At 33.1% G+C, this 72,089-nt stretch overlaps 5 protein-coding genes and 1 pseudogene across 20 annotated transcripts in view; all 6 read left to right on the forward strand.

Annotated features, from left to right (window-relative positions):
* The first annotated feature begins 1,036 nt into the window (after positions 1 to 1,036).
* Positions 1,037 to 4,155, forward strand: LOC108326868 (50S ribosomal protein L5, chloroplastic). The gene is made up of 3 exons (XM_017560460.2): positions 1,037 to 1,552; positions 2,178 to 2,378; positions 3,648 to 4,155. The coding sequence occupies exons 1-3, from the start codon at positions 1,289 to 1,291 to the stop codon at positions 3,990 to 3,992; spliced, it is 810 nt and encodes a 269-aa protein (XP_017415949.1). The 5' UTR covers positions 1,037 to 1,288; the 3' UTR covers positions 3,993 to 4,155.
* A 4,184-nt stretch (positions 4,156 to 8,339) lies between these two features.
* On the forward strand, positions 8,340 to 22,428 carry LOC108329170 (CAAX prenyl protease 1 homolog). The gene is made up of 14 exons (XM_017563251.2): positions 8,340 to 8,515; positions 9,804 to 9,951; positions 10,091 to 10,175; positions 10,251 to 10,346; positions 10,672 to 10,737; positions 10,869 to 10,967; positions 11,168 to 11,281; positions 11,715 to 11,825; positions 12,615 to 12,677; positions 13,260 to 13,352; positions 16,211 to 16,324; positions 21,125 to 21,196; positions 21,413 to 21,478; positions 22,034 to 22,428. Exons 1-14 carry the CDS (start codon positions 8,485 to 8,487, stop codon positions 22,148 to 22,150), a joined length of 1,275 nt encoding a protein of 424 aa, XP_017418740.1. The 5' UTR covers positions 8,340 to 8,484; the 3' UTR covers positions 22,151 to 22,428.
* Positions 22,429 to 24,767: 2,339 nt separating this feature from the next.
* LOC108328339 (uncharacterized) lies at positions 24,768 to 30,189 on the forward strand (annotated as a pseudogene).
* Positions 30,190 to 36,697: 6,508 nt separating this feature from the next.
* Positions 36,698 to 40,510, forward strand: LOC108329678 (probable serine/threonine-protein kinase At1g01540). Its single transcript, XM_017564011.2, has 7 exons — positions 36,698 to 37,643; positions 38,905 to 39,009; positions 39,116 to 39,238; positions 39,326 to 39,496; positions 39,613 to 39,742; positions 39,835 to 40,044; positions 40,152 to 40,510. The coding sequence occupies exons 1-7, from the start codon at positions 37,048 to 37,050 to the stop codon at positions 40,293 to 40,295; spliced, it is 1,479 nt and encodes a 492-aa protein (XP_017419500.1). The 5' UTR covers positions 36,698 to 37,047; the 3' UTR covers positions 40,296 to 40,510.
* Positions 40,511 to 51,495: 10,985 nt separating this feature from the next.
* LOC108329474 (protein BPS1, chloroplastic) lies at positions 51,496 to 54,872 on the forward strand. 9 transcript variants are annotated; one of them, XR_001832234.2, is made up of 4 exons: positions 51,496 to 51,650; positions 52,557 to 53,667; positions 54,035 to 54,082; positions 54,326 to 54,872. XR_001832234.2 is itself a non-coding variant. In XM_017563688.2 (3 exons), the coding sequence occupies exon 2, from the start codon at positions 52,569 to 52,571 to the stop codon at positions 53,625 to 53,627; it is 1,059 nt and encodes a 352-aa protein (XP_017419177.1). In that variant the 5' UTR covers positions 51,496 to 51,650; positions 52,557 to 52,568; the 3' UTR covers positions 53,628 to 53,667; positions 54,326 to 54,872. The 9 variants fall into 9 exon arrangements, 7 of the variants coding, with proteins under 7 accessions (XP_017419177.1, XP_052728373.1, XP_052728372.1 ...); XR_008246792.1 differs by having other exon boundaries at positions 52,557 to 54,082; XM_017563688.2 differs by lacking the exon at positions 54,035 to 54,082.
* A 14,700-nt stretch (positions 54,873 to 69,572) lies between these two features.
* Positions 69,573 to 72,089, forward strand: part of LOC108329362 (protein BPS1, chloroplastic) — a 3,518-nt gene continuing 1,001 nt past the window's right edge. For 6 of the 8 annotated variants that reach the window (XR_008246794.1, XR_008246795.1, XR_008246793.1 and 3 more), the window contains exons 1-2: positions 69,573 to 69,731; positions 70,733 to 71,823. Coding sequence is in view for 3 of the 8 variants with exons in the window: in XM_052872415.1 (XP_052728375.1) it covers positions 70,745 to 71,794 (1,050 nt within the window). In the remaining 5 variants the exon portion in view is untranslated. The other 2 variants (XM_052872414.1, XM_017563535.2) reach the window with 2 other exon arrangements.

Genomic DNA, 72,089 nt, shown 5'->3' on the forward strand with positions numbered 1-72,089 from the left:
ATTGACACAAATTTTTTCTATGTTTGGATTCAATTGACACTTTTACACCACGTGAGGACGACAATGAAACTTTTTTAAAAATGAGGATGAATTTGACACAATTCAACCAAACTGGGGACAAAGGAAGCAATTAAATCTCAAATATAACATGTCTACCCTCCAAATCAAATAAACTAGTTTCCCTTACCTAGTTGACGCTCTGATGGTTCTAAGAACTCTAAAATTCCTCCTATTGCTTCAATATCTCTATTTTTTCTTTATAGCCGAAATCAATCGGCTAGAAATAAAAATCTCGCCTCAAGGATCCCTTAAGTAGTCTCTAATCTTTCATTAGATGAGTAGGGAGTTAGAATTTCTAAAGAAAAAGACAAAAAAATTTAGAGAAGGGAGTTTTAGATAGATAAAACTTTAGATAATAAAACTTCTTATTAGAAAATTGTGTTTATACTTTTGATATTTTTGAAATAAAATAATGGAGTATCATTTTTGAAACATTAATCTCGGTCCAATCTTAGCCCATTACTCTTAATCAGTACTTACCTTAATCTCTGTTTAGAAAACCAGTTTTCAAATAAGGCCGTCGAGTATCATTGATGTCCATTTGGTTTGAACTATCGTACCCCTAGTGTCTTGTCTTTGGGTCATCTCATGACTCTCTATCTTATAGGATCGTTCGGTCCATATGGTATAACTAAATATAAGTCATAAATATCCACAAATAAATATTTTGTGTTTAGATAAGTAATTTTATGATTTAAAGAAAATTTAAAATACATTGCTAAATTATTTTTTGATAAGGGCAATACACATGGCCTAAATAAAAAGATAAAAGCCATATATTTTAAAAAAATATTTCAAGTTCTCTGATTTTTGTTATAGATAAACAAATCTCATAAATTATTATAATTTCAATTTATTTTAAACTATCCTATTAAAAAAATGATAGTTTTATTTTCTAAGAAATCAATTCTAGGTAGGAAAAAAAAAATAGATAACCAATACAATATACTGTTTCTGAAAAATGGTAAAACGGACATTCACGGTTTGTTTAGTTTTCGACTCCTTATCCATTCTTGGTTTCTTGCATTTTTTTCCCCCACACCTTACACTCATAAAAAACACAAATTCCTTGCATAGGCGTTGGTTGGCCAAGATTTTCTCTCATCCCACGTTGTTGATCTTCGTAAATAGGATTCAACACAAGGGGCATTTTTCAACACTGCCCTCTAAACCCCTTCCACGCTATCCATCCATAATCAGCTTAGAGTGTGAGCACTGAATAACCACCATGGCCACGGCTCCTTCGCTTCTACACTCATCCGGGTCCTCATTTTTCGCTCAATTTCGTGCATTTCCATTATCTTCTTCCACTTCAGTGTTCCCTCATGTAAAAAGGCATGGGAATGTGGTGGTGCCTGTGAGGGCCTCTGATTCTGGGGTTGTGTTGGTGGAGAAATCTGACGCAGAGAAGACCAATAGGCTCAAAACAGCATACACTGAGAAAATAGTTCCCTTGCTCGTAGAAGAGTTTTCTTACACCAACAAGCACCAGGTTTTGCAAAGTTTTTGTTACCCTTGGTTAATGGGCGTATTGTTAAGATTGTTTGACAGTAAAAGTGTGAATCTTTTTTGGTTTGGGTAGATGGGATTCTGCGGGTTTGGTATCTTGTGGTGGGACAAATGTGATGGGCGTGTATTAAGCTGCTTTGGATTTATGGGGGGCTACTTTGAAGTTTTTCTTTTTTTTCACGATTTAGGGTTGATAGGGTTTGCAACTTTGGTCTCACACAGTGGGGAAATTAAAGTTAGGCATGTTATGTTGTTTTAGGTTCATGTGATTTCATGGTGAAATTTCAGTTTTCTTTGGGGGTTGATTAGGGGTAAGGGGGACTAATGGTGTGTTTGGTGTGGAAAGAAGACTAGGGAGGAGAGAAATTTTGAATTTTAGAGAAAATGGTAGGGAAGAAAGAATTGAACTTTTGTTTAGAAAAGGTGTTCATTTTCTCCTTAACCAAATGTAAGAGAATTTATCTTTATCTGCCGTTTTTTCTTTATACTATTTTCTCTCCCGAGTATACCATAAGTTTCAATGTAATATAGTGTGAAAGATGAAAAGGGGGCATGATCATTTGGTTTTCCTTCAATTTTTGCAATGTTGGGTTTTATCTTCATTTCAGGTGCCTAAAATTGAGAAGATTGTGGTTAACTGTGGTATTGGAGACGCTGCACAAAATTCCAAGGGTTTGGACGCGGCAATAAGTGATCTAGCAATGATCACTGGGCAGAGACCTGTGAAGACTCGGGCTAGGGCTTCTCTTGCCACATTTAAGATCAGGGAAGGTCAACCGCTTGGGATTGCTGTAACACTAAGAGGAAACGTGAGCATGCTGTAGCATTCGTTTTATATTGTCTTATGAATACAGTTGATTGACATGTGGTGCTTTAATGAATTTGTTGACTCGTTTTACCACGACTCTAGATGTTTTCCTAGTGTAGATTTCATTTAGATCAACTTTCGTATCATGATTTTATTGGCTTCTGATACTGAGCTATTACAGTGCTGATACAATTAAATGTCATGGTATAAGGAACCTTGACTGGTGCTGATATACGGCTGGAAATTTATTCTGAAATGTGTTCTACAACTTTTTTATTTGTCCATTATCTGCTGCTAAGGATCTTGTGTAAGCTTTTTAACATCCCTTGATATCAGTTCTGAACATTGGTAATGGATGCATGACCAACAATAGAACCTGAGAAATTAAAATAATCTTTGGCAAATGTGCGGATTCCATACTGATAAATGTGATGCTGTTTAACTTGTCCTTATCTGCCGCTAGGGATTGTATATGCCTTTTGACTTCCCTTAGCAGAAGTAGGAATATAGTAAAGTTTGGAAATTGGAATATGTGAATTATATAATTATGAAAGAATTTAATTTATTTGCTATATTCGTTTGGTGTGGGAAGTTAGTAGCAGTTCTGAACAGTGGTAATCAATTGGTGGCCAACGTAAGAACTTGAGAAGTTAAATAATCCATGGAAAAAGTGTGGATTCATACTCGACACTAAAAGGTAAACCAGAACATTGTAGCTATTTAGGTTAGGAATATATGCTTTCGTTTTGCAAATTGGCAATGTTCTTTGTCGACATAATATGCTCCCGATCAATTAGAGATTATCTTGTAACAGAAAATGTTTACCTAGAGAACATTATTCTCCACCTATAAGAACAGAAGGTATCATTACTCTCAGATATCTTGAACTTGTTTCTTTAGAATCCGTAAGTTAAAGTAAAATTGGCCTTTTATTTGTTTTGGATGTTTGTGTTTATGATGGTTAAAAAAGTTGTTTAATTTCGGATAGCTACACTAATAGTTATTGTTTAGTTTTCATTGTCACTTCACTTCAAGAAAAAGTGTTCTGATCCAGAATTGGCTGAATGAACTATCTACTGTTTGAAAACATATTTTACAACCCAAAATTCACATCTTAGATTCAAAACATGCAATGGTTTCTAATGTCATGCAATATATGCAAATTTGTTATGTGTTTAACTTACATTACATTTCTCCATTGAATACCAAATCCTAGTTCTGATATCAGTCCTCCTGTGTTTTTACATAACTGAAATTTGATTTTTGACAGATTATGTACTCATTCCTAGACCGAGTCATCAACTTGGGACTTCCCAGAACAAGAGATTTCCAAGGTGTGAACTCCAACAGCTTTGATGGGCATGGAAATTACAGCATTGGCGTAAAGGACCAGGGTGTGTTCCCAGAGATCAGAGCTGATGTTGTTGGCAAGCCTAGGGGAATGGACATCTGCATCAACACAACGGCTAACACTGATAAAGAAGCTCAAAGATTATTGGCTCTTATGGGTATGCCCTTCAGAGAGGGAAGTGGTTCTGTCGGGGCGGCCGGACGGAAAAAGAAGCTTAAGTCTCATCATTTTGATTCAAAAAGGGGAGGAAGAGGAAGGAAGTGACATAGTTTTGATGCAAAATCATAGGACTAAAGTGAGGTTGGGAACCAGAAGAGACTGTGTTGTATTCCTTGTTTCATTCAGATGTAATGTTAATAAGTTACTGATTCTTTTTGTATGAAGGATTTTCATGCTTTAAACTAATGTCTCTGAAAGCTTGTGATCATGCAGATTCTTCTTTCTAATGCTTATCCATTTGTTTACTGATTATTTAGCAATGGTCCTAAACTTGTCCATAGAGACAAGAATACTTCTCTGAATTTTCTATTAATTATTAAGTTAAAAACTTTACTGTGTAAACACTGTAAGATTTTTATATTGTTAATATAACTAACTTAACTTAATAGAATTTGCTATTAGTTGGAAAGAGAACAGTGAAATTCACAAATGGATTGAAAATGGTAATCTCACTTATTGATTAATTTTAAACGCACAGTTGTCTTTAAAAGTATAAACTTCATGCAATATTAATTAAAACAAAGATATAAAATATTGAATTTAATAATTATTTTAAGCCTGGTCAGACACATTGATTGAACATTAGAGATTAACGAGTGTTTATGGAATCAAAACATTGGTCTAACATTTTGATTGAACTTATTTCACAAAATCAATGATATAACTTGGAAGAACTGTTTGGACCAGAAATGTAGAATTAGTATGACCCAACAAAAATTTAGTTTTGAATTGAATTGTGATATATATATATATATATATATATATATATATATATATATATATATATATATATATATATATATATATATATATATATATATATATATATATATATATATATATATATATATATATATATATATATATATATATATATAGGTTTTGAGGTACAACTTTTTTTCTTTAAATTCCTTGAAGTATATAAAATTTATAAGTTATAATTTATCTGAATTTTTCTATTATAAAATTTCTTGCGATTATTTTTAAACAAAAATTAGTATGAAATATTTACCTAATTAACATTAGTTTAATTGAGTCTTTAGTCTACAAAATTTTAGAATAAATCTGTTTAAGTTTTTTCAAATTCAAAAAAAATCATTTTAATCCCATCATTTTAAAACTAATTTGTCTATACTTGTTTTTATTCTTAATTTTATTCTTTTATAAATTCTAATTAATTGGCAATAAATTATTAAAGAATAACTTATACTTAAAAAGAATTGTCATATAAAAGTTTTATCTTTAGAAAAATATAAATAAAAAATTATATTTATCACATGAGAGCGGAAAAAAGGCAAGGAGGGAGAAATCGACGCCACGGCCGGCAACGGTCCCGGTGACGATTGGTGTCGCCGACGACGCCTTAGACTAAGCGGAAGGTCCGGCACGGCGGCTGGTCCGATGGAGGCTAGGCTCTGTCGGAGAAGACGAACGAAGTTCTCAAGCACAAGCAACATGGCAGAGAGTGAAGAGGCAAGCTGGCATAAGACGTAGCTTGTCGTTTGCCACATCTACTAAAAGTTAACACCGTCCAATTTTAAGGACTAATAGTAAGAGTTTTAAAACTATGAGGACTAAAAACCATCAAAGTTTCGAGTAGGGACTAAACCCAAAATCGTGTGATACTTAAGGGACGAAAAACATATTTAACCCTTTATTTAGAGCTGTCAAAATGGGTCACAACCCGCGAGCCAACCCGGCCCACCACGGGTTTGAGCCGGGTTGGGTTAGAAAAAATTGTATTTTTTTTATGCGGGTTAGATTTCAACCCGGCTCGTTTAAACCCGGCTCATGTGGGTTGAACCCGTGATGGGTCGGGTTGGCCCACCAACCCACCTACATAATTTTATTTTATTAAAATTTAATTTTAATTTTATTTTATTAAAATTTAATTTTAATTTTATAAAAAATATTTATTATTTTTTTTTGCTTGAAAAATTTATTTAAGTTCCTTATTTTCAAAATTAATTAAACACTCATGTTGGAAGTGAAATTTGTTTAGATTTGTATTATAGAAAGTTTGTAATTTTTTTTATTTAAAAAAAAATTGTAATTAAGTGAGCCAGTGACCCAACCCGTTTACCCACCAACCCGTGGTGGGTCGAGCCGGGTTCGAATTTTTCTGTCTCGCTAATAAATGAGCCGGATTGGGTTGGCTCACTAAGTGACCAACCCGTGGTGGGCCGGATCGGGTCGGGCCGGGTGACCCGTTTTGATAGCTCTACCTTTATTAATAATAAGTTTATACTATAATATAAAATAAATTATAATGTAATAATTTTGTCTTAAAAACTTATATTTATCTTTTTTATCTTAATTTATAATATAAATATTTTTATTATTAAATATTTTACATATTTTTGGTATGCATAAAATTGATATAAGGTTTTAAATAATTATATTTGTAATAGAATAAATCAAAATATGAAGTTCATTTTAAATGTTTGAACTAGATATTTGAAATAACAAAATCATATTTTTTTAATATTATAAAATTTGTTTTATATTCTTTGAATTCACTTTTAACTATTTTTTTTAAGTTGAAAATGTTGAGTTTTTGACTTTAATAAGATCAAATTAAAAATTAAAAACTAACAAACTAATTATTTTAAAATATATTGTTATTACTTGAATATATATATATATATATATTGATTAAACGAGTCTAACAACATATTAGTCAAATATAGAAAAAAACATTATGAGTCTAGCCACATACAATAAAAAAGTTTGTTAATGCATTAATTAGATGAGTGCAACAAAAAACATTAGATGAAGATTTCATACATTGATTAGACGACTCTCTAAGCGTACACTATTTAAATGAGTATAAAAAATATTAAACAAGTTCATTGATGCACTGATTAGACAAGTTTAACCATACACATTAGATGAATTTATCTATATAATTACTAGAAAAGTATAACAAAAAATATTAGATGAATTATTCCATACATTGATTAGAATGACCTTGGAATACCATTAGACAAGTTTGTTCATACACTAATTAAACAAGTCTAGCAACAAATATTAAACGAGTTTGTCCATACATTGATAATACAAGTTAATTTCTCCATACACAAATTATACGAATATATTAATACACATTAAATGAGTTTGACAAGTCTTGCAATACACATGACAAGTCTAAATATACATTTATTAGTCGAGTCTGACAATACAGACTATATGAGTACGTTTGTATAATTAAATAAGTCTAACAATACATATTAGGTGAGTTTATTGATGTATTGATTAGACAAATTTAGCAATACACATCAAACGAGTTTTTCCATATACTGATTAAAATAATATAGCAAAAAAATTACACAAGATTATCCATGCAATAATTAAATAAGTATAACAAAAATTATTAGACAAGTATGAGAATACATTGATTAAATGAGTTTGAAAATGCATATTAGAGGAGTCATTCATATATCAACACATAAATTAGACAAATCTATTAATACACATTAGATAAAATTGTTCATTTATTACTTAAATGAATATTGTAATACATATGAGATGAGTCTATTCATATATTGATTAGATGACTATAGCAAAAAACATTTCAAAGGTTTAACAACATACATTAGATGAATATGTTCATTACTAATTAGATAAGTATAACAAAAAATATCAGATAAGTCATTCTATATTAATTAAACGAGTCTAAGAATATACATTAGATGAGTATGTACATACATTGACGATGAGTCTTGTAACACACATTAGATGAGTTTGTTCATACACTAATTACTCCAATATAATACTATACGTAACATGAGTATTAATGTGTTCATACACATAATAGATGAATATATTAATACACATTAGACGACTCTACCCATCATATAATTAGGCGAGTCTTGCAATATAAATTATACAAGTTTGTTTATATACTAATTAAACAAGTTTAACAATACACATCAGACCAATGTGTCTATATATTGATTAGACGAGTCTAACAACATATATCGAATGAGTTTATCAATACATTGATTAGGTGAGTTTAATAATTCACATTACATCCATATATAAATATACTAATTTATATTTTTAACGAGTCAACCCTATATATTTTTCCATATCTTTTATACTTTTAGATGGTCTACTATATTTTTACACATGTTTTATCTTTTATATTTTTACAAAATTTATTATTTATATTTTTATAAACATATCTTTTTAAACCTATAATTTATTTTTAAAGTTAATTGTATTCAAAATTTAATTACAAACCTAAAAATAATAATAATTAATTTTCTCAATGTCTATTTTCTTTTAATAAACACACTAACGTATTAATTAAAAAAAAAACAAATTTATTCTTAACTTTATACGCTAAAAACATAATTAAGTGGATAACATAACACCCAAATTTTTTAGACGTGTCCCAAACATTTGGACCTAAGGGGTTTTTGATCCCAAATCCGATGTTCGAAGCAACTCTCTATAAAACCCAATGATCTCTCTCTTCTTCTGATACATCGTTCTTCATTTGTTGTTGTGTTCATCAGCTTTTGTGTTAGCCATGGCGTTTCCCTATATGGAAGCCGTTGTCGGTGAGCTCTTTCTTCTCTTTCTGTTGCCCCCTTCTGCATTTCCCCCCTTCCCCACCTCTCCCCCGCCCCCCCTCTCTTATTTTCCACACTCAAAAACTATTTCTTTCAGCTACTGGTTTTGTTGTAAATAAAGTTTCTTTCTTTTCCATGGTAATTTGATTTGGGTTTCTCATGAATTTGCCATTTTTTAAGTAAATTGTGCATTTTGACCCTTTTATTGGATTGAGATAATGCGTTAATTGAATGTGCTGTAATTATTCACTTGAGGATTTTGAGTCCCAGTCCCCTCTTTTACTTGTACTAGCATTTTCCTTTTCTATGTGTTTTTGTTATTTTCTGTATGTAGTTTTCTTTGAAATCGGAAAACCCTTGGGTCTTTGACCATTAACCAGTGTTGGGGAGATAAGAATAATGTCGATAGACATTGTGCTTCCTTTTCTATTTAGTTAATTATAACTTGAGATGAAGAAACAAAGGACAAAGTAGGGTTTTAAAGGATGTTGGGTGGTCAAGGATGTGTTATGGAAAGCCCTGATGGACTTGCACACCCGAGACTTCACTGATTAGTCATACTTGGATATTTAACTGCAATTATTTGGTTTTAGGTGGTGTAGATAGCTTCAAAAAAACTTTAGGATTAAAAAGTATGATTATTTTATGCCTATATAGTATGTTTTTGGGGGCATTAAAGCTAGGTTGGCTAGTTGTTTGATCTTGCATTGATTCTTCGCTGGGATGTTTATTAAAACATAGCTGACTTGCCTTAATGAAATCGGGTGTTTGGTAGTGTGAACAACTCCATAAATATGTCAAATTGGGTGGATGTAATGGAACATGTTTGGCAGTGCTTTATGACGCTACACAACTCCTTTCGTGTGAAAACATTTTGTTTGTTCTAACCGAGTGAACAAATATAAATAGGGAGAAGAAGCAGACACGAAACATAATGTGGATCGATCTATATATACGAAACTGTAGGATTATACTTGGGTAAAAGCGAAACTAGTAAAATGAATATTACAAGGAGTAACTGCTCAAATCTGACACCTAAATCTTGATGCATCGTATTACTCACTAGCTTCACTGGACCCTACAACCAATTGTCTAGTCCCTTCATTTACACCACCATTCTCCATGAATTTGGCTTTTTTCTAGCATTTGATTTGGTCCAGTTTTGACTATCCTATACTGTTTTCATGTACTGTTTTGGCTGTAATCCACTGCTTAACCTTGAAAAATTGAAAATAAAGATGTAAATGTTCCTGGTTTTCTTCTGATCTATTTTCAGGATTTATGATATTAATGTATATATTTGAAACTTACTTGGATATGCGGCAACATAAGGCCCTCAAACTTCCAACTCTTCCAAAGACTTTAGAAGGGGTTATCAGCCAAGAGAAATTTGAAAAATCAAGAGCCTATAGTCTTGATAAAAGGTTTGTTCTTTTGTTCGTGTGAATTTCTTTCATTAGATAATGAGATCTTACACTCGCACAAGGGTATCTCTGGTATTCTTTTTTGTAATTGTGTACTATTAACATTCTTACAGATGATTTTTATATTTACTTTGTCCAGCCACTTTCATTTTATTCACGAGTTTGTGACAATAGTGACAGACTCTACAATTTTGTACTTTGGGGTATTGCCCTGGTTTTGGAAGGTGAGAATTTGTTATGGTGCTTATGAAGTATAGCTTCCTCTCTGCCATTGTAAAGTTTATGTCTATTGCTTGCAGAAATCAGGAGAATATGTGACAACAGTTGGTCTCAATGCAGAGAATGAAATACTGCATACTCTTGCCTTTTTAGCTGGTTTGATGATTTGGTCACAGGTATGCTTTTGACGCTTTTTTACTGCTAGGGAATAAAGTAATTTTTGGGTTTATTGTGCATAATTGAGACCATCAGTTTTACTCCATATTTCAACTTCACCAAGATAAACTTGGATATTTAGTTTTTTGTTTTTCTCTCTTTTTGATATTATGTGCTGAAACATTATTTTTTGGAATAAGGTTTTCTTTTTTATTCCTTTTTTAGTTTTGGTAGATCATGGATGCTAGCTTTTTTATGCTTCCGATGTGTGTACATTTGAATTATTATCAATCTTTTCATCTACATTTTAATAAAATCTATTATGCACTTTTACGTTTTCTGCAGATAACCGATTTGCCCTTTTCTCTGTACTCAACTTTTGTGATTGAGGCCCGTCATGGTTTTAATAAGGTTTATATTCTTTCTTCAAATTCAATCATCTATGTATTATTTTATTGAGATTTTTCACACTTGAGTATGCAAGTTTCTTTTGCAAAATTTATATATGCTTCTATCCTTACATTTTTATGATCTTTATACAGCAAACACCGTGGTTATTCTTTAGGGACATGATTAAAGGAATTTTCCTTGCTGTGATAATTGGTCCACCTATTGTGTCTGCAATCATTGTAATAATACAGGTAAAATCTTCTGCTATTCAAAATCATTGCTTGAAAACTTAAGCTTGATATTTTGAATTTTCTAGTTGTTCCTAATTTCGAGATATTTTTGGGTGTGGTATTTACTAAATTATGTTTTATGCTCTTCCTGTCATTTTGTTTGCCGTGATGGATGATGAATTCATTGTTTTCTATTTGAACATTCATTTTAATTTTTGCAGAAAGGAGGTCCATACTTAGCCATCTATCTTTGGGCGTTTACATTTGGGCTTTCTATTGTGATGATGACTCTTTATCCAGTACTGATAGCTCCACTCTTCAATAAGTTCACTCCTGTAAGATTTTGTCATCTTACTATATTTTAGAAAAAGTATATGTGTACCATGTTTTTTTATTTTAATTTTGGCATAGTTATATTGAAGTCTTCAAAGGTTAGTGCTAATTACACTTAGACTCTGGATTGGGGGGATGACGTGAAGTTTTGGGAGAGGTTAAGTTGATGGATGTGGATGCTGGCAGTGGTGGTGAGGGGATGGGGTGATTTAGAGCGTGGCTTTGATAAGAAACAGTCTGCTTGACCTTGGGAGAAGCAAGCTAGAGGAAGGGCACAGTAATCTTTTGTATAACTGCTAGGTTAAAGCTGTAAATATAATTAACACATTAATGGAGTTGGGTTGGTTGGCATTGTAGTTCGTGCAAATCTTTTCTGTATTTTTCTAATCACACTTTATATCTTTATTTTTGTGCTCATGATATTCTTGTAACTAGCTTCCAGATGGTCAACTCAGGGAGAAAATCGAGAAACTTGCTTCCACCCTCAACTTTCCGTTAAGGAAACTGTTTGTTGTTGATGGGTCCACAAGATCAAGTCACAGCAATGTAAGGAAATATTGAACTCCTGTAAAATTAAAACCAATACGATTACCCTTGTAATGATGCATATTTACTCAAATCTCAAATATATTGATTAACGTTAATTTATATTTTCCATTACACCTGCCTTTTGAGGTCCAGTAAGTCTTATTTCTTATTGTCTGCATGCATGCAGAGGATTCAAATTTTTTGTAGTTTGTCAATCATCCTGATTTTTTTTATCAACTGCTAGCCCTTTTAAATTTTCTTATGTTTGTTTGTCGTGTAGTTGTCTTCATCTTTTTATTAATCCCTTGGGATGATTATAATGTAGCCGTAACATGCGCTCACAGTCACATTTTTAATACACAATAAACTATTACGATAAACTTTTTTCTGTTGCCATATACTGAAAAGGGTCCTGAATAATGGCTTCCATATGATTGGCCTTTTTGAACCTTACTTATGGACTCAGGATCTTTTTCAATATTGAATGCTCAAATTTTGTCATACCTCTGTTGATGGAGTTATAGGATTGTATTTGATGTCAGTCTATTGTAGAGTGGTTTCCTTGGCTTGTTGTGATTTTCAATAGAGTTGCTTAAAACCTCATGATGATGGCTTATAGGGGATACCATTTATTTTTGTATCTTATAATATTTTGAGTTGGATATGTGATCACACTTTCTAATTTGCTTAACCTTTCTTTAATTTCTTACGACATAAAAAACGAAAGTATAGAATATAATCTTTCACAGTTTTCTATCTTTAGTTTGTAAATTTTCTTGACGTAATTTATCTAAATATATATTGCAGGCCTATATGTATGGATTCTTCAAGAACAAAAGGATTGTGCTTTATGACACATTAATTCAACAGGTTAGGAATTACTAACTGCAGAAAGTTATTTTATCTTTCAGGTTGTTTTATAGCTCGAGTTGTATTGCAGCCTTTTAGAAGAGCTTTCTTTGTATTTTAATGTAATTGTTATTATTAATTACATATTTACGTGTTTGTATGTCTTGTATGTTATATTTTTTAAAATGTTTATGAATCACACAATTCACGATACGAAACATAAGCTCTTCATGATTCAACTACCATGATTATATGTACTGCTTCAGTTTAAAGTTTAAACTGTTGGAGTGTATGTACTATGTAGCAATCTGAGTATAACAAAGGGGAATTTTTTTAATATTGATGTGGTGTTTTCAAGGTAGTGGTTGTGATTCCAACAATATGTGATTGTCTCTGTATTACAGGCTCACATGAGAATTTGATGATAAACTTTTGTTGGCATTTTCTGCATAAATGACCGCTCCTTTGCAATCTTCTGATTTTACTTTCAACTTTTAGTGGCATTGGTATATTTGAGTAGTTTATAGTGAGTGTCCATATTAAGTTCTCTATTTAAGAATTGTGGTTGACTGATCCTTACATTATCAAAATGGTGTTACACAGTGCAAAAATGATGAGGAAATTGTTGCTGTTATAGCCCATGAGTTGGGACACTGGAAGCTCAACCATACTGTGTACACGTTTGTTGCAATGCAGGTTTGTGTAATTAGCATTACTGAACTGAAAGTGAATTCTAGTTTGCCTCTGTTTTTTCTTTTCTTTTTAATAAAAAAGAATGCTATTGCATCACTATAGAGGTTGTAATTCTAACCAGGTTAGCACTACAACCTGTACCAATTATATGCAGCATTTTTAATACAATTAAAAGATAAAAGAAATACAAAAGTGAGGGGGGGAGCAGGCCAAAACCCACTAAGAAAATCTGTAATGTGGGAAACCACATCTATCTCTACAAAAATCAGAGATAATACAAGGAGGCACTCCGTCCCACCAAGTAAAAATTAAAGTTCTAAGACCATAAGCACCTAAACTATCTGCACACCTATTTCTCTCCTTATAAATGTGTGAAAATCTAAAGTGTATACCCTTAATAAACTTTATAACATTATTTCATCTATTCCTTAATTTCCGAGGAACTGAAGAAGTATCAGACAAAGCTGAATAGCCTAGATAACACCCGGGAGTTCAGCTTCAAAAGCTGAATTTGCTTGTATAAATTTCACAAAACAACCAATGTTCTCAGCTCTTGAATTCCTAAAAATTCCCCCACATGCTGCATGGTCATCATAACTAGTGTAAGCTCTATCTGTATTACATTTGATTTACCTTTCATCTAGAGGAGATCAATCCAGTTGAATAATATTATCTTCTTTCCTTGATCTGCAAGTAATATCAAAAGCCTTAAGAATTTTAAGCTCAACAATGTTAGAGTTCATATCACCTGCTACTGGTCCAGAAAGATTTACAGCCGTGAAAATTCTATATTAATATGTTGATACTGTATTTGAAGCCCCTCAAATTCAATCTTGTTTCTGCTATTCCAAATTCCTGCTACTATATGAGTAACAGCAGATAGCATCTCTGTTGCCACCAAATTACTCCAATTCCTATTGGAATGTATGTGTGTCTTAATTGTTGAAGTGTCCAGCTGCTGATCTGTGATGCTTTGAAGCCAAGTCCATAATGTAACTGCAGAGGGACAAGCTAAAAAGGGATGTTTTGCAGTTTCAAAATCATTATAACAAGAAGGACAAAAAGACATCACATTTACCCTACATTTCCTAAGTAGCTCATTCGTAGGCAATAACAATCTCCATAGATTATTTCCCCCCAAGAAACCTGTGGTTTAGAATTATGACTATGTCAAAAGAAAGCATCTTTAATGGCTAAATCACCACTTAAATATCCTGGGAATTAGCTATGGAAATCACAATCTGCTTAATTTGTTGTACAATATCATGTGGCAAAATATCACGAACTCTCTGTTCCTTTTCAAAAATAAAATAAAAAACCTTTGAATTAAGCCTATTATGTATGCTCCTATCAATGTTCGAAGAATTAAATAAGCCAAGTATCAGTCCAGAATTTGATATTTTGTCCATGTCCAAGTTTCCAAGCAGTGTGATCTTTACCGAGTATATACATGCTTAATACTAACCCATATAGAAGATGGGATAGTTTTAACAATAGAACCATTTTTCAAAAGCCTCTAGCAGCAAGCATATGTGATCAATCCATTTCGTGTTGTGATATAATCCGAACATAACCATGTATATTTCATTTACAGCCCTAACAGATCTCAGCCCCAAACCACCTTCATGATATTCAGAGCACAACTTCCCAAGCAACTGTGGCTACCTTGACCTTTAAAATATCACTAGCCCAAATAAAATTCCTAACCAAAACTACAGAAAAGCATACTATGAACAACTGATTTAAAAAGAAGGACTCTCCCCATGTATGACAGCAATGAGCCTTTCCATTTCGCAACTTTAGCTTTAACTCTTTCAATCATAGGCATCAAATGAACCTTCTTAGGTTTCCCTTTGAACGTAGATACACCAAGATAGACAAAAGGCTAAGAACCTTGTTGAATCCCTATCCGATCTTTGATTCTATTAATTCTCTGTCTTGAAAATTGCTACTGAAATAGAATTTAGACTTGGCACTATTAGCCCACTGCCTTACTATATTGTTCAAGCACATGCATTATGTTAGATAGATTCCTCATAGTGCATCTACAGAAAATCATTATAGTAAGATTTTGATCCCATAAATTTTTTAACAGATTTCCTTCTTGTGCCAGTTTAGTAATATTTCTTCCTAATGCCTCTTCTGCAAGGAAAAACAGGAGAGGTGATAAAGGATCTCCTTTTCGCTCACCTTTAGAGCATGCCTCTGTTTTAATTACATATGATGATGGAATACTTGCGTGGTTTTCTTTGTGAAACCATCAATCACAACATCACTTATAACTTGCCGTTGCATTTGGTGTTGTAATTAGAAATAATGTATTTGGCAATGAAATATTCTGCAGTAAACTTGTAAATTCAATTAAATCCTCCTCTTTTGTAGAATACCTTTAGAAAGTCAAAGGCATGATTTGATTAGATTATCTTAAAATTAAAATTTATTGAAGGGTAAAGTGCACTTTCCTTCCCAAAGAGTTCTTAGATTAAGCTCTCTCATATCTTAAAGACTTCAATTACACTTCCTTCCAGTTTGAGATGAAATATGATCCAGTTTGGTTCAATTTAAAGAAAATGGGCCTGTTGGGGATATTTTTCTTTCTGCATAAAGAGAAAAAATGTCGTGATAGGCTCATTCACATTAGATTACATTGAAATTTAATGCATTAATCTCTCGTGGGAGGGGATACTATTTTTTAAAATAGAAGGAATGGAAGTGTAAATTAGTATTTTTGTGTTCTGTCTCTATCAAATGCTTTGCTTGCATGTGTTTTTCACCATGTCAAATAGAATTAAATATTTAGTGGAAAAGGTGTTGCAATATTTGTCCGAGTTTATGTTTAGTGCTTTGATATGTTCTTGTAGATTCTTACACTTCTGCAATTTGGAGGATATACTCTGGTGCGAAATTCAACTGATCTGTTTCGAAGTTTTGGGTTCGATACAGAGCCAGTCCTCATTGGGCTTATCTTATTCCAGGTACATTTCAAAATTGTTGTCTTTCCTCCCAATATTGTTTGCTTGATGATTGGATGAGAGATATCTCAACAGAAAAGAGAGAAGATTTGATAGGTTCTTTTAATCAAGAACCTATGAATAGCACTAGAAACACAACACAGAACAGGTACTCGGAATTATACAGCCTCCTTTTATTGAAAAGAATCAACAAGAATGGTGTTACAACGTAACCCGAGAGCTTAACCTCTCTCCAAAGAACTACAAGAGTTCTCGCAAAACAATAATACTCCAAAAACTGTCCTCTCACCAACCAAGCCACCCCTTTTATACTGACTTTCCTAACTGCCTTGGCAGTTAGGCTGGGTAACGTTTCTCCTTCTACTATATACAATTAGTTCCCTAACATTACTCCCCTTCCCCCAACAGCCTTGTCCCCAAGGTTGAATACCGGAAACTGCTCTTTTTTAGTCGCCCCGTCTTCCCACGGTGGCCACCCTCTTGTCCCCTTCTTGCCAATCTAACAACACCTGAGGTATTTCTTCTTACTCCAGCTGCCTTGTCCTTCTGTCAAAAATCCTTACCGGCCAAAACATGGGTCGGTAGGCTTGTAATTCAGCTGGAAGTTCCTCTTAACCCTCTTCTCACCCACAGCCTTCTTTAGTTGGGGAACGTGAAATATTGGGTGTATTCTTGCTGCCTCGGGTAATTGTAAACGAAAAGCTACTTTCCCCACCTGCTGTACCCGTGCAGGGAGCTTCAGTCAATTGGCCCAACACATCACCGCCTGTCCCCTGCTCCATTACGCACATTTCCCAAAACTGAAACCATGACTCAGCGTCCATTATTTTTGTAAATGCGTCTGTGTCACCCAGCTGTCCTGCCAAGGCTGGGTCACTGCAGATTTTCTTCTTCTCTCCATCCACCACATACAGCATAGACATTTCTTTCCAGTTAATAACCACCTCACCCAGTTTTGCCAACCATGCAATACCCAATATTAAATCCACTCCACCGAGATCAAACACATGCATGTCCTCCTCTACCTTCACATTACCCAACTTCAATCCCACCTTTTCACATCGCCCCCGAGTCCACTTCTTACACCCGTCACCCAAACTCACCGCGTATGTGGTCGTTTCTGTTACCGGAAGCCTCAGTTCCTCCACCACCTTCCGGCTAATGAAATTGTGGCTGGCCCCACTATCGATCAGGACTACCACTCTTCTCTCCCCTATCAACCCGGTCAACTTCAGGGTCTTGGAAGGCGTCAGCCCCTCCGCCGAACATGCCGACAGCTCCAGGGTTTTTGCTTCCAGGTTAAAGTTTTCCTCCCATTCCTCCTCCTCGTCTTCCGCTAGTAACAGGACCCTTAAGCTCTTCTCCGCACATCAATGACCCGGAGCGAATGGTCCACCGCATCGGAAACACCTTCCTTCTTCCCGCCTCTTCAGAAACTCTGGATAAGGTAAGTTTCTGACCATTCTTCCCCTGTTATCGCCTCCCGATGTGGTAACATCCATCTTTCCCTCCTCATCCTTCATTCTAATGGTAAGGCCGTTCGACCAAGTACTCAGAGGTTGTTTGGACTGTAAGACCGTTCGGCCTTTGAATCTAATTGTAAGACCGTTCGGCCAATGACTAGGAGACCGTTTTGAGTGTAAAACCGTTCGGCATTTTACTGTAGCTATAAGACCGTTCAGTTCCTCCCGTCCTCTTCCATTCTGGTCCGTCAGTCCTCTCCCGTGCGGATCCGGCAATCCTCTCCCGTTGGCTTCCCGACGAACTCTCCCGTTCGGTTCTGTTAGTCCCCTCACGTTCGGTTCCGGTCTTCTCACGTTCGGATCCAACAGTCCTCTTCTACCGTTCGGCTCAATTCCCACTATCTTTATACCGTTCGGCTCAATTCCCACTATCTTTATACCGTTCGGCTCTCTTCCCACTATATTTATACCGTTCGGCTCTTTATCTATCGAACCATGCAGCTCCATCGCTTTTGGCTGAATAGGGCCACCAGCCGAGAGAGTGGACAACTCCGTCTACTTCAGGTCTAATTCTATCTCGGACCGCTCGGCAACCTCATCTGGGATATTGCGCTTGACCTCAGACCACTCGACAACCCTCGATTGGCCTGTGTTATAGCGATCGGCCTCGCACTGTGTCCACTGACCGCTCGTTCGTCTCCAAGACGACTGGTCTTCTATGTCCTCGGACCGCTTGGCAAATCTCGATCGGCTTGAGTTATAGCGATCGGCCTCGGACTGTGTCCACTGACCGCTCGTTCGTCCCTATGTCGACTGGTCTTCTATTTCGTCTGACTGCTCGGCAGCTCTTGATCTGCCTGTGTTATAGCGATCGGCCTCGGACTGTTCGGCTAATCCCGCTCGGTCTGGTCTACAGTACTTGGCCTCGTACCGCTCGGTAACCGCTTCTCGCATTCGTCCCCTAGATGACTCGTCTTCTATTCCGCTCCCTTTTCTTACCTTTTCGCCTCCCTGCACATACTCTTCCCCTGTCGCTACCTGTTTCGATGCCGCCAAACGCTCAACAATGGTTCCAAACCTTATCACCAGGGCCTCCTTCAAGCCATCCCAGGAACGGTTCTTGGCTTTCTCCTTCTAGGCTCTGAACCAGTAGCCCGCGCTGCCCTCCATGCTTAAGTCCGTGAACTGCACTTTCTCTTCCTCCGCTACTCCTTGAAGCTCGAAAACCCTCTCCGCCCTATTGATCCAGTTTAACGGGTCCAACCCTTCGAAAGCGGTTAATTCACCCCTTTTCCGCCATTGATTTTGCACCTCCTGGTGATCGCCACAGTGATTGTGGGTTTGGGTCCCACCGTAATCGCCACCCACTCTCCCTCCAATATCCTCCTCGCACCGTCGCTGGTTCCCTTTGACGTAAGCCTGACTTCCACCTGATTGTTCGTCGTTGTTGTGAGCCCGCGCCCCCATCATCCTCATTATTTCTTGCAAATCTTGGCGTATTGCAGCATAATTTTGGCGTATTGCAGCATAATTTTGGCGTATTGCTGCATAATCTGGTCGTAGCTCCCCTATCTGCGCCTTCATTCTATCAACCGCAATTTCCTTCACCCGCACACGATTCCGGTGGCGTCTCAATCCGGCAGTTTCTCGATTACTTCTTGATCCTTCACCCCCACTCCGATCCGGCAGGTCGGACCAAATGATAGGTTCTTTTAATCAAGAACCTATGAATAGCACTAGAAACACAACACAGAACAGGTACTCGGAATTATACAGCCTCCTTTTATTGAAAAGAATCAACAAGAATGGTGTTACAACGTAACCCGAGAGCTTAACCTCTCTCCAAAGAACTACAAGAGTTCTCGCAAAACAATAATACTCCAAAAACTGTCCTCTCACCAACCAAGCCACCCCTTTTATACTGACTTTCCTAACTGCCTTGGCAGTTAGGCTGGGTAACGTTTCTCCTTCTACTATATACAATTAGTTCCCTAACAAGATTAATGCTCAGACAGAGAGAATAATAGAATTCTAGAGGGAAACAGAATTTTGTTGTATATTTGCTGCCTTTCCAATCATTAGTGTACCTCTATATAACAGCATACATGCTACGCGAAAAAGTAAAAATGGCAAAAGGAATGAAGTTAGTTATGATCCTAAATCCTTCTAGAACCATAATACTGCCAAATCATCAATTAGTCACGTAGTCGTTGAGGTGTGTGGGTTTCCTTCTGATTCTTTTGGGTAATTCTCCTCTGTCCACGTTTTCTTGATCCTGTGTTGGGCCTTGAGGTTCTTCATCAGTAATGGGCCTAACATTGGATGTACATTTTTCTGCAGCATACTTACAATCTATAGTTTGCGCCAATGACTGGATAATATTTGTTTCTTTTAAGATAACCTGTGTGGTACATATTCAATTAACAGTATATACAAAATGTTTAAAGATTCAAAATTGTTAATGCTAAATCGAATATGTATTTGAGATGATGCCTTCTGTTCGTTAGCCTTCCTTCTATAGCAATTAGGAATCCAGTCACAATGTGGTGGGTGGCCTAAATATAACAATTATGTTTGATCTTTGGCTTGCTTACCACCATCTCATGGTAATATAAAAGTTGTGCTTTTCTTTGTATCAAGGAGAACTGAAATTGATTATTAGTTTATTTGCTTCGGATGCTGTCAAGAAAGCCTTTAAATTTGAAGATCAAACGATGGCAAATGAATCACAATTTTGTTTAAAATATATTTTTTCATGACTTGTATAATTTTAGGCCATGCCCCGAAATCCTGGTCAATCCCTACTGTGGGTGTTACCTGTATTGAATGTTCAATTATTTTAATTTAGAGTTTTTTACCATTGCATTGGCCATTCAATCATCTCAAAATCCATGTAAGGAGCATAATCTGTTATATGATGCAAATCTACATAGCCAGAGGTTATGCTAGCATGGGAGGTATCCAAGATTGTGCTTTGCGAACCATGTTTAGTTACTTAAACTCATCTAGCTTTGCCTTCTCAGACATCCCCTTCTACTGGTAAAAAATAAGAGGCCTGTTTGAATTATTTACATTACAGCTATTGGGTATCCTTAAAACACTAGTGCAATGAAGCCACTGGGGGTGTTGTTAAGATAGTTTGCGGAAGTCCTAAGTTTGTGTCTTCACGTCTTTAAAATAAAAGAGAGAGACATAGGCTGAATTTCTAATGTGTAAATCACATAAGGTTATGCATTTATAAATAAGAAAATACAAAGAGATGGGATTATTCTTTGTATAGCCTCATGAAAGATTTTATTCTCAAAGCACTTAACATCCTTTGACCTGGGTTTGTTTGCAGCATACTGTAATCCCACTTCAGCAATTGGTCAGCTTTGGTCTGAACCTTGTCAGCCGATCATTTGAATTTCAGGTTACTTTCCTTTTTGGTTTTCTTTCTTCTCCCTTTTTGTTGTGGTGCATATGCATTAGTGGAAAATATATGCTGTTTAGAAATTATTCTATCTGAAAAATTGCCATTTCCACCTACCCTTTTTGACTCCAACTGAGACCGAGCATAGTCTTGATCTCCTATGTTTTGTGTTGTCTGTCTCCTTTTGACTTTGTTTATGTGTAACATCCTATGCAGGCTGATGCCTTTGCTAAAAAGCTTGGATATGCATCTGAACTACGATCTGGGCTTGTGAAACTACAGGTGACATTTTATTATATGTCCTTGCATACTATTATTTTCCTAGTTTGAAATGGACTTTTCTTGAATAAATTTTCGAACAACTACTTGTACTTAAATTGAATTTAACTTTTCCTTTAACTTAAAATCAACTTATGCAAAGACCCTGTTTAGACGGTAAAGCATTTATAAAAGTAGGAAATAAGTAAAAATGATTGAGCATCTTTCATAAACTAAATTAACTTATGCATGGATGAATTTGTAAAATTTTTCTCATTAGCTTCTTCAAACACTAATATCAACTTGTGCATAAGCTAATGTTAATTTCTGAAAAAAGTTATTTATTTTTTCCTCTGTATTGTTTCTCTCTCACAAGCTTTAATGGAGAAATTTATTTGAACATGGCCAAAAGTTGACAAGCATAAGTTAATATTAGCTTACGAAAGAATTTTCTTTTTTGTTTTTTATTGTGGATGTATTTTCAATTTTCACTACTGTTATTCATGTTTATTATGTGTAAAAAGTAGTTTTGTTGCTGATGATGGAACTAAAGTCCTTTTTTTGTGGCTGCATTTTCAGGAGGAGAATCTGTCAGCTATGAATACAGATCCTTGGTTCTCTGCTTATCACTATTCTCATCCTCCCCTTGTTGAAAGATTGGCTGCGCTGGACGAACCAGACAAGAAGGAAGACTGAAAACAGCAACTTATAGATGAAGAAGAGCAGCATAATTTGGTTGTACTGTAACCTGCGATGATTGGGTACTATAGCTGTAATATCTTAAACGTACATGTTTGTGTAGCTTAGGTTTCACTTTCAATGATCATGTTTTGGTCCTGGATGAACACCAAATGGCTTTAGATACGATAGCAAGAGCGAAGGGAAATAGGAAAATGTTTTGGTCCATTTCATAACTGTTACTTTGTTTTGTCCATCTTTTTTTTTTAATTCTACATTTAAAATGTTGACCTTTTCGTGATGGTAGAGTATAGTACCTTCTTTCTTCTTTCTCTTAATAGATGTTTAATTTCTTAATAGAAAAACTTTTCTGCTAAATTCTTCCTAGAACTGTGATAAGTCTGTTTTCTATTTTCAAAATTCAAATTTTCTTTTATTTCTTCACTTTTGTTAATCTGGTGAAAGATTGTTTTAGTTTTTTTCCTTTAAACACGGTTGAAGATTGTCATGAACTTGATGAATTGTAAGTTTTCACACAACGACTTGTTTATATTTTTATCTTTCAATGTTTTTATCACGTCTGTGTTTTTTTTTCATACAGTGCAAAAATAAATTAACAAAACTTTTTTAGAATTATTTGGACAGTGAACCTAAATTTTAAATTAAAAGGATTAAAACGAAATTCGTTCTAATCAACTATGAATTATATTTAATTATTTTAAAAATTACTCTTATCGCAAGTAGGCTTGAAGAGAACAACTATTATTCTTTTTTTTTAACTTTCGAATCATTTATGCCTTATTTTTAGATTCCATGCATTTATTCGAACTGTATGGATGTCTGTCTTGTAAAACTATGTTGAAGTTTTTAAGATTTTTGTATTTTAATTTTTCTTACTTGTCCAAATGTTCACATCATAAAATCTTTATATGTTTAAACAACATTAATAAAAAAGGATTTGATTGATATATATTAATAAATTTAAGAACAAAATTGAAATTTAAAAAAAAATAGAAATCAAGTTGACATTGTTTTCAAAATGAAGACCATCAAATAATTAAACTTTTAGAGAAATTATTTATACTTTTTAACTCAGTAGTCTAATTCACCTTTATAAATCTATAAAAATTAAATCATAGATAACACCTTTATTATAATTTTATCAATTATTAGATGAAGTTTTGAGATGATCAATCAAATCATAAACACACAGTCTATGATTGGGAAATTATAACAATAATTACAAATGTGAATCATTTACACGTAAACAAATCTCAAAGTTAATTATGATTTGTATTATTAATTAATTTATCAAAGTGGTTTCTCAAATAATTATGATACTATGATGTGACAATTCTTTGTTTTCTTGGCCTTGAATTGTGAGAGTACTTTTTCCATTGGGAAAAGTGTAGAACTGTGAAAGTGTGGACCATAACAAAAGAACTCAACTTCCTCCTTTATTCCCTAATCCTTAAGAATTCAACTTATCTACTTCCCTTTTAATTCCATAACTTCAACCATGTACTTTAAGGTTTCATGTTTCACAAATTCAACCACAAACACCTACCCCACTATTGTTCTTTTTATTTTCTTCCAAAACCATTATCTTTTCCACCAATCCAATTCATTACACTTTAACCACTCATTCAAGTCAATTATGTCAATAAGCTTTAATATTTTATTTTATTTTTTGCTTTTAAAATTGAAAATCATTACTTTAGATTAATACTATTATATGATACTAATTAGTGTTTAATATGTTGAACAAAATACTTAATGCTCATTTTAAGGGACATATATTAGTGCTATGATATAATGTCAATGTGTGATATCTAAAATCTAATTTAATATTCATGAAGTGAATATAATTCGTCCATTTTAAATGAATATTATGAATTAGAAACAGTGATTTGAAATTTTAAATGAAAGAAAATCTAAGAAAAAAATTTGTACTCTTTTGAATATACTCTTTACCATTGATTATTTCAATAAAATTTAATTTAAGTATTTTAACTTAAATTTAAACACACTTAAAAAAAAGTAAAAGTAGTACTTTGTATGGAATAAATGAAAGTGATAAATTAAATGGAGGTGGAAGAAGTAATGAGAAAATTGTTAATTGAGTTGATAAGAGTGAGAAGGCATCTTCATAAAGAAATTGGCTTTTCACAATCGCATGCTGCATTATGCGTTATACATTATACCTATAAAACTTGTAGGTAATAATTGATATTTGTAAGTAATTTTGATTTATTTATGGAAAAAAATTGTATGTGAATCTCTAATAGATAGTGGTTACTTATGTATTATTAAAATATGTAGATAATTTTTCTACCCTTAAATTTATAATATAATTTAAAATAAAATTTGTTATTATTATAATGGTTTGTAAAAGAAGTATGGATGGAGTAGAAGATAAGTTAAAAAATTTACAACACTACAAAAATAAAATAATGTATCATAAAGATTTATTTTCGGAGTTTTGATAAAGTAATTTCCAACGATTTTTTCTAAAACCACATTTATGTTTTGATTTTTTTAAAAATATATTTATGGGGATTTTAGTAGAAACCGCAGTTAATTTTTTCTTTTTTTCTAGGTTACATTTCTGGCGATTTTATACCAAAACCGCCTATAATTGTAAAAAAAAAGTTCCAAATTCAAACTTCCCTCTGTTTCTTCTTCACCATTTTCCATCTCTCTCCACTTGGCGTTCACCGTTCAGGATTTTCTTCTCCACTCTAGTTCTCGACTTCTGGATTTGCGCTTCTCCACTCCAGTGTGCGACGTGCCCTTCCGTCATCGTTGGTCCCTCACCGGTAAATTCTTTTCTTCTGCAATCCCTAATTCTTTCGCCTCTCGTTTGAATTCTGTTTTCCATTCCCTACTCTTCCGAAAAATTAGGGAACCTAGGTTATTGGAATTTTACGAGATTAGTTTTACAATTGTGGTTGATTAAGGTTTTTGAGACGATGGCTGAACTTGGCGTGCTTTAGAGACAATGGGTTGGGGCAATGGCTTCTCTTGTAATGATTCTTAGCACAAATCATCGACTTCAATGGCTGGAACTTGGCGTGCTTTTGGTTCCACCTACACCCTTCCTGAGGACAAGAATATCTCTTTGGCTTCACACTCATCAAAAGCTCGCTTTCCCCTTCCAACTTCCCCTTATTCTTAATTGGGTTGCTCAATGTAGCATTGGTCTTGTACTCATCCCCAGGAGCCCTCATGTCATCCTCAAATTCGCATCACGCTTGAACCCTTTGCCAAAAACTTGGCAATAGTGCGTGTACTTAGCCAACAAATCCGCAGCATCCAATTCAATTATATCACTATTCTTCGGTGAAATCCCTCTATGATTATACCTTTCTTCGTTAAGTTCATGTTATTCCCTTGGAGCTCCACCTCTTACAGTAATCATGTTGAATTATCAAGTCATTATCCTTATATGAATTTGTTGGCACACTGACTAGAAATAAAGGCCAATTTAGAATATATAAGTGAGTGCAAACTTCACTTTACAAGCCAATTTTGTGAGGTTGAGTTAGACTTAAAGTCTACTTCTTAACATGGTATCAAAGTCAGGTGAGAGTCTATCCTAGCGATATCTGTTGTTTGTTGGACATATTGTTCCACTCGTTATCGGGCTGCTATTGGACCACTCATTAATATCTAGTCTCACATTCGAGATGTATATACCTCGGTGTGAGGGGTGTGTGTTGAAAGTTTCACATCAACTAAAGATAAGACCAATTTAGAGTATATAAGTGGACTCACCTTATAAGTCGATTTTGTGGGATTGAGTTAGGCTTAAAGTCATTTCTTAACATAATTGAAATGATTGGATCATGGTGGACAAAAGTCATAAACGACAAGATTCCTTCTATCACATAATCAAACCAATTGAATAGTGGAATATAAAGATCTCAGCATCCTCATTTTAATAAAGTTGAATTGTCTAAATAGTGGTTATGAAAATGGATTATTAGCTCGCTTGTTGTACTTCCTTCTCCATTATCCTTAGAAGTGTGGAACTTTGTTTTTGAATAATTTAGAATTAGTTGGTATTGCTTTTGAAGATGACAGTCTGATTGCTGCTTGGCAGGGACTCAATGGATACCAAATTTGAAACAATTGAGGCTAGAATAACATCTATGCTTCCCCAACTCCAATCTGAGTGTGGCATTGTACAGAGAATAGTGTACAAAAATAAGAACCAGCACCAACACTCTTCCTATTTCCAGCGTCTTTTGAAGGTTCATTGCATGTTATGCTTTACAGTTTCTGCACAGTCAACATTCAATATGTAATTGCATAGTGTTTCACAAATATCATGAAAGCGTTTTTTTCTTTGTAATATACAATTTTTAAAATCGATTGCATTTTTGAGGAAAATTGTATTTACATCTCTTGGGGTTTTATTTGTTCTGTATTGAAATTTGTAGGTAAGAAGGGATTTAAGACTCCTGCAATCGGCAAACTTGGAGGACCTTGTAACATCATGCATCCTTGTTATCAAAGGAGATAAACCAAGGCAGAAAGTTATTCTTTTAGATAGGTAGCTCTATATTATTACTAACAATTATTTTTCTTGGGGTTTCCCAAATCATGTTCAAAGAATTAATTTAGCTATACAATTGTGCTAATGGCAAGGAAGTATGATTGGATGTTTAAAATATGTTGTATTTATATTTATATTGTGATGATATTTCAGGCAATTAGTCTCTGGTGCTTAGCACTTTGTTATGAGGATTCTTTGTTTCTAAGATGTTGAATTTTCTTTGCCTTTTCCTTATGTGTAGTGTGTGCAAGGCAAAGAAAAAAGAAATGGAAAACTTTGAAATTCTCATTTACATTATCTCATAAAAATAGGAAATGACTATTTTTAAACCATTATATAGACCTGCGTGCTGTACACATATCATTAAATGTGTGAATATGGATCATGCAGCGGTATTCTTACATATGATGATATTATAATTTATAACTCCTGTCTTGTTGATGATGATAGTGTTTGACATACTGTTCTTAACAGTTTAAAAAGGAGAAAATGTGATGGTGAAAAGTACAATTTTATGGAGCGATTGATAGGAGCTGCACGCTTATTAGCTGAGGTGAAATTGCTGATCAATAATATTGTTGCTCTAAATTCTAAATGTTTTCCATACTTAGTACCCTAAGATCAATATATATATATATATAAACTGTCGCAGCTCAGTAGCTGTCCTCTTTCCATGTATACAATGCACTATAATAATAATGAGTATTTGGTACAAATTGTATGATTCTAATTGAAATAATTTTCCCTATGCATCATAATGGGATTGCTTATATTTATGGAACCTGCTCTCGTATTTCAATTTATGTTTTGTTTTCTTATGCAGATGGTTGAACCAATACTCAAGGCTGCTTCGTATCCATCTGCTACTGCCATATTGTGATTTGTATTTTAATACTTGGCTCATGCTCATAATTTAATAAATTGGCCATACTACGATCATGCCATGATGCTAATATTTTTTCTTATTTCTTATAACATGCTCCACAATAGGATTGTGGTATTCTTTTTTCATTATCTTTCCCCCGTTTAACCACAATGCTATTTTGTAAAACATAAGGAGCTTACTTGCATATATTGATTATATGCACTAACTTAATGCCGGACTTTTTTTGGTGTTCTATCTTTTTGTTTCTTTGTTTATGCTGATATTTTTCCCACTGTGTGTTTGTTGGTTGATCTAGATTTTCATTGAAACATGGACTTCTTAATTCGTACTTGCCAGTGTTGATTTCATCTCCTCTTCCCTTCAACAGTCCCATATTATGTTGATTTTGAAGTTTTACATTTCTGATTTTCTGATTTTGATTGGTTATGGTTATCTAATGTGAGATTTTGGTCTTTTATTTTATCCATGAATCATCATTCTGCTCTATACTTTGGAGAAGTAGAATACACAAAGCCTTGAAAGTTTTTATCACAATTAATGTCAGAGAACTAGAGGCCCTTTAGTATTCCTTTTTATCATTTTATGATAATCTGTTAAAATTGCAAAATAGAAGTTCTTTCCTTGACTATTTAATAGTGAGGTATCGGTCTTGTTTGCACAATCCTTTTTTATGGGATTTTCTCTTACAATAATGGCTTTGCTTGCACGTCTTCGAGTCTTGGTTCAACAAGTAAGTTTTCCAGGTTTATGTATTTAATCTTGGCTATATCATTTATTAAGTTGCAATTTATCTAATGTAAGATAATGCAGAGGTACTTTTTTTCTAATTAGCTGGTAAGTAAAAGACATATTATTAGATTGATATTAGATACTGTAAAACTTAGATTATACTCACTATGATCATGCATTTATCATATAGCATTATTGATCCAATTGACTTGAACCTCTTTTATCCTCCTTGCACAGATATTACTTGATGTTGTTTCATTGTTCAACATGGTTTCTTCTCTCTCTATAACCAAACAGTCAACAAAAATAACTCTTAATGGAATAGAGGTTAGTTTGTTCCTCTAAGTTTTCCACATATGAATGTAAAATGATAGGCTGATATATTTTCTTCTCCCTTTTTGATATATCCTATTGGTGCAGGTTTTTAGAGATTTCTATCCTCTTGGTGATGATTTTATTACATTAGATTGTGTTTGGAAATCAGAAAAGTTTATATTACACGAGAGGATGCATAAAAGGAAAAATGAAAGTCAAGCCGAGGATTGTAATGAACATGCCTCTGTCCAAACTTCAAATGTGAATTTATAATAGTATTGATTATTTTCTCGGGGGTAAGAACCATGATGTGCTTGTTTCTGCTGTTGCATATTCTCGAAGTCTTCTCTTTTTTACTATTTAATTGTGTCAGTTCAGTTCATGGCAGTTTAACTGTTTTATATTGAATGTCTTTCTGGTGTTTGAAACAATTTTTTCCTTTTCATATTACTATATTACTGCAGTCAAGCAATGAACTGTAGCTTGTTGATATGACTTATATTCTGTAGCTTCTCTTTTTCCGTTCATAATAATTGTGAGCCAATATTCTGTTTATTTAGTTATTATTGTCATCGTTGGGTCTCAGTCATGCGAGTGCTATTAAATGACACAATACTAATTAATTTGATTGAATTGATCATGTCACCAGAGATGAATATTAGCAGAAATTTTTAAAAGGGATGTCATGATGAATAATATAATTGAGGACTGTTTTTAGCCAAACCCAATTACATTGCCTGGTCAATGTGACCAAACTTACCTACTAGAATAAGACTATTGATGTTGAATTGATCTTGTCATCTTTGCTTGTTTTCGTATACTCTGTAGATTTCTTTCTATTGGGCTAACAAAATGGCATCTCAATTGTTGATAGTTTCTGCAAGTGATTACATGCATGAAATTGTATACAAATCACAAATAAAATAATTACTTTTCTCTCCCCTTTTATTTGGTGGTATCTCCATTGTATGTCCGAAAAATTTAATGTTCCCTTGTTTCAAAAAGCTCTTCTCTATGTGAAGGTACGAGGGAAAGTCATTGTACGTAAATTTATGTTGGCATACAGGCAAAGAGATTGTTATGGTTGGTACCTTTGTTTTAACCAAGGTTTAGTAAATTGTGTTGTGTAGATGATCAGCTTGAGGGAGTGGAAGCTGTTGCTGCCAAAGAAGATCTGTCATGTAGATAATATGAATACTGATTTGTCAACTGACTCATCACAATTTGACACTAAGATGACTATGTACCGTGAGGAAGGAGAAAATGAAGACACCACAAAAACCTCCATCAACGAATCTTCACAGCAAGCTGTTTTGCATACATCATCAAGGCTTCTACCAATGATAAACTCCATTCTATGCCAAAGAAGGTGGCATATGCCAAAGAATCCACATTTTTATTATGGAAAAATTATAACATACCTGTTTAAATATATATTTGAGATGATAGATTAATACTATATGTGTATATATATTTAGTTATAGAGATTTTTTTTCTGGTTTATATGTACAGGGGTTATTTCAAAAACATTATTTGATGTTTGCTTTGTGTTGTGATGATGATTGATTTTGCTGCAAAATTTTGGTTTTTGCAAACTTATCGTCATAAGGAAAAAAGGGTTTTTTGTGTCTATCTTTGCTAGAGTGAGAGATATGATATGCCTGCATAAGTAGTACTTTGTATGGAATAAATGAAAGTGATAAATTAAATGGAAGTGGAAGAAGTAATGAGAGTATTGTTAATTGAGTTAACAAGAGTGAGAAGGCATGTTCTTAAAGAAGGGCCAACTGTGACAGCACAGCACAAACAAATTGACTTTTCACAATCGCATGCTGCATTATGCATTATACATTATTCTCTCTCTAAATGCTTTCTTTTAGTACTATTCTCTGCCTTTCTCAGGACACAATACATTTTAATACTACATTCTAAACATTCTTCCATTGTTGCCACCACACCTTTTCACAACTTTTTTTTCCCATCCTGTAAACTAATATATATATTACAATTTTACTTTTCAATAACAAATTATGTTATTTTTAATATTAAATATATTTATCTTTAAATTTTGATATGAAATTAAAATTTATTTTTGTTTTAAACTTTGATATAGTTTAGTTTTCAAAATTTTAAAAAGAAAAAATATAATTTTTTAATCTAATTGAATTAAATTTTTTTATGCTCAAATAACGTTTAGAATATACTTTAACACGTAAAAGTAAAGAGTAATATCATTAAATTACAAAAGCTATACATATTTAATTTTAAATTTTGAAGACTAAAATATACTATAATTTAAAATAAAAATAAATTTTAATTTTATATTCAGAATTATAAATATATTTAACTTTTATTTTTATTTTATAATTTATTTTTGGTGTAGAAAATGTTGAGACACAGTAGAGTTTGGCGTCTGAATTTCAATTAATAATAATAAATTGCTTTGATGCAGTGAATGAATCCTTCAATTTCTGGATGCAATGATGCATTCTTAACCGAAAAGAAAACCCAAAAAGTGTTATTCTTACTCACAAAGTCACACTTTGATTATGCTTTTCCTAATGTTACAAAATTTCCACGTTTTATACTAATTACGCACGGAATAAGACCTCAAGATTAATACATCCTATGCAAATTTAGATTTATTAAAGAAAAAGATCAAATTTATATCATAAATAAGAATAAATTTGATTTTTTCCAAATCAATTTTATAAAAATAATTAAGTTCAAAGTCATTTTAAAATATAATATCAAGCTTAATATAGTAATGTTACAATCATTAAAAATCTATTTTAATCAAAGTTTAGGCTTATCATTTTAATAACACGATTTTGGTTTTATTGTTTTTTGAAACTTTGAGCAATTTTTATTTATTTTCTTTTAAAAAGTTTTGGATTTAGTCTTCTATAATAAATAATATTATTTTTTTAGGTGACTAATCTCTTCTCGTGGGAGGCTTCTCTTCCTTCCTCATTCACTGGTGAGTCACCGACCCAGCTCTGGCTGCTTCAATTATGACATCTTTGCTACATTCGACATAGGCGATGGTGAAATATCAACGTACTCGATAAAATCTATTTAATCTATCTCTATTTTATATCAATAAAATAAAATAATATTTTTTTAAATAAATGAAAAATTAAAGTTACTTATATCTATTTTATCTCTATCAAAATCAAATTAAATATTACTAAACCCAAAACTGATAAAATAATATTTAAACAAAATTATTAATAAAATCTTAAAATTTAAGTTTATCCCAACAAATTCTCCCATAAACTTAAATTCTTCCTCCTTCAGTCGACTTTCCATGTACATCATCTCACATCGGGTTTGCTTCTTTCAATCATATTTGACTTCTTTTTTCTTATGACCCTCCTGTCTTTTACCTTGGTTGACCTCATTGATGTTTTGACCAACTTTGTTATGCTTGCATTCTCAATAATTTCGACCAACTCGTTTCTAACCTTAGGTGATTTCTCAACAATTTTTGCCAACTTCTTCATCGGGTTCTTCTCAACATCTTCATCTTCCTCTTGGTCTGGTTCAAGAACACTGGATGCTTTCTCTTCTTTTTCAAGAGCCGCCTTCTTCAGCTCCTCAAGCTCAACCCTCTGTTTATTCATAATTTTCTTAGCTTCCTCTAGAAGCCTCCCTATCCGCTGAATCTCTTCATCTTTTTGTTTGAGTTCTTTCTCCAGGTTTTCCTTCTCCATAATTGTTGCATCCTTTACCGAGATCATTTCATTCATTATTGAGATTGGGCTCCCCATGTCCACTGCATCCAAGCTCTTTACCAGCAATAGATCTTCTACATCTTCAGTAACGAGATTCGTCTCCCCCTTTGTCTCGGTCTTGCAATACTTTGCAATATGGCCAACCTTGTCACAATTGTAACACTTGCTTGATCTACACTCGTTTGCATAGTGACCGTACTTGCCACACTTAAAACACTCCACTATTGACCAATCTCCTCGACATTTTCCTTGTCCTCGGTCACGCCAATTGGTTTGCTGTTCATCATTCTCAAAATTACATCGGCCACGTCCACCTCGTCCTCTGCCGCCAAGACCTCGACTTTGAGTAATAAGAGTTTTATTCGAGTCAAACTGTACTTGTAGTGCTTGATTGTCGGGTTCAACCTGATCATCCCTACTCCTTCTCCTTTGTTCGTGGGTTTCTAATGACCTAACAAGTTCATCCACTGTGAGAACCGACAAGTCCTTCGATTCTTCGATGGCGCACACGATACTTTCGAAATCTTTTGTAAGAGATCTCAAAATTTTTCCCACAACCCGACTAGATGGCATTTGTTCTCCATTCCTACCGAGTTGGTTGACCACCTTCTCCACCCGAGTTATGTACTCGGTTATATGCTCTTTGGACTCCATCTTCAACTGTTCAAACTCTCCTCTGAGAGCTTGTACTCGAACTTGTCTAACGCAGTTGTCACCTTTATACGCAACCTTCAATATCTCCTAGGCTTCCTTTGCTGATTTAGCATTTGCTATTTTTTCGAATCCTGACTCATCTACTTCATTGTAGAGAAAATACAATGTTGACCCATCTCTTGGACGTGATTTCTTCAACATTGCCATTTGTGCCACTGTCTGATGTTCATCCTCATCAGGTTCAACGTACCCGTCTTCCACCATATCCCAAACGTCTTGGGATCTTAATAACGTCTTCATCTGTAGGCACCAATTATCATAATTGGTTTTTCTCGTCAATTGTGGCACACTCATACCATTGACAACCTTTGCCATCTCTCTAAAAAAAAATCAAGCACTCACTTTTTCTCTCATGGTGTTTGACTCTTTCCTCTCTCTGTTCTTCTCTTTCTCGATACTCAGAGCATGAAGCTCTGATACAATTGTTAAGAAAAACGTGACCCACACAAATGATAATACTCTTCAATTCACTGGAGTTACTTTACATTGAACTTTGACAACCTTTAAATAGGTGCAAATAGGTCTTGGACCAAGTACAAATAATAAAAAGTGACAATAAAATATCAACAGACTCAAAATAAAATCTACTTAATCTATCTCTATCTCATATCAATAAAATAAAATAATACTCTCCTAAATAAATGGAAAATCAAAACTAGCTATATCTATTTTATCTCTATCAAAATCAATTCAAATATTACTAAACCCAAAACTAATAAAATAATATTTAACCAAAATTATTAATAAAACCCTAAAATTTAAGTTTATCCCAACACTTACCTCAATCATATTGTAATTGGGTCCTATGGTACGGTTTCTAGAGAACTGTTAGTGTCTTCTTCCATCGATGGGCCAAACAGAATGTCAGTGACCAACCACATATTGTTGCTTTCTTTTAACAGAGAATTTTATTTTTCTCTCTTTGACTTCGTTCTTCTCCTTTTCTCATAAATCAGTTCTACAAAAAATCATTACTTACGACGCTCATGTTTGCTAGTGTTGTAATATCTGTGGATTCTCTACTGCCATAGAGATGATGTGGATCAGTTCCAAATCTAAAAGATTGTTAGGTCATATAGGTCTACTTTACATTAATTTGTTGAAAACTAGAGGATCAATTGTTAATTAATTTAATTTGATACAAGTGTTTTAATTATGAATGATGATTATATTGCTCTGAACATGCAGTCTTTTTTAAATTTGAAATCTTTCCTAGTTGTTGAGCTACTTATGATGATTTCAAATCCTTATTTAATTGAACAAATTGTGTGTCTGGTAAAGCACATACTTAATGGCATTTTATGCCCTTTCTTTGTTCATGTTTTGAATTTTAACCAACTAGGACAATTTGTAATCTTTAGGTTTTCTATCCTACTGATTAGTGTTCATTTGGAATTTGATTTTCGCAGGTTCTCGGTGGCTATAGAGGCTCGATTTGGGTTTCTTTAAGTCTCTTCGATTTCTTGCAGGTTTCGAAGGAGGAGAATTGTGGATCAGGAGCTCGCATTTGGGATTATATGTTTCACTGTGGTTGAATCGCAAGGAAGGAGATGAACATTGGCCATGGTGGCTGGTCATGATTGCTCGCGGTTGTTGATGGAGTTCACGTGGTTGTTTTTGAGTTTTTTCAAAAGTCTGGCGGAGAAGATGATGGTGGTTTTTTGGTTTCGTTGCGGTGGCATATGGGGGAGGAAAATGTAATCTGGTGGTTAGGAAGAAGCTGATAGCCTTAGTGGTGGTCTGAGGTGTTGACGGCGACAGTTTGTGGCTCTAACGTTTCTGGAGGTGGAAGATGAAGCTGAGGTGGCAAGCAACATTTTTTTTAAAAATTCAAAATTGACACGTCATATTACCTCAGTGTGCCACGCCATGAGAAAAAGTGGACAACTCATTATGTTTTGGCCAATGAGGCACCTGCACCGTTAGATTTTCAATGTCGTAAGTTAGAAGGACTAACTTGAACTGTTTTTACACAAATTGGAACCTTTCTAAACTTTTTTTAAAACTTAAGATCACTTTGAACAAACCTTCTCATTTGAGGGACCAAAATATGTATTAAGTCTTATTTTGACGTTATGAATGAGGAAGAAAAAAAAAACCTATCGCATAAATAGAGCAAGGAGGGTTAACACGTTTTTAAAAAAGAGAAAAATAACATAATACACCGTTAACTACCTAAGAAAGAAATTAACATTGTTAATCATGAAAAACTAAATTCGAGACTTAAGAAAAGAAAATGACAAAAATAAATCAAAGTTTTAGAAAATGACGAAAATAAAAATTGTGAGATTTAAAAATATATTTAATTTTTTATTTATATTGATTAAACTTAGATTTTATTAATTTAATGTGATATTATTTTTTTTTTATAGAAGTTAAGTTGCTTTTTTTTATTGAGTTGGAAGTTGACAAAAACTTATATATTGATTATGCTTTTGATATAGGTACGTAATAAAAGTTTCCAAATATTAAAAAATAATTGCATTTGACAAAATATTATGCCATATTATTCATTAAAAAACCAAATTCAAATATGAACTGATTTAATTGATTATCTGTTAAAAAATTCGATAGATCAAATCTTTTTTTTTTCTGATACCATTTTATTTTTTTAAAGAAAGTCAAAGTTAAACGTGTTTATAAGAAGATTCAAATCCAAATTTGCTCAAATTAACTAACTCTAGTGGAATTTAATTGACTTAATAAAAGCCAGAAAAAAAATCACTGAACAAAATAAAAAGCTACAATAGTATGTTTTCTTTTTCTTTTTCAAGTACCTTATAAAAGTCTTTTTTTTTACAAAGTCAATAAATTAGATACCTTAAACTAAGCCATGTGGAACAGTGCCTTGCTCGATTTCAACAATTTCGAACGTTAATATTCTGTTACTGTTTCTTTCATTTTATTGTACTTCTTTTTTTGGCTTTGTCATTTTGTAGGAGCCTTCTTCCCCCTGTCCACATATGTTGAATGATTAATAATAGATGTTGTCAATGATAAATATCAATATTATTTATTATATTAAGAAAATAAACACAATTAATTGCTATTATTTATATCATTTATCATCCTTATACAAAGTTGCATGACCAAAACTAAACAATATAGGTCAAACCACATAACAGTTAAGCAATTAATGTATTTCGAGTATATAATAATGAGATTGTACGCTAAATGTTCTTAAAATATTTTTTGGACAAGTTGATTGATTAATTATTGTTATTAATTGAGTAAATTATTAAATACATATCTTTAAAGACACCTATTCTCTTACCAAAAGTACGTTACATATGATCTGTTAAAAACAAATAAATTTGTCCTTTATTGTTATCAAAGAAAGATGAAAAATAATTTATTTATTGTAAGGGGCAAAGTCTACATAAAAAAATTATATAAATTTGAGATTAAAATACGAATAGTTATTTTAAAAACTATAAACAAACATTAATCTATTTTAGTGGAGCACAGACATATTTAACCTATATTTTTTTCATACAATACTAAAAAGATGTTATAAAGAGAAATTGGAAAAGAGTATAACGTTCTTTTTTTCTGTATTTATTATTATTATTATTGATGTTGTTGTATGAGAAAGAAAACAAAAACAAAAGAGTACACAACCAACATGAAACCCTTTCATCAGCACTCTTTGCTGGCTTCATCACTCAACCTTTTTTGTCTGTCTGTCTCTCTCTCTTACACACTTCCTTTCATGCTGCTAAATTTTCTATTGATCTCATTTTCTTACAACCCCACATTCTTTTTTCTTTCTCTTTTCTTCTCCTTCATTCAAAGCCTTGATTTTCATCTCTTCACTTCACCCTTACCGCGTAGCCGGCGTCGGAAAATCCGCCGTTGTCTTAATTTTCCGGCGAAGCAAATGCTACCCGCTTCCTAGAACCTCGCCGTGTGCCGGAAAGTTCACTCTTTTCTTACTTTTCCGGCGACCCATTGTCCTCTTTAGTCTGCAGCAATGTCAATCTTCGACGGAGCTTTCATGAACACGCAACTTTCCAAGCACACTTCTATCTTCGGGCTCCGTCTCTGGGTCGTGATCGGAATCCTCATCGGCGTCTTCATCGTCTTCACGCTCTTCCTCCTCTCTCTCTGTCTAGTATCTCGTCGGAACCGCCGCCGTTCTGTCGCCGGCTATAAGGTCGCCGGATCCGCCCAAGCGGCGAAGGAAATTCATACTATAGTGCACCTTCCTGGATCCCACATGCCCCGGCCTCCGGCGAAGGCGTCGGAGATCCAGGTGGAGATGGGGAAGGCGGAACACCGGGTGGTTGTCCACTGCGATAGGGTTTCGAGTGAGGAGAGTAAGGGAACGATGGGGAGTGGTTGCGAAACGACGTCGTCTTTTGGAAGTGGGAGTGTTGGTGGGCTAGGGCTTGGGCCTGAGGTTTCTCATCTTGGGTGGGGGAGGTGGTACACTCTGAGGGAGCTTGAGGATGCCACTGGAGGGTTGTGTCCGGAAAACGTGGTTGGTGAAGGTGGCTATGGCATTGTCTATCATGGGGTGCTCAATGATGGTACCAAAATTGCTGTCAAGAACCTCTTGAATAACAAGTATGTCTTTTTAATTAGTATAATTTCTGTGCTTATTGGAAACTTTCATGAATATGACTTTTACTCTCAACTATAATTTTCATAAATATAGCTTACAAGGTAGTTATTGTAAAAAAAATAACTAACATGTACTAGTGTTTGAAGATTCTTCTCAATGTTGAAGGTGTGGTGAAGGGGAGGGTAGTTTAAGGTAGCCTGATTGAACTCATGATTAGCTGATGATCAAGGTTCAACTGGGCAATTTCTGTAAAAGTCAATATATTTATCATATAATAAGTTGAGTTTAACAGATACATAATTAGTCGGAAATTATTGTTGATATGATTTTTGTTATAGAAGTTAACAACCTTTTTATACATGATAATTGGTTAATGGATGACAGTGTAGAAGACTTTACCACTGTGAGATGTATTATTTATTGTAACATGATAGCTTTACTTTTATTCTGTCTCGATTAGTCCTTGTTGCAAGTTTGATGCTTTGGTTGGATGTTGGAATGGTCTTCAGAAATCTCAGGAAAAAATAATTGTCTAATTTATTTGTGTTTGTTGATGTCACTATTTTCTGGTGATTCTGTATCCTACAGATGGATATTGTGTGATGAGTGTTCAAATATTGGTTCCCCTGTGTGAACTGGCTTTTTTCTTAATTTGGCTCACATGATGAAAATTTTCATTTGTGATTTTTCAACCCTGTGTTGCCCGTTGATTTGTGAATCTGGGGAAGGACAAAAGCAAATGATTTGCTTTTTGTCGTGTTCTTTTTGGTTGCAAACAAGTTTAGTAAAATTTTGCTTGAAAATACTACTTGTAAATATTCAATTGTCTCTATTATAATTGAAATGATTTAGACATGCTGTTCGTTATTCTCTTCAAAGATTGTCCTGGTGGCAACCAACCTTATATATCCTCGCCAATGATACCAGCTTTTTGCTGTAGGCCAGTGTTTGTTTCTTTTACTTTAACCAGTGTTCTACTTTTTAACTTTTATTTTTGTGTTATCCTTGTCTGGTATGCTAGAAGTTATCCTTGAAGTGAGTCACTCGTGTGAAGAAAAGAATAATTTTTCTTTTGATCTCCTTCTTCCTACCAAATTGATTAGTATTTCATTTCTTGGAGTTTTGTACTCTAATGTATTTTATTAAGAGTCTCTCTCATATTGGATTGACTATTTCATATTTCTATCTTGTGGTTCCATGTTCCTGGTCTTGTGCCTGTCTTTATCTTAAAAACAAGTAATTCATGTTAAACTTTTTTTTCAGGGGCCAAGCTGAGAAAGAATTTAAAGTAGAAGTAGAAGCTATTGGTCGAGTGCGACACAAAAATCTTGTTCGGTTGCTTGGATACTGTGTTGAGGGAGCCTACAGGTATCCATATCTTCTCTTACAAACTAAAGAAAAATAAAAATTGATGCTATAAACTCTGTTTGGTTTGATGAGATGTGAGATTTGAAGTGTGGTATTGTTTTCACAGGATGCTTGTGTATGAATATGTAGACAATGGTAATCTAGAACAATGGTTGCATGGGGATGTCGGACCTGTCAGCCCTTTGACATGGAACATACGCATGAACATTATTTTGGGAACTGCAAGAGGGTACCGAATTTGTTATAAACCTTCGTAGATTGGAATCCATGGTGATGTTTGATTGTATTGATCATGTGCTTTTGTTTATCTTTTCAGATTGGCTTATCTTCATGAGGGTCTCGAGCCAAAAGTTGTTCACCGAGATGTGAAATCAAGCAACATACTCATTGATCGCCAATGGAACTCCAAGGTTTCTGATTTTGGACTTGCCAAGCTTTTGTGTTCTGAGAATAGTTATGTCACAACTCGAGTGATGGGAACATTTGGGTTAGTATGAATAAACCAAACATTTTCCTATCTGTTACCAAATTAGAATTAGTTTCAGTTCCTGTATGATGATTATTGTAGTCAAAAGATAGTGACTCTCTTTTCTCTTTTGGTAGTTATGTTGCACCAGAATATGCCTGCACTGGAATGCTGACTGAGAAGAGTGATATTTATAGCTTTGGAATCCTTATCATGGAGATAATAACTGGAAGAAGCCCTGTTGATTATGCTAGACCACAAGGAGAGGTTAGATGCCATCACCAAGAAAAGACAACTGCTAACATATCTGCCATCTTCTCTCTTTTTTGGGCTAACTATGCATGTTGGAACAATTACAGGTTAATTTAATAGAATGGTTGAAGACTATGGTCGGGAATAGAAAATCTGAGGAAGTAGTTGATCCTAAGCTCCCTGAGATGCCAGCTTCAAAGGCTCTTAAACGTGCTTTATTGATTGCTCTTCGGTGTGTTGATCCTGATGCAACAAAGAGACCAAAGATGGGACATGTGATCCACATGCTTGAGGCAGACGACATGTTATTCCACAATGTATGTTCTTTACCTTCTTAATTTTAACTTATACTTTATTTGACTAAAATAAATCAATGTCATTCAACATGCTACCCACATAAACTTCTTTCCCTTTCCTGTCTTAGGAACACAAAACTGATGGAGATTCTTCTCGTTCCTATCAAAATGAACATAAGGACTCAAATTTAGACAAGAGAACAGATGGTGTCACTGATCAAAGTGAAGATGCTAGTAGTAGAAATAATCATCAGGCCACTACATGGAGATGATAACAAGCTGATAATTAAATAGAACTACGTGCTTATTTTTTGGTCTCTACTGTTAGTTTGTCAATTCTTATGTCTAGCTCAATTTAAAAAATGAAAGCAGTGTACCCATTTTTTCTTTATTATGTAAGTTTCCAGTGTTGTTATCAACCCTAATTTGGGATTCATTTTCAAGTGTATACTCTGATTCCTTGTTATAAAGTAAAAAATTTATGACCTATCTGTTCACAGGACAATGTTAGATAAGCATTAAAAGTACTTTCAATCAAATTGAGTGAGTTTCCTTCGGCTCATGCACTTTGGTTTTTAGTAATCATCTTGGCCCCATCATAAGATGGTTGGATTGCTTAGCATATTGAGTGCAATTGGTGGCCCCAGTTTAATATGCTCGTTGAGCAGCAGACCCACCATCCAGCTATCTAGAAAGATGCAATTAGATTGCACCATCATTGCCAACTCCCCAAAGTTGGATGCTTGTGGGAAATGGACCTTTTCTCATTGCCGGCTAACCATTATGAAATATCAACCTTTGTCTGCTACTTTTTTATTTTATTTTGGCTTATAGATTACTCCATTGTACAACAAGCAATGAAATAGTAGCACAAGGAAGAAGTCTTCTGTGATTTTATTATAGACTCAGGCTCTGCTATCTAAACTAATAGAAAATTTGTCCATGGCACAGACCAGAGACTTCTATCAATGCATATTTGTATTCTTCAATCTTTTGTTATTTTCTTGTACTACACCAACTCTTGTAAATAACCAATATACCCTTTTTGTTGGACCATCTTTCACACCAAACTTCAAAGTTCATACAAATTGAGTAGGCCAGTACAACCTTTGGCGACATAGCTAGATCATGTGCATTTATGTACTTTAAAGGCCTCGTATTGGCTTAGGTGTAAGAATCACCAAAGCTATAAAAGGGGTCAGTAAGGCATAAGAGATTCTTGGACAGTGGAAACTAATGGAACATTGCAAAGAGGACAGTGTGATATAAGATTCTTATATGAGCTCTTAACACTTCAATGTATTTCTTCTAACACACTATTGTAGATTAACATCGATTGAAATATATAACATTAAAAGTATAATTCGTTAAATAAAAAGTGATATGTACTATCATACTTTTATCATTTATAATCCATGTCTGTCATATTAGAATTGAATGGTCGTGGTGTGAGACAATGTGCTTAAACTACCCCACTGTATTGATGAACATAAGCTCCTCTAGCATAGACTTGCTTTTAGAAAAAGACCTTTCAATAACCTTTTATGCAGTAATGTTTGTGTTAATGTTGGTGCTTTACACCCAAATGGAGAAGCTGTAATGAGTAACTGAGGATCAAACAACGTTATAGAGCCTGAGAAAGAAGATGGTAACTTGAAGTGTTACAATTTGCTGACAAATTAATTCGTTGTCATGTGATGTGTTTTAAAGGGTCGTTAATGTATTGTCTTGTCTGGTAGGCCAGTATAATCTTATCATTTTGCCATATTGCCTGGCCAATGTCTTGCTGTTAGAACTTGGGAATTATTCCTCAAAAGATCCTTAAAAATATCCAGAAAAATGGTTTTAAATATTTGTACAACATTCTATAATTTATTATACCGCGGAAAATGAAATACATGTTATGTTTTTAAAATACGAAATAGATTTACTTTTTTTATTTAACACTATTTTATTGAATATTGAGAGGAATAATAATAGGATATGGGCTACATGTGAGAAAATTAGTAGATAAACCAGCTAAGAAGTTCAAAATCTACCAGAAAGTATAAAGTAAAAATAAGATAGTTGATTAAATAATACGTATAGTGTATTGATTCTAAAATTAAAAAAAAATTAATATTTAAAAAATCATACTATATTTAATCAGTCGTCTATATAGTAATTATTTAAAAAATGTCACAAATGTTGGTATTATCTATAGTAAATTTTATTTTTAAAAAAAATACTAATATAGTGGATTAAATTTATCCATTGTAATATTTTGAATAAATGTAACTAGGAAAATGCTATTAAAAATCTTAAAGTATAGTGAAATTAAATAAAGATTTTGATTTAGTGAAGCAACTTCGGACCTAACTCACATTACCCTTACTTAACTGCATTAAATAATATAAAAATAGAAGTCATCATTTAGTGATGCGTTATCATGTTTTTTAAAATAAAATTGACATTAAATAATATTACACTTAAAAGCATTAAACGATATGTTAGATCTGTATGTAATAATAATTTGTAGATTGATAATGTATTTAAATTAAATTATAATTAAAAAATTATAATAATTTGAGAGAAAAGATTGAGTGTCACTTAATAATAGTGTTTAATTAGGCTTGTTATACTTACTCATAAGACTCCTCCTTTTGATAGTGTATCTATTATCAACAAATTCTGTGCATAATTTTATATTAACCATTATATTAAACAAAATAATGATATGTAATTCAATTAATAGAAAAATTAAATTACAAAGCCTAAATTGAAAAGTTAAAAAAAATTTAAATACTTAATAAATAAATAAATAAAAATTAATAAAAACTTGTAAAGAACTTAAATCTTAATTAAACTTAAATTATATAAATATTAACTTGATGCAATTTTATATGTTATTATGTATTTATGTAATTTAATATATTTTCTATTGAAAAATTTAAACCTTTTATTCTCTACTTATATGTTGGTTGGTTTTAAATTTGAAATTTTAGACACTTAAAATAGGTTGAGAAATAATGAGAAATTTTTTAAAAAATCATCGTGTTACTAATTGTAATAAAATATATTAATCAGGCTTGCTTACGTAACATGAATATGCACTAAAAACATGATTTTTGTAAGATTGGGTTGAATTGATGGAGAATTTAAGAAAAAAGGAAGCAAAATAATTCTTTGATAAAAGTAGAAGTAGTTGAAGAACCAGAATGATTATCATGTTATATAGTTTCTATATGCTGGACATGCCTTTACGTGTTATAGTTCTACCAATATTAAACCATAAGTTCAATTGTGTATGTCACATTGTTAAATTCTTGGAACAAGTTCTCTCACACGTGCTTTATAAAGTTGCTTATTCGATCGGCACTTAAACACAAGAACACCAAAAGGAGAAGATAACATGGCGTGTGCTCAATACCAAGTATTCAGATATTCGAATCTTTTTTTTTTCAAATAAAAGAAAATATGAAAATATAATTATATGTCCAACAAATATACTAAAGCAATTAAATAATATTGTAAGATATATTTATTGATGTAATTAACATATATGAGTAGTGACTAAATATTAATAGTTTAATTATGTTAAAATATATTTTAATATTATATATAACAAAATATATGATTAACTAGGTAAATATTGTATTATTGTTATTATTATACTAATTTAACATATTAACGGTAATTCTTATATTTATTGATATTATTTGATATTCTCTTATTATTCTCAATTTTTACAACAATTCTCATGGGCATAGAAACTTTATAAATACATATGGTATTTCACTAAGAAATACATACACCCTCTCATATTTACTCATATATAGATCCAAACTTTTTTATTGAAAAGTCTTTTGCAGGTGGATTTTCTTTTGTATTCTAGTCCTCAAGAGCATTTATTAGATGTCATCAAGCCACTCAAATCTTGTGACATGTTTAAAGGTTCACGTTAGGGGTTCCCAATTCACATGACAATATATTACTATTTAAATTATAATTTGGAACAAATTGTGATGAGGTTGCTTTTAAGATTATTTGGTTTTTTACTAGAACCAAGCCGAAGGGTTCTTATATACATAAAAAAAAGTCATTCACTTTATTAATATATCTGAAATTGTTTGATTAAAGGAAAGATGAATATGATTACATGTCAAAATTAAAAAGGGTGATAACACTAATGTGTTTATTAAAGATAGTGTATGTTGTCTTTTCCTCTCTTGTCACTAACCATGTCAGGTGGTGAATTCCAAGTTGCGGCCCCAATGATCTTCAGAATCTATAACATCTTTGAGAAGAAGAAACATATGGAAGAGAAAGGCATTGTTGCACACCCCAAGCAAGGCTCTGAATACCTTATTCAAAAGGATTGTATTGAAATTCGCGTACATGCCTTTATGATTGGAGCTTTTTTCCATCACAAAATTTTTATGCCATTAATCTCTTCAAGAAGCTCACTACCTCCAAGACAAAACATGTCATAACTTAGGCATTGTACGTGGACAAGCTTTATCACATCAATAGTGGATGAAACTCCAACGAGGACTCTAAGGTTATGACTATTTCCACCATAGAATTGCCTCCACATTTCAGTGCTTTAGAGATGTAGTGCCACTTCATTCTCTCATGGCAAGATGGGGTTAACCACTAGAAAGTCGTGCCTCCTTCACCACTAAACTCCTTGGCGGATTGGGATTGGAATATACATCATAAAGATTCCTAACATATCACATTATATCCTCTATAGTACAAGAGCAGGAGTAACTCGATGTTCCAATACCAAAGTATAGGAAGAATTAAGTGAATACAAGAACAACTTGGCATTACAGTGCCTTAGTACAATAGTAACTTGATGTTCCAATATAGAAGTAACACAATGTTTCAATGGCAAAATACAGGAGCAAGTCGACATTCTAGTGTCCAAGTACAGGGGTAAGTTGGCATTCCATTACCCGAGTACAGAAGCAAATGATAACTCAGAGTTACAATACCCAAATTCAAGAAAGAACAGTACAAAAGGTAGACCTAATATGGAGAAAGACTGACTATTCCCAAAACTTTAAGCAGAAGGAAAATTTGCACCTAACTAGGACGAACCGAACTGCATTACATTTTCCTTTTAGAATTGAGTCTAAAAGCTAAAAGAACTCAAACAAATATTATCTCGAGGACGTAGAATGCGATCCACTTGAAGATGTATTACGACTAAGGTCTTTACTTGACCTACACAAAACCCTCAAAAGCAAACGCTAAGAGGTAGCAAGAGTTAAGCCCACAAATGTGGCATCCAAGTTATTTAGAAGGTAACATAAAGCCCAAACATGTGGCACCATAAGTTCATAAATGCAACATTCAAGTTACCTAGACGGTAACATAAAACTCACAAATGTGGCACCAAAAGCCCTTAAATGAAGCACCAAGTTACCTAAATGGTAGCATAATTAAGCCCTCAAACGAGGCATCAAGTTACTTAGACATTAACTCAAATAAAGCCCTTAAATGAGACAGCAAGTTACCTAGATGGTAACATAAGTAAAGTTCTTAAACGAAACAATGAGTTACTTAGATAGTAACCTAAATAAAGCCTTCAAACAAGGCATCAAGTTACATAGACGGTAACGTAATCAAATCCCTCAAACAAGGCACCAAATTACTTAGACAATAACATAGGTAAAATGCGCATACACAACATCAAGTTACCTAGATGGTAACGTAAGTTAAAGCCCACAAACGCAGGACCCAAGTTACTTAAACAATAACAAAAGCTCGTAAAAGCAACACCTGAGTTACCTAGATGGTAACAAAAACCCAGAAACATGACACCCCAAGTTACCTAGACAGTAACATAAGCCTACAAATGTGACAACTAAACTACCTAGATGGTAACACAGGTTAAGCTCGCAATCGCAACACCCTAATTACCTAGATGGTAACACAAGTTAAGTCGCAAATGCGACATCCAAGCCTACCCAGACGATAGCATAAACTAAGATTACAAATGCGACATTCGAGCCTACCTGGACGATAACATAAGTTAAACCCGCTCAGGCGGCACCTTAGCCTACCTAGTCGGTAGCGTCAAGTTAAGCTCACTTAAGCAGTACCCAAGCTTACCTAAGTCAATAATTCAAAGCGCTCAAGAAAACATCCATGGTCAAAGATGACCATCCATAACTTGAGCAAATGACCAATCCATCTGCAAGGTAAAAAAAGACCACATATAATCCGACTAAACAACCAATCTACCTCCAAAGTCAAAGACGATCATATACATTATGGCAAAATAGTCAATACACCTGCAAAGTCAAAGTCAATTGCATAGTTAGAGTCGCAACATGCATTCCTTTTACGCTAATCAAACTTCCAAGCTTAGGAGGCTTATGCGTACCTAGCCCAACAAATATACTAAGTAGCATGACCCAACAAAACTCATTCAACATTATTAAAGTGGTTAAATAATATTCTAAGAGATTTTATTGGTGCAACTATCATATATTAATAGAATATGTGACTAAATCTTGATAGTTTGATTACGTTATAATATCTTTTAATACCATTTATCAACAAAATATATGTTAACCAGGTAAAATATTGCATTATCATTATTATTATGTTAATTTAACATATAAATGATAAGTTATTATATTTGTTGATATTATTTGATATTATCAGTTTTTACAGCAAATCTCATAGGATTCAAAAACCCTATAAGTACATGGCATTTAATCAAGAAATACAAACACTCTTTCATATTCATTCATATAGATCTGAACTCTCTTATTAATTTGAGTAACAGAGAGTTTTTTCAGGTGGATTTTTCTCTATGCTTCAGTCCTCGTAAACATTCATAAAGAGTCATCAAGTCACTTAGATTTTGTCAGTTGTCCAAATGTTCAAGCTCTGGATCTCAATAATAAAAAAAAATATAAGGATCATTTAATATATTTCAAAACAAAATAGAAAATATAAGTTAATCACATTAGTTTTACTCGTAATTTTTTTTGTAAACAAAAGAAGGATTAATTAAGTTTCGGCTCTTAAACTACAGTTTCTTTTTTATTTTAAACTTTAATCTTGTTAAGTACACATGTTTAATAAATATATTATTACAATCCTCTTGATCCAATGCTGTTAATTGTTTTTAGTACGATGAACGACGAATCACGTTGATTTTAAGATATTGACAAAAAAAATGGTGAACGATATCCAAAATAATTTATTGTTTGTCATGTAAAACAAGAGTACAAAAAAATTAAAATCGAGAGATTTAGTTTAAGAATAAAAAAATACAGTTAACTCATAAAAGAAATATTCCGTATCATGTATAATTGAATCTCTTTGGACTAGTTTGATTTATTTATTTTCAATCACTAAAAGTGTTAAATCACCTTTGCATTTACTTCCAGGTCTTACTAAGAAAATGTCTCTGGACCTGTATCCAATTCCTACCTAAAACTCTATGTAGATTTTGAATTTCTTGCTGTCTCCTTTGAATTTATATGAGAAAAAAAAACACATTTAATATTCTGTATATATTACTTGTAACAATTCAATTCAGCTGATGAAAAAGGATTTTAGTATGCATGTATATCCTTTTGCTTGTTTTTATGGGAAAAAAGTGCTCCATACCTATCCCTAATTCAGTTCATTGCCAGCTATTTATGCTTATCTTTTAAGCCATACAAAGTTTCGGAAAATTTATGATTGATTTGGCTTAATGTTCCAGATTAAGGTACTTTTTTCTACTCGCCTTTGCTTAGAGGTGCAAACTAGGAGACATCCTTATTAAGAAGAAGGAATACCTTTTGGAAAACACCTTTGTTTGGTAAGGGATCAATGTTTGTGGACAAAGATCACATACAAAAGTGTTCTTTCTGTAAACTATAGGACAACATTTCCCAATAAGGGATTACTAAATATTTGTTGTCTTAAAAGATAAGAATATGTTTCTTAATGACTTTTGTTCTTGAATAAAGGTAAAGTTCTTATTATGGTAACTAGAAATGAGAAATATGTTTGACTAGGTTGTAAGATATTTGTAATTTAATAATTATTCTTTGAGATCATCAAATTTGATCTTCATCATCACTCGATTAATTATTAGATTCTATACTGTGTCAACTTATTTATTAATGTCAAATTAAAAATATTTTAAGAAGACACATCAAGGTAAATTGTAAATTGGAAAGTGTCAAATTTTTTCAAACAATAAGATTCACTTAATTTGGTTAAATTTAATATTATATTTAATCAAATCACTTACTATTTCTATGTTTCATTTAGAAGATTTTTTCATTCAAAATCAAACTAAATTATACTTCGAACATAAACGGTGTACAATTAGATTTTAAGAATAACATTATCTAGAATATATGATATTATTGAAAACTTGTTTACAAACATTAATTAAATTCATATTTCTTTTTCAAAATTTAAGTGATTAAAAAACATATAAAAGCAAGAATAGGAGTTATTATATATATATATAGATATATATGAGATAACTTCAAACGTTTTAAAATGTTATATTGTCTGAATTTTGCATGTAATGTTTATTTACTACTTGATAATTATGTTATACCACGTTTTATAACATCTTTTTTCTTCAATCAAATTACCATGTTAGGAGATTCCTCACCAACAAAAACTGGCACAAGAAATGACTTTTTCTCCCTTCTCAATTTTATCCACACAAACTCAGCAACATTAACAAAATCGAAAAATAATCATATCATTATAAAGAAAAAAAACTTTAAAGTATTAATTATTTGGTGTACTTTTATATATCAATATGAGATCAAACAATCTCAAACTCATCTATATGTTTCATTTTTTTAAAATTATGTGCAATAAATCATGTCAAATTTTGTATCATTTGTAAAAAAGGTCATCATTACATTTCATGACTTTAGATGGGTGAAACTGAAGTCATATATCCATAATACAACTTATATTATTAATGTTGAAGTTGTGAAAGTCAACAACAATTTTAATTAATTACAACTAACTTATATATTAATGTTGAAGTTCTGAAAGTCAACAACCATTTTAATTTTAATTAACTAAAATTACCATAAATCATTAAGATTATGATTTTAGTAGACCTAAAGTCGTAGAGACATTAGTCGACTTTTTCAAAAATACATAAACACTAAAACTGCACATGATATAATGCAGACAACTTCTTCATCTCTCATTTATCAGTTTATATTAACTTAATTATTTTCTATTTTATTTATAATCTCTCATTTATCAGTTTATATTAATTTTATTATTTTCTATTTTTATAGAAATCGTGGATAAAAAGCACGTTTTTCATTTTCTAACATTTTGATATACACAATTCTTTAATTTAAAATTAATTTTTAATAATTTGAATAATTGATTTTAAAGATTTCTAACATTTTAAAAAAAAGTTATATAATCATATATTTTTTAATATTAAGATATTATTTTTAACAACTGAAATTTTTATAATATTTTAAGTCTTAAATGTTTTATAATAATATAATTAAAAAAATTGATCTTTTTTTAATTTTGGTGCAAACGTTGTTTCTTCTTTGAGATATTTTTTAGTAATTTGATTCACAAAATAAAATCAAATGTTCTAATTTTGTTTACTATTTTTTTTAACTTTTCTGTGTAAATATTTTTTAATATTTTAAATAACTTAATTATTAAATTTTATACACTTTATTTAATATATATATATATATATATTATATATATATATATATGGTAATAATTAAGTTATTTAAATATCTTAAATTTCAAAAATATATGATTATATAAAAAATTTAAAAATATTATAAATTTTTGAAACCAGTCAAATTATTAAAAAAAATAATTTAAGACACAAAAGTATACATCAAAATTTTTGAAAATGAAAAAAAAAAACTTAAAATAAGGAAAGAGAAAGTTGTGCTCTTTATGCACTACTTCTTTAAAAATAAAAAGTAATAATAAGCTAAGAAATGAGTGGTTTAATAATATTAAATTGAAAGTAGTAGCTGGGACTTTAGTGTTTTTATATTTTTGAAAAATCATTTCATGTTTTCATGACTTTTAGGTTAATCTCATATTGTATAAATTTTGCACAATTTTAATTAACAGTAATTAACTAAAATTGAAGTTGATATTGATTCTTTCAATATTAATACATAATAAGTCGTGCTATCGGTACAAAACTTCACTTTCACATGTTAAACATAAATTAGTAACATAATGTAGTAACAATTGTTTCTTAATAAAATTGTGTCAATTTAATATAACTTGTTCTTGTACATAATTTTTTCAAAATGAGATTTATTTATATAATTTTGAAAGCGAATTGATATATATTAAAAAATTATTTTTATGAGTTGTTAATTTAAAATAGATTATAGGTATTTTACATTAAGAAATATTAGCTTTTGATACAATTTATAATTAAACTTGTAATAGGATTGAATTAAAAAAAATTGTAAGCATAATTTCCATTTTCTCTTTCTTCTCTTCCTTCAGATACCAATTAAGACTCAAAGTTCATGATTATCATCTGCCTAATCAATGGTAGTTTTTAAATAATTATATTTTAAATAAAAATTATTCACATTTTGTTATTCCTAAGATTTAAATCCAAAACTTAAAAGGAAGAAGCTTAACCTAATTTCACTACACCTGATCAAATAAACTATATCTATTTTGGGGTATTTATTAAGATGGGAAAAAAAAAACAGAGGAGCGTGGTATAACCTAAAACAACAATATTGGGTTTGGCAAATTGGTTTGGAAAAATATTTTTTAAATTTTCATATCAAAATTTAGTAACAAGAGAAAAGCTTACAAAATTTAACGGTACAATGTAATTATTGAACTCTTTACATATTTAAAAACTAAATATTTTTCTCTCTTTCAAAAGCTAAATTTTTATTCACCATTTTAAATTTAGAAAAAATTATATATTAAATATTAAAACGAAATAATAAGTCTAATAACAAATTATTACATAATAAATCTTGATCTTTAAAAACAATACTTATGTATCGATGAAATGCGCGTTTTAGCAATAAAAACACCTTTTCCTGTGGAACTGGCAATCTATAAGAACCGTTGGATTAAAATTACAAAGAGAAACATGACCTGTACAATTAGAGCCGTTGAGATGAATCATTTTGCAGCTGAACTTGCCAAATTTGAATGTTACTGCCGACAATTATTTTTAATACTAATTAGATAAACATCATAGTTGGCTCCAAATTAAAAAAATGTTAAATTAAGTGAACCAGAATAAAATATTCCGCGACATACTAAGATAACTTAAGCTAGATGATTTTTTACTCACCACAAAATGATTTTATACTTAATTAATATAAAACTAAAAGAGAAAGTGTATAATTTTATAAAAAATCAAAGAGAAGAATATTAGAACAAAGAAAAAACTTTTGTGACCTAAAAAAAGTTGGGCAAGGAACCAACCATATGATAGCACGTGTTCAATGTGCAAAGGATCTAAAACCAAACCTGGTAGCTTTATCATCACCTCCCTTCATCATCTACCACATACAAATATTGATTCAGACAGCAGAAACTCTATCAAAGGAACAAACCAAATCAACAAACTAACCCTAATCGTCTTTTCCGGTCCGATCCTTTCCCAGGTTGTCTTCTTTAACCCTCCGATCCTCTCTCTTAACCTATTTCTCAATCAAAGTCTATCGTTTAATTTTGTGTAAATCTCTTGGAAGGCAATCCCCCAAACCATTTTTTCGTCTTTTAGTTGAAAATCTTGAGAATTGGTAAAGTTTTTGGCTTTGATTTTTTCCTAGTTCCTTGATCTATCGTGTTTGGTGAGGTTCAGACGATTTGTTTGTTTGTTTAATTTTTTTATAATTTTTTAGTTTTTATTGGAAATAACAACTTTTCCCTTTGAGATTAATCGATATGGCTATATCTGTCACCTGTGTTTTGGGAGTGATGGCTAGAAACTCTATGAAATTTTTGGCTTTCTTGATTTGGGAAAGGGGGGGATTTTTATTGAGAGCAAAATTATAGTAAGATGGAACTGTAGAACAGGGGACAATTTTTATTGGTCTTTGATTTTTTTAATTTCTGTTTTTTCTATTTCTGATTCCCTTATGTATTTTTTTCGAGATGCTAAGAAAAGGAACAGAAGTGAAAATTTCTGATATTGGAATTTTGTTTCTTCATTTTTCGGGACTTTTTACTTTGTCTGCCTTACTAGCAATACATTACTTAGGTTTAGTTTGTCACACTTATCTCACACCTTCTCAGAACTCGAATTTAAAAGCAAAGTAAATACTTATCATGATAATGACCTAATTAGAAGGGAAGGGGAAGAAACAATGTTTGCAGTGGCTAATGAAGGGTAGTTGTTTGATATTAACCATAGCACTTTAGACTTAAAAATATTATTCAGGCGCAGAAATACTAAACTTATTGGACAAATAACTCGTCGTGTACTGCTTCTACTTAGTGACTGTAGATTTTGATTTTTTTTTTCCATCAATGTTGTATCTTACTACTTCCAGTCTTTTTTGTTGCAGTAAAAGTTCTAAATGAGTCGTGCGCAGGATGCAAACCGATCGTTCTTCCCTTTTGGAAATCCTTTTAGGATGATATCACCTAGAGGCACTAAAATTACTTCAGAGCTGTTTTCAGTATTACAAGCTTTTGAAGTAACTTTGGAAGAGAGGCTGAAAAAGCTTATTCACGAGAGCAAGGATGAGATCCTTAGCTTGTCTTGGATGACTTTGGCGATGCAGGCACTTTCTGAGAGTTATAATGACATTAAAAATCTTATAGCAGAGCTTGATCTGCCTGTTAATGATTGGGATGAGAAATGGATAGATGTTTACTTTGACATTAGCGTGAAGTTGCTGGATCTTTGCATTGCATTCAGCTCTGAATTATCACGGATGAGTCAGGGTCATCTTTTACTTCAGTGTGCTTTGCACAATTTAGGTTCCTCCTCTTCAGAGCAGTATGATCGGGCATGTTCTTCACTTGATGGTTGGAAGCAGCATATTGGTTCAGGAAACCCTAGGATTGAGAAATGTGGAAGCATTTTGGATGGTCTTCTGGGGTCACTTGATCTTCCTAAGGTTAAAAAGTCTGCAAAAGGGAAGGTTTTGATGCAAGCTATGTATGGAGTCAAGGTGCTCACAGTATTTGTTTGCAGTGTGTTTGCTGCAACTTTTTCAGGCTCTACAAAGAATGTGATGCATCTGGACGTGGCTGACTTATATTCTTGGTCCGGAACCTTTAAAAGGTTGCAAAATCTTGTAAATGAGGAAATTAGAGTTAGATTTTCAAGTGGAAGATTTACTATTTTGAATGAGTTGGAATCTGTTGATTCCGCTGTAAAGGAATTATATCCTATTATCCAGCGTGTTGTAGATCCCATCGAGATGGAATCACTTGCGAATATTGTCGAGGAATTAGGAAAATCAACGGAGAAGCTTTCACAGGGACTAGATCTTCTTACAAAGGAAGTCGATAGTTTTTTCCAAGTGGTCTTGACTGGTCGTGATACCTTGCTATCTAATCTCAGGTCAGGTGCTATTGTCATTCACAGCAACATGGGGAGTAACAGAAATGCACAGATTGTCAAATGAATTTGTCGCAACCTAAGACTGGTGGTACACACAAATGGATGTAGGTATTTGGTTTTCTTTTTTATGATTGATGGTGCTCAATCATGTATGGCTTGTTATTGTATGGATGTTAGAATGATTAGTAGTTTATATGGCTGTATTTTGGTTCGGAAATGTATATTTGTGATCGCCTGTGTAATGTTACATAGTAAAATATATACAACAAAGTCACATGTGCTCATAAAAGTTTGTAATTTGCAGCCCTGTGATTCTTTCTATTCATTTGCTCATAAAATATCGTTTTTCATTATCCTGAAACTTGATGAACTGATTATCTGAGGGCAATTGACAGATTATTATTTTGTGATTGCATCATTGAATATAATCTGTACTCATTGTACACAATAAAAAACGTTTTAATGTCACAGATTCATTTGAAGACGGGTTTATCGGATGGTGAGCTATATTTCTACATTGTACGTATGCAACTTATTATTTCATAGATTGATTTGTGCGCTTTCTTCAACTCCTCTTGGTCTCAAGTTTTATACCCACTTTCTTTTGAATTTCTGTTGGTTGTCCCACACTTAATTGTCAGTATTGAAGGCTGTAGTATAATGGTATATCTCTTGAATATCATGTGATGCAGCAAAGTGTTGAGTATCGTATGTTATTTGGCATATATCATTTTTTATCATCTGATATTTTGAAACTCACAGATCAGTTGCAATACCTTCATATCAAGGTGCGACATCTGATTCTGATCTCCTTTCACCTTAACGCTCAGAACTTCTTGCAATTGAGTGTCATTTGGGCCATAACTTGTCGACACCTGTGAAAATTGAGCTGCTTTTGAGATCCGAAAATTGAAGTGAACTTTTGCAAGAGTACACACTCAATTTCTATATGAACTCTGAGCTGAAGGCTCGAAGGGATTGTATACCACGTTTTGGGTCGATGGTATGTTTCATCTCCCTCGACAAGCCCCTCAGAGTGTCAGGTGTCAAAGAAATCGAAGATGTGAATCTCTGTACTCAATTAGTATCGTGCTCTAAGCTGGTATAACAGAGTTCTGCTAGCTCTGTTGAAGAGTGCAGACACAAGCTTTGTCAAGATTATGATCGAGAATCGACAACTGAGCCACAAGCCAAACCACGTGCACGCGCCATCTGCATCTTGGTTGTAACTCCTTTTTGATTAATAAATATTTTAGTTAAATGGAAGATTTTAAAATGTCTTATTAAATATGCATTTGATGTTTGAAAACGTGTTTGCCTAAAATCGATTTAGTGAGACTCATCATGGATGAGATGTAAAAAAATGTTCCTGGGCAAATTTTAATTATGACTTAAGTAGAAAAGTTGAAGTTGAGTCAAACGAGGGATATAGCCTGGTTTAATCAAACTATGGACAAACTTGACGGAAAAAAGACAGTTGAGAGGTGATTTAACCACAAGTTCGCTTCAAAAGTACATTATACCATGAAAATCAAGTACAAGGATGAGAGATATTCTCAATGATTTTTATGCTGGGCTATCTACCAAGGAATGTACAATAAGTAAGTTTTATTTAAGGTTAAATATGTTTTTAGTCTCTAAACTATCAAGTAAATTTGTTTATAGTCCATTTTTTAAAGTAAGGTACATTTTAGTCCTCTCTCTTAAAGAAACTTTAATTTTTGGTCTTTCAAAACTAACATCGTTAAAAACTAGCTGAGCTGGTTAATGTCTTGCTACGTGTGTTCACCGTTTTTCTTCCTAACTCTTGGCATGTGTGATGACAAAGATCCACCCTCTACATCATGACCTGCCCTACCTCTATCTATCTCCTCGACTTCTCCTGCTACCGTCCCCAAATCACCTCACCATCCACTTCCAAAAGTTCATCCACCACTCCACCCTTACCGGCGACTTCCTCCCATCCTCCCTCGATTTCTAGCGCAAGATTCTCCTCCGCTCTGGCCTCGGCAAGGAAACCTACCGCCGGGGAAGAGGCCGATCAGGTCATGTTCGGCGCCCTTGACAACCTCTTTGCCAAAACCCGCGTCAAACCCAAGGACATTGGAATCCTCGTTGTCAACCCCACGCCTTCCCTTTCCGCCATGATCGTCAACAAGTACAAGCTCCATGGCAATGCCAAAAGCTTCAACCTTGGCGGCATGGGCTGCAGCGCTGGCGTCATCACCATCGATTCTCGCCAAAGACATGCTTGAGGTTCATCACTATTTCCCCCCAGTTTTCGTTTTTTTAAAGAGTTTGATGTTATTAATTTTGTGAATTGCTTGCAATTCTATGATCGTGTTTGGCGGTGACAGGGACGAGGATGACGTGGACCGTCTGAACCAGAGGAGTGGAATCGGCGAGGGAGGTTTCTTCCTGGGAGAGTTCGAGCTAGAGGTTGTGCACGTTTTTGGTGTCGGGCTTAACGCCCCACAAGGCGAAGGACTCGGAGGGGAGGCGGGGTTTGAGCCAGTCGGAGAGGGATTAGGGAGATGCGAAGTTGTGGTGGCGCGGGGGTAGGGTGTTGAGGGCAGTGGTTGTGATGGTATTTTTGGAAGGTGTTGCGGTGAGGGACATGGCGAGGAATTTGAGGAAGCGGCGCGGGAAGGGGTAGCGGGTGGAAGTGATGTTGGGCTTGGAGGAGGAGACGAGGAAGCAGACAGACAACACCTTGAGGAGGAGATCCGGAAGGGAGGGGAGGGTCGTTGGTGGCTGAGGAGCGGTAGGAACATCTCAAGCGCGGCAGGGGGTGGGGGGCATTGCGTCGTGTGGGGGTTGAGGTCCATGGTGGGGGAATGGGGTTGGGTTGGTGGAAGGGGAGAAAATCTGGCAGGAGTGATGTCAGAAAAAAAAAATTATGTGGCACTACCTCGTCAGCCAGCTCAACTGATTTTTAACGGTATTAGTTTTGGAAGACCAAAAATTAGGATTTCCTTAAGGAGGAGGACTAAAATGTACCTTACTTTGAAAAAGGGACCAAAAACAAATTCGCTTGATAGTTTAAGGACTAAAACATATTTAACCCTTTATTTATCTTTTGTTCTAATATGAAAACAAATAAGTAAATTTTATAGGTAAGTTAACGAAATACTTATGTTGCATCTTTTTGTAAAGAATGTACACTAAATTTAATTTTTCATCAAATGAGTAATTTGAGTTTAGGCTTTCTTTTGGTTTTTTTCCTTTTTTATCTTTAAAATACACTGACTTTCATGTGTTCATTTTTAATATATTTTAAAATATTAAAATTAATGTAAATTAATATATTTAAAGATGTAATGAATAAACAATACTAAAATTTTAGCATAGAATTTAAATTTGGGTTAAATATGTTTTTGATCCCTTAACTTTCAGCGAAAATTGGAATTAGTCCCTCTTCAAAACTTTGGTCTAATTTAGTCCCCAAACTTTAGAAATGTGTGAATTTAGTCCTTTTAACTAAATTTTGTTAGGTTTATTTGATGTTTCAAGTGCATTTTATGATAGCATTTGAGTTGTTTACACCGTTTGACACATTTTTGCTTCAATGTTCACGAAGAAATGCGTTTGAAACATCAAATAAAGTTAACAAAATTTGGTTAAAAGGACTAAATTTACACATTTCTAAAGTTTGGGGACTAAATTAGTCCAAAGTTTTGAAGAGGAACTAATTCCAATTTTCGCTGAAAGTTAAGGGACCAAAAATATATTTAACCCTTCAAATTTAAGTAACTTTTATGAATAAGTTAATGAAGTGCATCTAATAAATCCTTTCACATAGAATGTATAATAATTTTAATTTTTGTTAAAATAAAAAATAAATGAAATTTTTTTATGGATGAGTTAATGTAGTGCATATGTTGAATCTTTTGCAAAGTACACTCGTACACTAGGTTAGAGGTTTTTGTATCTTATTTATAATAGGGTGTTTCATCTTGCACATTCAAGGATTTCATTTTGTATCTCCAATTTTCTAAAATGTCATTATTTAATAAATGGTTTAAAAGTTTAATTTTTTTATTATTGAAATTTTTTGTGCCTATCATTGACTTCACCTCCATTTTCCTCCAATCCCCAAACATGCATTATTGCACCTCTACACCCTTACACCCCTTCACCCCATTTCATTTTTATAAAGAAACCCTAGACCTCTGCACTTGTTAATTTGTTTGCATGCATGAAAATAGAAACCAAATTTGAATTTATTGACTATGAAGAAATGAAAAACTGAAACTAAACCTATCGAGGCTATGCATGCGGGATGTGGACATCCGGAGTGATGCTCCCTCCACCACCCCATCTTCTCCCTACACCTCTCCAATTTTTTTTTAAATTCCAAATTTATCTTTTTTACTTTTTACTTTTACCAATTTTATTGTTTATTCTTTAAAACCTTAATCCCAATATCCTCTCACTTTCACTTTCTCTTTCCCTCTCAGCAGCAAGCCCCCCACCCCCCACTGTAACTTTCTCTCTTCCACTTCCGTTAACTCAACATTTTCTTCTTCTTTCTTTCTTCTCCCCACATAACTTATTATTTCTTTTTCAAATCATCTCAATAATCAACAATCTGCACTTAATTAAGCTCTAAAATAAATATTCTCTTAGTTGAGTTTTCACTAGTTGTTTGCTAAAGTCTAAATCCCTCCCCACATGGGTCTCCATGTGATCCCTTAAAATGGGGAACACAACAATGCTGCTACTACCTAGTTTCTTGTAATCATTTACGTTAATATTATTATTATAACAGGTTTTGATTATACCAATTGTTGCACTACCTGAAAGCTCCTTGTTATAAATGATTGTAACTACATGAACACTGTTTCAATGTCTCTAGCTCTGATGATGGCTGTTGTTCCATTGTACAGTATCATGTGAAATTAAACAATTATGACGATGCGAACAGGAAGTATTTTGTTGAATGCATAGCGAAACAATGCACCACGCACCAACAGAGAGAAGAAAGAAAGAAGAAACGGAAATGGAAAATGTTGTGTTAACGAAGTGGAAATTAAGAAAAAGAGAGAAAGTGACAATGGGGGGTGGGGGCTTGCTATTGAGAGTTAAAGGGAAAGTGAAAGTCAAAGAGGATTGAGATTAGGATTTTAAAAAATAAAAAGTAAAATTGGTAAAAGTAAAAGGTAAATTTGGAATTTAAAAAAAATTGGAGAGATGAAAGGAGAAAATAGAGTGGTGGAGGGAGCATCACTTGGACATCCGATAATCGAATGCGTAGGAATTAGATATGGAGATCCGATAGTAAAAATTCGAATATCAATATCCGATACATATTTAATGTTATATATAAAAATTTAATTATATTACTGATTTAATTATTTTATAAGTTTATCCTTATTTCTAAAATTATATATAATTTTTTATCAGTTTATAAATAGTAAAATAATTTTTAACTTATGAACTTATTAAAATTAATAAAAATAATTTAGATTAAAAATAAAATTAGAATGTCCATCGGATATGCATATCCAATTTATATAGGTTCGGATATTCATATCCGAAATTTTTAAACACAATTTTATACGATTAAAAAATGAAAATGTACTTTTAAATTACGATTTTAAACCTTTTATATCATTCTAAATAATTTCTATATTGTATTTTTCCGTTTCTTTTATTTTATTTGTTTTATTTCATTGTTGGAGTAATGTATGCGTATTAACAGTTTTTTTACGGTTTTTAAAAGATTTATATAAACATATATTTTTTTATTCTTAATTGGTTTTTAATAATTTGATTATTTGGTTCTTATTCTTTTAATAATTGGATTAATTGGTTTTTATTCTTTTAATATAAATGAAATAACTATAAAATTTATTATTTCATTAAAATAAATAAATTTAATTCAAATCTTTATATAAATAAATAAATTATTAAAATATAACAATTTAATTAAAATAAAATTCAAAGATAGGATAACAGAAAATTTAAAATAAATTATTAATTAATTAATATAATTATTTAATTAAAACCACCCAAAATAAATTTAAAAAAATTAAACAGAACATTAAATGGCTAAAACAATTTAAATAGAACATTAGAACCACCAAATATAACAGCTACTAGTTTACTAAATATTAAATATAAATTTAAAAACATTAAAAAAATCTACATCGGATGTCAAAATCCGATGCGGGCTGAAATCGGCTCTCCATATTAGATCCACAACACTATAAATCCACTCTTCTATCATCTTTCATCATACTATCAAAAATGCCAGAACACACCAATGCTAGCTATAAAAACTAATAAGACCACCAACCTTTGGGACGACGTGGTTGGTTGCACGGAGAACTGGGTGAGTGGTTGCAGACGACGCGGGTGGCTGTAGGGAGAACTGGGTCGGTGGTTGCAGGAAGAAAACCAACTTAAACCGAACACGAAGATGGCGAAGATGTGGTGTGGTATGCGCCTCGAATGTGCCTGGAAGCACTGGAACAAGACGAAGCTGGTGCGTGTCTGTGAGGTTGGAGCAACACTGTGGTGTCTGTGAGCTTCGGGCAAAAGTGTGGTGTTTGTGAGACTGGAGTGCTAGGTCAAAAAAAGGGAGAGGGAGAAAAGAAAAAGGAGTGTGTGCCTTCACAAGGAGAGGAGGAACGTAAGAGTGGGAGAGAGAAAGTGAGATGCGACGAAGAAAAGGTGAGATGCGATTTTCAAAATGTACAGATATAAGAATAATAACTATCAGTTTGACCATTATTAAATATTAATACAGTTTTAATAAATGATAATTTTAGTATTCTAATAATATTTGGAGGTACAGTAGTATGACATGCTTGGAGGTGCAGATGAAACACTCTCCGTCTTGTTTTGGTGGACTTGCGAGCCACAACCCACATTGACACACCTAATTATGCAAGATTGTTTGTAAGGTTAAAGATAGAAATGGATTGACATGAAGGCTCATTAAAGAGGGATGCATAAATGAGAATCATTTTTTTTTATGGTTTCAAATTGATTAAGTTGTTTTGTCTTTGAAGGATTTGGAATATCGTTGCTTATTAGGTTGGAGATGTTGGAGAGCTGATTATTGAAGTTGAAGAAGATCAAAAGCATGTTTTCACGATCCTCTTTGGTAACATTGAGACTCTTCACAATTTGTTAAGTCGTGTCTTAAATGCAATCATCAATATTGACGACTCTACCAGGATTGGCAATGGCGGTGGCAACATGTTTTTCTCCATCAAAATAGTTTTAGGTTTTTTGTATATTTATTTGTTTTGAGATTTTTTTTCCTTATGAGTGGAGAATGGGTGAACTGAAGAATTTAGAGTTCTTATGTGGTTTTTTGCATATTTATGCAGGATTGTTTGTAGGGTTAAAGATAGAAATGGATTGACATTGAGGTTTATTGGATAGGGATGCATAAGTGAGAATCACTTTTTTTGTGGTTTTAGATCAATCAAGTTATTTTGCCTTTGAAGGATTTGGAATCATCGATGCTTATTAGGTTGCGAATGTTGGAGAGTCGATTATTGAAGGTGGAGAAGATCAAAAGCATGTTTTCACGATCCTCTTTGGTGACACTGAGACTCTTCACAATTTATTGAGCCATGTCTTGAATGCGATCATCTATATCGACGGTTCCGCTAGGATTGACGGTGGCGGTGGTAGAATGTTTTCCTCCATCAAAGCGGTTTTAGGTGTTTTGCATATTTGTTTGTTTTGAGATTTTTGTGGGTGTGTGAATGGAGAATGGGTTGACTGAAGAATCTAGAGTCAAGGAAATTCCTTTGTAGTCTTTTACATATTTATGCAAGATTGTTTGTAGGGTTAAAGATAGAAATGGATTGGCATGAAGGCTCATTGAAGAGGGACGCATAAGTGAGAATCACTTTTTGTGTGGTTTTAGATCGATCAAGTTATTTTTGTGTTTGAAGGATTTGGAATCATCATCGCTCATTAGGTTGGAGATGTTGGAAAGTGGATTATTGAAGGTGGAGAAGATAAAAAATATGTTTTAACGATCCTCTTTGGTGACACTAAGACTCTTCATAATTTATTAAGTTGTGTCTTGAATGCGATCATCTATATCGACAGTTCCATTAGGATTGGCCGGTGGCAGTGGCAACATGTTTTCCTCCATCAAAATGGTTTTAGGATTTTTGCATATTTATTTGTTTTGAGTGTCTTTTTTTTTGTGTGTGAGTGGAGAATAGGTGAACTGAAGAATTTAGAGTCAAGGAAATTCCTTTGTAGTGCCAATAGTAGTTCACCAACTTTCCCGTAACCTTTCCTTCTTCTCTTCCTCTACGCTCATCTCACTCTTTCCGCAACCTTTCATCAGTCTCAACAATTCTTTTATCCTCTGTCTTAGCCACATTTCTATTGACATCATTTTGATATGCAAAGATATTTTGGTATGATCATTTTATTTAGTAAATTGTATTATTATTTTTAAAATTAAGATAACTCGTCCATATTTAATTGAAATTTAAATAATATAAATTTGATTCACCAAACAAGTTAAATGGTCAAATATGGTTTTAAATGTTGAATTTGAATAGTGTTGGATTGGTAATATTGAACTTGAATCCGACTTAACCCAACTCTTTACTTTTGGCTTATGTATAGTATATGAGTATATATTTTTGCCCTCATTTAGCATTCAATCTTGGATTCTTAATTGATTTTTGTTCTTTAAAAGAATGTTTTAGTTAGAATTTGTTATTAATGAGAAGTGAACTTTAAGCCTAATTCAACCCCACAAAACTGGCTTGTAAGGTGAGGTTTGCACCCACTTATATATTATAAATTTGTCTTATCTTTAGTCGATGTGAGACTTCCAACACACATGTCATGTCAGTGTATATACATCTCGAGCGTGAGACTAAATGTTAATGGGTGGTCCATTAGTGGCCTGATAGCGGGTGGAACAATATGTTCACACAAATATCATTAGGGTAAGCTCTAACCTGGTTCTGATACCATGTTTAGAAGTGGACTTCAAGTCTAACTCAACCCCACAGAACTGGCTTGTAAGATGAGATTCCAATAGCGGACCGATAGCGGGTGGAACAATATGTCCACACAAATCTCGCTAGAATAGGCTATATAACCTATCTCTGATACCATGTTAAGAAGTGAACTTTAAGTCTAACTCAACCCAACAAAACCGACGTGTAAGGATCTAATATCATGTCAATATATGGACTTAAACTTCTGATACCCAAGTCGAATAATTAGTACCATCTAACTTATCAATTGATAAATGCACATTGACATAATTAGTATATATGGACGGGTCAGAAGCCATGAACAAGCAAGAGAGTAAAAACCTAGAACTCAATGTCCATATATTAAATCTCACCTTACAAGCCGGTTTTGTGGGGTTGAGTTAGGCTTAAAGTCGACTTCTTAACATAGTATTACAGGCAAGTTAGAGCATATCCTACGATATTTGTTGTTTGTTGGGTATGTTGTTCTACTCACTATCGGGCCGTTATCGGACCACCCATTAATGTCTAGTTTCACGCTCGAGATGTATATACCTCGATGTGATGGGGTATGTTGGAAGTCTCACATCGATTAAAGATAAAGTTAGTTTATAATATATAAGTAGGGATGACAACGGGTCGGGTCGGGTACAGATAGTAGAGCTGTCAAAACGAGTAACCCAACCCGACCCGACCCGACCCACCACGGGTTGACCACTTAGTGAGCCAATCCAACCCGACTCATTTATTAGCGAGCCGAAAAAATTTGAACCCGACTCGACCCACCACGGGTTGGTGGGTTAAACGAGTTGGCTCATTGGCTCACTTAATTAACTTTTTTTTCACCCTCTTCTTCTGAGATTCTTATAACATGTTACTTTGATCGATCAAATTGAAACAATAATAATTGGACCAATTGATATAAAAGAAAATGAAACAAAAGAAATATATTGTTATATATATTCTAAGCTATCAAGCATAAAATTTTGTCAATTTAGTTTAATGAGACATACACAACCGTTTGACCAAGAAACTACATATAGTTGTTAACAAAAATATATAACACAAGATAAAACTATCATGCTTGTAGATAGGTCTAAAAACAAGATAAAACAAGTGATATATTCCTGAATTATCCAATCTATATTATTATCCATCTATTAAATTGGAGTCTTGAATGGATAAATCTACAGTATTATGCTCTCTTGAAGGATTTTCTTCTTTATCTCCATCTATAATATTATCCAATCTATAATCTTAGGGTTTTATTTGCAGAGGGGAACTTTTGGAAAGACAACAACGCGAAAGACTCTATTGCTAAATAAATGTTGTGCGTTTTGAATAATTAATTTAATTAATTTGATTTCAATAAAAAAATAGGATTTGAACAATTAATTTAATTAATTTGATTTAATTTAAAAAAATAGGTGGGTTGGTGAGCCAACCCGACCCACCGCGGGTTCAACTCATGTGAGCCGGGTTCTTAGTGAGCCGGGTCAAAATTGGCTCGCATCAAAATTTTTGCATTTTTTTCCAACCCAACCTGGCTCAAACCCGTGGTGAGCCGGGTTGGCTCACGGGTTTCAACCCATTTTGACGACACTAACATATATTGTCTACCCACAACCCGACCTGTCGAATAAAATTGTACCCGTTCCCCGGCCCGCTACCCGTTGGATATCCACATAAAAAAATTTGCGGATTTTTTTAAACCCGCGGATACCCGTTAAATACCCGTTTTCAACCCATAATATTTTTAAAAAATTATTTTATCTGTCAGGAAAAGCAAAATAGAAAAAGAATTGTGAGGACTAAAAAAATATATAGAAAATAAAATAAAATAATTATATACAAGAGTATCAATTGATTCCAAAATCCTCATCAGAAAAAACCCTAGTGCCACCCTCTGCACTTAGAGCTGTCAAAACGGGTAACCCGGCCCGACCCGACCTGACCCACCACGGGTTGGTCACTTAGTGAGCCAACCCAACCCGGCTCATTTATTAGCAAACCGAAAAAATTTGAACCTGACCCGACCCACCACGGGTTGGTGGGTTAAACGGGTTGGCTCATTGGCTCACTTAATTAACTTTTTTTCACCCTTTTCTTCTCAGATTCTTATAACATATTACTTTGATCGATCAAATTGAAACAATAATAATTTGACCAATTGATATAAAAGAAAATGAAACAAAAGAAATATATTGTTATATATATTCTAAGCTATCAAGCATAAAATTTTGCCAATTTAGTTTGATTAGACATACACAATCGTTTGACCAAGAAATTACATATAGTTGTTAATAAAAATATATAACACAAGATAAAACTGTCAGGCTTGTAGATACGTCTAAAAACAAGATAAAACAAATGATATATTCTTGAATTATCCAATCTATAATATTGTTCATTTATTAAATTAGAATCCTGAATGGATAAATTCCCAGTATTATGCTCTCTTGAAGTATCTTCTTCTTTATCTCCATCTATAATATTATTCAATCTATAATCTTAGGGTTTTATTTGTACAGGGAAACTTTTGGAGAGACAACAACGGGAAAGGCTATTGCTAAGTAAAGGTTGTACATTTTGAATAATTAATTTAATTAATTTGATTTCAATAATAAAATAGGATTTGAATAATTAATTTAATTTGATTAAAAAAAATTGGTGGGTTGGTGAGCCAACCCGACCCACCACGGGTTTAACCCGTGTGAGCCGGGTTCTTAGTGAGCCGGGTCAAAATTGGCTCGCATAAAAAATTTTGCACTTTTTTCCAACCCAACCCGACTCAAACCCATGGTGAGCCGGGTTGGCTCACAGGTTTCAACCCATTTTGACGGCACTATCTGCACTACACTTGAGAAATCACCGATGAAGAAGAAGCGAAAGGTAGCACCCAAATCTTCTAAATTCGCTGAACCTCCGCTCAAGCATCACCAACCTCCGCATGACGGCGTGCCAGCTGGCGTCCATCGACCCCTTCAATAACAGCCAAAGCTGCAGACAATGCCTTCCTTAACGCCGACGCTATCATCGTTAGCTTCGGAGTACACGCAGAGGAAGAACTACGTGACCAACGATGGTGGAGAACTCGATCCCAAAAGTTTCTGGCGTTCTTTTCATTGTTAGGAGAAATTGAGGAGGAGCCTTTTGGGCTGGATAAGGTAACAAGGAAACTGAAAGAGGCAAAAAATGAAAGAGGCAAAGATGAAAGAGGCATAGATGAAAGAGGCATAAATGCAACCTAATGAGGATGGGCCTTTAAAGGTTGTTGCACAGATGAAATAGGCAAAGGAAAAAAATAAAACCTAATTTAAAACGAAGGATAAAAATGTAATTTTAATTTTTAAACGGGTAACGGGTATCCGCGGGTCGAATAGTATAAGATCCGCACTCAACCCATTTATAAGCGGGTATTAAAATACCCGCTACCCGCGAATAGTAAATATCCACGGGTATCAACTATCCATTGCGAATTTTATCCGTCGATATCTGCGGGCGCGAAATTTTTGTCATCCCTATATATAAGTGGGTGCAAACCTCACCTTACAAACCGGTTTTGTGAGGTTTAGTTAGACTTAAAGTCCACTTCTTAACAGTTATATTGAACTTATTGAGCATGAAATACAAAAACATGTTAAAAATAACTTTTTAGTTGCATAAATGTTTTTTTAGATAGTTTGATGTGTGTTAGCGCAGTTGTACCTATGTTGAGCTCATGGAGATGTGAAAATAAATTGATTAAAGTTTCATGGCATCTAAAGATAAATCCAAGAATATAAAATAATCAAAACCACAAAAAGTCAAGCCAAACATTGCATGGAGAAGGCAAGAAAATGATAAAAAAGTGAAGAAATTTGGCTAAGCTATGAAGATGGACATGTAACAAAAATTGGACCTTGCGGATTTATCTATTTTTTTCTACAAAAAATGTTTTGATAGTTGGTAAATATTTATGATAAAAGATAATTTTGGAGAAATATATCTTTATATATTATTTAATATTTTTAAATAATTATTTTATTTAAATATATCACTAAATATAAAAAGATAACATTTTTCAAATCTCTTTGAATCTCGCAAGATATTTTAAATCTTTTTAGATATCCACAACAATCAAATGTATCTTGAAGATATTAGATTATTTAGAAGATAATTGAAGAAGATTACATTATTAGAAAAAATATTATAATAACAGAAAAGACCAAAACAAAGTCCAATCCAATTTCTATACAAAGAGACTTAAGGAAACACCTTAATTGGAGCGGAGGAACCCTTTGAGGGCCTAATTTCGTCCTCTCTCATATTTCATATTCTCCATCATCTCTTTTTCTACTTTAATGTTATTTCTACATTCAATAGAGTGTTAAGTCTCTAGGACTGATTTTGCTATAATTTGTTTAATGGATTCTGATGTTAGAATGAAATAATTGATTTGTTCCTTTTATTATTGTTGTGATTTATTTTTATCATTGTCTAGCTTTTTAATCAAGTATAAGTAACGATTTTTATATTGTAACAAAGTTAATATGATGTTAAATCTACATAATATATCAATCATATAAGTTTAAGTGTTTTTAATTTTAATTAAAAATCTTCTTTAATTAAATTTAGAAACTTTCATTTGATTGAATGAGTTTTTTCCAATAATTGTGAATGTACTTTGATTAAAGGTGAAAATTTTAACAAGAATTAATCAGGAATATACTTTGGTTAATTAGTTTTTTACTTACGTAAGAGGTAAAAGAATATAATGATTAGACATAGTATGATCATCCGGTCAGCCATGAACCAAGCGATCAACTAGTCTACGATGCCATATGAGCTGATCGGTAAACTGATTGATCGGACAAAAAATAGAGTTAACTTTAAGAATAATTACATTAACCCTAAGCTAGATCATCATCGTTTGGGTTGTAATTAGGCCATCACTAATCAGAAGCTCATCCTAAAATCTATAAATACATGTTTGGTATTTAGGTAGTTGGTTACATTGATTGTACATTTATTGCCAGCTTTATCAGACAAACATCAACTTTAGCATCAAAGTATCAGACAAACATCAACTTTAGCATCAAAGTACTTTCTGCAGGTAGCACCTTAGTTCGACCGAGTGGTAGCTAGAGTGGATTGGAGGTAGAACTAACATGAACTTTGAGATTATAATCATTTGGAGAAGCAGACTTAACATTGATCCCTTAAACTGAAATATTCTAATTAAGAACTTTTGATAATATTGCTTGTTTATTTTTCAATATCAATTAACTTCTAAATAAATTAAGTAAATGTTGATTAAACTAACACAAACTATAAGTACAAAGAATAACATTATGATTAAAATATATTTTGATAAATTTAAATTAAATTATTTACGTAAATTTGGATTTTCTTTCCTCCTGACAAATAACGAAATTTTTTAGTCATTTTCTGATTAAAAAATGTTCTTACCCGAAATTTGAGCGTAAACTTTTAGACATATGGCAAGATCATAAAAGTGGTTTGATTGTTTCTTTTATTTGAAAATGGTCTCCTTGCTCTTGATAGGAGGGATATCCAGTTACGACAAACTACGTGATGCTCAAATTAATAATAATGTTAGGATATTTTAGAATAAGGTGAAAGTGATTATTCATGATGGAATACTAATTATATTTATGGGATCAACATGAATTATGAGCTTATGTTTCTATTAGAATAATACTTACTTAAAAAATATAATAATAATATAATAAATAGTCATATAATGATAAATAATATACATTAAAGTATCGAGACTTAGTTATAATATATACCTATGATGTAAAAAGATAATAAAAAAACTTAAAATATATTTTTGAAGTGTACTTTTTAATATACTTATTCTCCTTGATAGAAAAAAAACTTATGAACGAGTAAAAGTAGATTAATAATGAATGTAATATATATATATATATATATATATATATATATATATATATATATATATATATATAATATATATATATATATATAATATATATATATATATATATATATATATATATATATATATATATTATATACATTTCAGAATTACAGATTCATTATATATGAAAATAATTATGTAAAGCTTATCATTTAAGAATTCTAACGAGTCAAACTAAAACATAATTAGAAGCTTTGCATATTCTTAAACAACCAAAATATTAACATTAAAATACATTTATTTAAGTAAATTATAATCATTTAATGAGAAAATATACACTTTACGCCAAATTTTTAAATATTTTTTTTAATAATGGAATAAATGTTGGGAGATGCCATCATCATTTTAGTTTACAAGGAACTACAACTTTCACTTAATATCTAAATACAAAAATGTAAAGTTAATTTTAATATTATAACTTAATATAAAAGAATTCAATTTATTATCAAATTCCTCATTGAAATTATAATTTAACGATAAATTAGTCCCACGGGCAAAATTTTCCTTAGTTTAAAGCCTAAATTTTGTTTTTTTATTATAAATTCTTTTCATATCACGAAAATAATGAAATGCCATTTTATAATTAGAAAAAAATAGGTTATATTTTAAAATATAGAAAATTTTTATACAACGTTGAATCACAAATTATAACACGTAATATTTATTGGTTAATAATAAAAGAAATATTATAACACGTAACTATGTACGCGTTACAACAAATAAATAAAAAAAACCTTTTTTCCTTAATATTTGAGTGTGGTACTGACAATGTAAGAGAACCGTTGGATTAAAATTGTAAAACGAAAACTTACACTTCTTTAACATTTATTGAATCACATAATAAAAGCTTTAACTCAACTAAAAATAGTTATTTCCTATGTTGTTACTAACCTCTTTATCAAACTAAGGTTTTCTCTCTTAAAATAGCTTTTTTGAAAGATGTAAAATATTAAATAGTCATACCAAAGAAATTGAAGAAAGAATCCCACACGCTTTCATTGGAAAATTATCGCTCTTCGGTCAATATAAACGTCTCTTAAGAAAAGATGGCCAAGTTACCAACAATATGATAACACGTATACACTTTCAGATAATTTGATGCCAAACGCGGTAGCTCTATCATCACCTCCCTTCCCCATCTACCACCAACAAATATCGATTCACACACGCACAAACCCTATCGAAGGAGCAAACCCAAATCAACAACCCAACCCTACTCCTCTTTTCCGATCCGATCCTTTCCGAGGTTTTTTTCTCTCACCCTCTGATCCTCTCTCTTAACATATTTCTCAATCAAAGTTTCGATCTTTTAATTTTGTGTAAATCTCTTGGAAGAGAATCCCCCTACCCATTTTTGCGTCTTCTAGTTGAAAATATTTAGAATCGGTAAAGTTCTCCGCGTTGATTTTTTCCCTAGTTCCTCGATCTATTGTGTCCGGTGAGGTTCAGACGATTTACTTGTTTTTTTTTTTTGTAACTTTTTTTGTTTTAATTGAAAATAACAACGTTTTCCCTTTGGGATTTATTGGTATGGCTATATACCTGACGTGTGTTGAGGGATTGATGGGTAGATATTGTGTGAAATTTTTAGCTTTCTTGATTTGGGAAAAGGGGGATGAGAATTTTAATTTGCGAGCTAAAATTTTGGGAAATTGAAGTGTAGAAGAAGGTATAATTTTGATTGGTCACAGACTTTGTTAATTTCTCTATTTCTGTCTGGTCTCGTTTGCTTTTGTAGGGATACATTAGTTTTCGACTGTTAGTTTCTGATTCCCTTACGAGTTCTTTTCAAGATGGTATTTCTGATCTAGGAATTTTGTTTCTTCAATTTTCGGTACTTTTTTACTTTGACTGCCTTACCAGCAATAAATATTTGGGATTATTTTGTCAAATTTATCTCGCACCTTTTAGAGTCCGAAATTTAAAGCAAAGTAAATACTTATCACAATAATGGTCTTAGTAGAAGGGGGAAGAGAAGGAAACGGTGTTTTGCAGTGGCTAATGGAGGGTAGTTTTTGTGACATTAACCGTGCCAGTGTTATCATATAAAAATAATTGTAACTGACCTCTTCCTTTTTCCTTTTTAATACCATTTTATAATCAAAACATACTATTCAGGCGCAGAAATACTAAACTTATTGGATAAATAACACGTTGTGTACTGCTTTTTGTCAGACTGATTCTTGATAGATATTTATTTATTTTTTCATTAATGTCTTATCTTACTTCCAATCCTTTGTGTCACAGTAAAAGTTCAAAATGAGTCGTGCCCAGGATGCAAACCGATCATTCTTCCCTTTTGGAAATCCTTTTAGGATGATATCCCCTAAAGGCTCTAAAGTTTCTCATCAGCTTTTGTTAGTATTACAAGCTTTCGAAGCAACTTTTGAAGAGAGGCTGACAAGGCTTATTCCCGAGAGCAAGGATGAGATCCTTAGTTTGTCTTGGATGACTTTGGCGATGCGGTTACTCTGCGAGAGTCACAGTGACATTAAAACCCTCACAACAGAGCTTGAGCTTCCTGTTAATGATTGGGATGCGAAATGGATAGATGTGTACTTTGACATTAGCATGAAGTTGCTGGATATATGCAATGCATTCAGCTCCGAATTATCACGAATGAGTCAGGGTCAACTTTTACTTCAGTGTGCGTTGCACAATTTAGGTTCCTCCTCTTCAGAGCAGTATGATCGGGCATGTTCTTCATTTGATGGTTGGAAGCAGCATATTAGTTCAGGAAACCCTAGGATTGAGAAATGTGGAAGCATTTTGGATGGTCTTCTGGGGTCACTTGATCTTCCTAAGGTTAAAAAGTCTGCAAAAGGAAAGGTTTTGGTGCAAGCTATGTATGGAGTCAAGGTTCTCACAGTATTTGTATGCAGTGTGTTTGCTGCAGCCTTTTCAGGGTCTACAAAGAATATGTTGGACTTGGACGTGGCCGATGTATATTCTTGGGCTCCGACCTTTAAAAGGTTGCAAAATCTTGTAAATGAGGAAATTAGAGTTAGGTTTTCGTGTGGAAGATTTGCTGTGTTGAATGAGTTGGAATCTGTTGATTCCTCTTTAAAGGAATTGTATCCTATTATCCGGGGTGTTGTAGATCCCACTGAGATGAAATTGCTTCCGGAGATTGTTGGGCAATTAGGTAGATCATCGGGGAATCTTTCGCAGGGACTAGATCTTCTTGCAAAGGAAGTTGATAGCTTTTTCCAAGTGGTTTTGACCGGTCGTGATGCCTTGCTATCAAATCTGAGGTCGGGTGCTACTGTCATTCACAGCAACGTCGGTGTAACGGAAATGCAGAGATAGTCAATTGAACGTGTTGCAAACTAACTCTGGTACACACAGATGGGTCTAGGTTTTTGGTTTTCTGTTTTATGACTGACTATGCTCAATCATGCCTAGCTTATTGTATGGATGTTAGAATGATTAGTAGATTATGTGCCTGTGTTATTGTTCTGAAATGTATATTTGTGATGAAATGTGTAATGTTAAATACTGAAATATATATGAAGTTACTTCTGCTCATAGAAGTTGTAATTTGCTGCCCTTTAATTCTTTCTCTTCATTGATTAATGAAATCCGTGTGATTTAAGAAGCTTAA

The sequence above is a fragment of the Vigna angularis genome, chromosome 2 (genome assembly GCF_016808095.1).
Source record: "Vigna angularis cultivar LongXiaoDou No.4 chromosome 2, ASM1680809v1, whole genome shotgun sequence".
Classification (NCBI taxonomy): Eukaryota; Viridiplantae; Streptophyta; class Magnoliopsida; order Fabales; family Fabaceae; genus Vigna; species Vigna angularis.

Coding starts and splice junctions, on each gene's coding strand:
- LOC108326868 (XM_017560460.2), top strand. CDS start 1,289: ATGGCCACGGCTCCTTCGCTTCTACACTCATCCGGGTCCTCATTTTTC. Junction 1,553..2,177: donor CTTACACCAACAAGCACCAG/GTTTTGCAAAGT, acceptor TCTTCATTTCAG/GTGCCTAAAATTGAGAAGAT. Junction 2,379..3,647: donor CTGTAACACTAAGAGGAAAC/GTGAGCATGCTG, acceptor GATTTTTGACAG/ATTATGTACTCATTCCTAGA.
- LOC108329170 (XM_017563251.2), top strand. CDS start 8,485: ATGGCGTTTCCCTATATGGAAGCCGTTGTCG. Junction 9,952..10,090: donor GCCTATAGTCTTGATAAAAG/GTTTGTTCTTTT, acceptor TACTTTGTCCAG/CCACTTTCATTTTATTCACG. Junction 10,176..10,250: donor TATTGCCCTGGTTTTGGAAG/GTGAGAATTTGT, acceptor TATTGCTTGCAG/AAATCAGGAGAATATGTGAC.
- LOC108329678 (XM_017564011.2), top strand. CDS start 37,048: ATGTCAATCTTCGACGGAGCTTTCATGAACACGCAACTTTCCAAGCAC. Junction 37,644..38,904: donor AAGAACCTCTTGAATAACAA/GTATGTCTTTTT, acceptor CTTTTTTTTCAG/GGGCCAAGCTGAGAAAGAAT. Junction 40,045..40,151: donor ACGACATGTTATTCCACAAT/GTATGTTCTTTA, acceptor TTCCTGTCTTAG/GAACACAAAACTGATGGAGA.
- LOC108329474 (XM_017563687.2), top strand. CDS start 52,569: ATGAGTCGTGCGCAGGATGCAAACCGATCGTTCTTCCCTTTTGGAAAT.